Below are 72089 nucleotides of genomic sequence, written 5' to 3'. Positions count from 1 at the left end.
GCTCGAGGCAGCGCCGATGAAGGTGAAGTAGTGGTGGCCGGCTCATGGTGCTGTTGTGGACTGCTCGCCGACAGCGGCAGGTGGCGATTTGACGATGGCGGCTTGACGACGCTGGGCAGATCGTATGTGTGTTGAGGCGGCTCAAACAAGGAGAGGCAGAAAAAACCGGCGACAGCTCGGCCACAGCACAAGAGGTGGAGGTGGATGTTGAATCCATGTCTTCCCATCGTTGACTCCTCCTTTGAACAGCCATGCATGTAGCCTTTCCATACATTGATTCCATTTGGGACTTGAATTGCTCAAGAGAAGTAGTACCCAGGGATGTGTTTTATTCTAGCATCTACTGCTTCCGATTAGTAGTGGCAACGTCAGATCAGAAACAAAAAATTACAGCCAAACAGGGATAAAAAATCCAACGCTTCCGCTGACTCCTGATTGACGATTGATGTGACGTTTTCTGCCGCTGTCGCTGTTTGCTTTGCAGTCTGGGCAGGTACGCCAATATCTCGGGCGATATTGCTTGTAAGCGGGCTCTTCGGCTGTACACGTGGTTCCTTGTCAGATCCGACCTGATTTCGGTGTCCGGCTCAGGGCGAGGCGGCCGTCGCAGAGTCGTCCGTCTCCGCGTCCATCCCTGGGTCGTTCTCCAAATCGTAACTAGCTTGACCGAACCGTCCCGATCGTAGTTGATTTTTGATTTTACATTCGACTGCTTGCGTGTGGGTCCGATCAGCAGCGTGGCTTCGATAGATGGCCCTGGACTTGTAGTGCCGTAGCAAAAAATCCCTTGTCCATCAACCTGCGACCCGATGAATCACCCAAGGCTGACGCCATAAAAAATTTGTCTCGGTCTCGGACTCGGCGGATCACCACAGGGCGTGAGGCGGCTGAAGGCATGTAACCGTCATATCATCTCAATCTCATGCCCGCCATCGTAGAACACTCCATCAATCCTGACCGGTGAACGAATCATTGATGTGAATTTTTTCCACGCCGGCTTTTATTGAGCCGGAAAATTGCGAACTTCTCGAACTATAGATGAGATCCCTCCAAGACCTCAACACCATCGTGCGCAGGCCCCACGGTGGGCGCCAACTATCGTAGAATTGTCACGGCAGATGTTCTAGTGTGAGGACTTGTCGTGAGGCCAACACATCTTTGTAGTAGCTTGAGAGGGGTTGAGCGGAATTGAAAGACGCAGCACAAGACAAGGATTTAGACAGCTTCGGGCCCCGGGAAACATCTTCCGGTAATAGCCCTACATGTTGTTTGTTGCTAGGTCTAATTATGATCATGAGGGAGTCGCCGGTAGGCCGGCTCTTTGTGTCTAACCCTAGATATTGTTTCTTCTTTCTTGTCCCCTCTTGGGGTGCCCTGCCCCTCCTTATGTATGTTGAAGGGGTGGGTTACATGACTAGTTCTAGGATTAGGATTACTCTATTACAAGTGGAGTCCTAGTCTTGCTTCCTTTGTAGAAGAATATTCCTTACGCCTTTCCTCTTAAGCCGGCCCATCATAACATGAGCCGGCCTTTTGAGCCTTGGGCCTTGTCATCCATCTGAAACACCCGCCAGATCACCAATGAGTCTTCAGGCTCATGAGTCGTCACACCAGTGAACCGCTAGAGACGTAAGTTGCCAATCCTCTGGCGGGTTACCAATGAAACGCCAAGTCCGGCCGGGTCATATATCCGGCCGGGTCATACCGCGGGGTATATCCCCGACATGAGGGGTTGTGGGAATGGTGGCATGTGGGTTGATGTCGACTTACCTGCCCCTCACGTGATGTACCTCCGCTGCGGTTGGAAGAATTTCGCCCGTGCCCACGGCTTTTCGAAGGGGCATATTCTCTAGTTCAAATTAATGGAGAGTGGCCTTCTCTCCGTAAAGATCTTCGGGCGCTCAGGAGGTCGCTTAGGGTGCTGCATGGAGAGCTAGATCAACGACGAGAGCTCCTCCTCGATTGAAAGCGACGAGGAGGACAATGACAGCGATGATGAGGGTAGCGGGCGGGAGGGCGACAACTCTGACTCCGGCTGAGTGTCTCCCGCGCCATCTTGATCAGGAGGCAGCACCATCATCTGCATCCACATCTCCTTCCCGGCAATGTGATTTGCCGGGGAGTTGGATGCAGAAGTGGGGATGGTGCTCCCTGGCTCCTCCAGCAGTCCCCCAGCTGGACCCCGGCAGGCTTCCTCTCGGGCTGTGGCTCCGTTAGCCCTGTCGTGTCCTACTGGCCCTGGTGGTGGTGGTCGACGGGACGCCTCCGCCGTGCTCTCCATCAACGCGTTCCACGGTGCTTTCCTCCCGCCGGGCTACCTCTCCTGGAGCCCGAGGGGGGCGGGTTGGGCTTCTGCCCAGGCGCTCCTTTTGCCCTCCTCGCCTTCGACGGCCGTGCCTAGGAGGAGAGGGACAAGAAAGGGCATTACAGGGCACTTATCTTTTTTCAATCTTAAATCTGTAGGCATTTGCCAAAATTTTAATTCAAATAATGTAATCTCTCGAGTCCATGTTTATGTTCTCTAATGCTTGTACTTGCATTATCGACATAACGAAAAGGATGAACCTTGCCGGGAACCCGTGCATGTATATGTCCATCCAGAGGTGGGATGCCTCCTTAGTGTAAATAAACAAGTTTTCCCGGCAGGCTACCCTGCCGGCACCCTTTTGTTTGCCGGTGAATTGTGTCTACAGGGCAAAAAAATAAAGGGACCAGCCCCCCGCCAACTTCCTTTTAGCAAAGGCCACTGCGATCATCCTGACTGAAGCAACGTTCGAGTCAAGGATGGGAGCACCTAAGTCTCAAAAGAGTGGCGAGATTTTCTCATGCACAAGTCATAGCTTACAGAACACTAATGGACAAGAGGTACAACTTATCTGTTTGGCTTGTTAGAGATCGCAACGTTGGTCCATCTTCCCAACTCCTTGTAGAGGCCAAGTTCATGGCAGGAACTTGCAGCTTCATGCAGATGGAAGTGATGCAAGATGCGATCCTATCTATATGCATATGCAAATGGTTATGCAATGCTTTTGGAATGCTCATGCATGCATGCAACTTGGTCGGGGCCCACCCAGCGCTTCATTTATTTCTCTCTTGCTCAGGGTCATCGCCTTGACTTTGTACAAGGGGTTACATGCAGCTGAGGGAAAGCATGTACAAAAGGGTGGCTATTGGGCAGGGCCCGACAGCCGCGCCTTACGGGTAGAACTTACGGAGATGATCAATATTCCATGAGTTTTGCAATTGAATGCCATCTCTGGTCTCTAGACGGACCGCGCAGGGTCTGGTGACTCGTACTATCCGGTAAGGGCCTTCCCACCTTGGCGTCAACTTGTTTGTACCCTTGGCGGACCGAACGCGCCTAAGGACAAGGTCGCCTTCCTCAAAACACCGGGCATGAACCCTGTGGCTATGATAGTGACGCAGCGCTTGCTGATAGCGTGTAGTACGCGTAACAGCCCGGAGACGGTTCTCCTCGAGTAGCACAGCGTCGTCACGCTAGTGCTGATCTTGCGCTACTTCATCGTAGGCAAGCACTCGAGGCGACCCGTAAATGAGTTCCGTGGGGATAACTGCTTCTGCCCCGTAGACCAGGGAGAAGGGAGTCTACCCGGTATCTCGATTTGGTGTCGTTCTGAGGGACAAGATAACTACCGGCAGTTCTTTGATCCACCGCCTGTCGTGCTTCTGCAGCATATCAAAGGTTCTTGTCTTGAGTCCTCGCAACACTTTAGGGTTCGCCCTCTCAGCTTGCCCATTGCTCCTGGGATGTGCAACAGAGGAAGATGAGATCTTACATCCAAGGGCATGAACATATTGCATGAAGGCGCGACTCATGAACTGGGTGCAATTGTCGGTAATGATCCTTGCCGGAACTCCAAAACGGCACACCAATTCTTTCAAGAACTTGATAGCTGACTGAGCAGTCACCTTTCTCATGGCAGTCACTTCCGGCCACTTTGTAAACTTGTCGATGGCCACGAACAAGAATTCAAAGCCCCCGATTTCTCGGGGGAAAGAGCCGAGGATATCGAGCCCCCAGACCAAAAATGGCCATGATAAAGGGATTGTCTGAAGAGCTTGGGCAAGCAGGTCGATATTCTTGGAATGGAACTGGCAGGCTTCACACTTGGTGACTAGCCTGACCGCATCTTGGAGGGCTGTGGGCCAATAGAATCCTTGCCGTAATGCTTTCCCAACCAGTGCCCTTGTGTTGGATTTCGGGTTCCAGCAAAACCCTTGAGGTTCGAACACTGGGATGCGCACGAAGATCTCTCCTCCCCAAGCACTCTCCCTCACCGCGATCTCAAGGCTCAGCGCGTCGTACTCATAGAACAAAGGGACACAGGATTTATACTGGTTTGGGCCACCGATGTGGTGTAATACCCTACTCCAGTGTGGTGTGGTGGATTGCCTCTTGGGCTGAGGATGAACGGTTACAAGGGAAGAACAGCCTCCTGAGGAGAGGTGCTCTTGTGCTTGGTAAGTTTGTGTGGATGAGGATGATCTGAATGGTCCTCGGATCTGTTGCCTCTCTCCCCCTCCTACTGTGGTGGCTAGCCCTATTTATAGAGGCCCTGGTCCTCTTCCCAACTGCTGGCGTGAAGGGATGCCAAAACGGCCAAATTCGAAGGGACACAACTAGTACAAGTTATCCTGACTAAAGGTGGTCTTCGCCTGCCAAAGGCTCTGGTGGTGAGGCCGTCTTGGGCTCCATAGTGACGTCCGTCCTATCGTCCTGCTGGTCTTGGTCTCGTTGCACCGATATGGAAACCTTTGCATGATGCCTCGGGACTCCTCGCCTGCGCTTGCCTCTTTAGCACCAAAGAGGAAACGAGGACACTGCACGCGCTGGCGCCTGCCTGGCCCCGGTCGTCATGGCTTGCGTCACAGGAACCTTGCGAGGTGCCCCTTGCCTTGATCTCTCCGCCCCTCGCGAGCCAGCCTGGTGAGGCCGCCCCCGAGGAGGTCTTGCGTCGTCCGCCTCGCAAGGCTTGGCCCCTCGCAAGGGTCTTGAGTGTTTGCTGGTGAAGATGGGCCATACAGGGCTGCTGGTGGAGCCACACAATGGGCCGTAGGCAGGCATGTCTGGGGACCCCCGTTCCCAAGACGCCGACAGTAGCCCCCGGGCCCAAGGCACGCTAGGACTTGGCTTCAAGGCGAAGCCAAGGGGCAAGTGCGAAGCGCCGCGGGCCCCAACAGCCTGCGGCCTCGGTTGACGCGTGGCGATTGATGGGACGTGGGCGTCTCCGCTTCCCACGCAGCCTTGATATCCGCCTGGCTAGGCGGCCACCGTGACTTACACAGTTATCCCCCCATTGCTGGTGACGCGCCCCTCCAACTCTCCTGCCTTTTCGAAACAATAACCTCCTCTTCCAATCTGTCCTGAGCTCAGCCCTCCTTGTTGCCATGGCGCCCCGGCGAACGGAGAAGGGAAAGAAGAAGTCTCAGTCTTCAGCCGGGCCACCCCCGGCCGTTGAACCCGCCGTGGTCCGGTCGTTGGTGCTCAACTAGGAAGCCATGGACAAGGTGCGCCCTGCGCTCGCCGCTGACTTCAACGAATGGGGGAGGATGGCGGCCGGGCCCGCATCCCGCGCCTCCGCCGACAGGACAGCCATCGAGGTCCAATTCTTCATCGACGCTGTCAGGTCCCCGATTCCAAGTCACACCGATCTAGCCTGTAACACCTCATATAACATTGCGGCCTCACGCACGGTACTCCCTCAGGTGTCGCCTTACCATGGCCCGGGACCGTTTGCGCCTTTTGGCTCACGTATATGATAATGTCGCTAGCATCCATATGACAGAGAACCCGGGCCGACATGGCTAGTCGTGAACCCAAAGCGGCACTAACGTATGGGGACAGGCATACATGAATCAACATCGAACGTGTCGGTCAACAGCTTGTGAATCCGGGCTGTAGCACTGGGCTAACAGGACTCCGGGAACCCGGGCTGTAGCAGGCTAGGCAGGACTCCGGATGTCACCGCGTGACATTTCCCCGAAGGGACAGACACAGGAACGATATGACTCACATGCCGGCCAGTCAAGTGTCCAAAGCAGTAGTGCTGGGCTAGCAGGACTCCGGTGAACCGGGCTGTAGCGGACTACTATGGCTCAAGGAGGCACTAGACTACATTTCCCCATAAGAGAGGCTGCTAAAGATAAACAACTAGATTGTCGGATCCCACACATACCAAGCATTTCAAACATACACACAATATGCTCGATATGTGCAAATACAACATGGCATCACAACAAAACTCTACAACTCAAGTACTTTATTTAAAGGGCTCCGGAGAGCCTTACATAACTTGTTCATACAGATAGGGGTCACATGACCCGACACTCAAGTCATACAATCATACAAGCACATGCGGAAGCAAACTGTCTGGGTACAGACACTAGAAAGAAAGAAGGCTTGACGAAGCCTGTCTATCTACATAGGCCCTTCACAAGCCTAGATCACCACCTGGGTGGCGCGTCACTCGTCGTCGTCGAGTTCTACGTAGAACCCGTCAGAAGGGGCGGTGTTGTCGTCTGAAAACAGTAATTAGGCAACATGAGTACAAAGGTACTCAGCAAGTCTTACAATAGATCCTACTATACATGCTCATTCTCAAGAAGGTAGTGGGGTTATTGCAGCAAGCCAGCTTTGACTCTTGGCTAAGCTATCCTACGATACACCACTTGTGAAATAGTTTTCGCACACGAGTCCACTAATCACCATCTCAATACTCCACCGTGGATCCTCCCTCGTCATCCAACGAGAGGGCCATCCGCGGTACTCACACTTATCTTGAGGCTTTTAGTAGTATCCATTTACTTGTCTATGAACTGCATAAGCGACCAAGTAGTCCTTTACCGCGGACGCGGCTATTCGAATAGTTTCATACCCTGCAGGGGTGTACTTCGTCACACACGCTCTCACCACTTATCGTCGCTACACGACGTGTACTCGGCAACCTTCAAGCGGAAGCCCAACGTGGGTGTCGGCCACAGCCTACCTAAACACTCGAGTCTCTAGTCCAGGTTTATCGCCTATTTAGGTTCCATCCGCAGGGAGTCCGGCCGAGGTTTCCACATACGGCCCCAAACGATGTGTGCAGGGTTCCCGGACACCAAACGGGCGACTCGGTACACCGTGCCACGAGCCTACCGCATCACAGCCCACCCCTTGGTCAGCGCTGTCCACGGCCTCCAGCTTACTACAAACACCAGAAACTACGTGCAACTCCTGGACAGAGGACAAGGGTGATTAAGAAGCCGAGGGGGTCCATTGGTTTCGGGCCCAATGTGTGGTAGTAGCTGAATCTTAAATCACGCATACAGATCTCAGTTCTTAGGGACGGTCTCAATGAAACAACCCACCATGTACTCCTACATGGCCTCCCATCGATACCTTTACCAAATCGTGTTCAACACTTCACTCTCTTTACCGACACACACACTTTCACTCTAGTTCATCACCCTGATGAGCCAAACCTGACACAACTCTAAGCATAGCAAGCATAGCATTGTAGGAACACAACATGGCTCAATCAACTCCTACACATGCTAGTGGGTTTCATCTAGTTACTGTGGCAATGACAGGTCATGCAAAGGAAAGTGGGTTCAACTACCGCAACACACAGCAGTTTGAATCGCGTTGTCTTAATGCAGTAAACGAGAGCAGAAGCGAGAAGATGGGTTTGTATCGAAATGATCAATGGGTTGCTTGCCTGACGGAGTGGTGGTGGGATTCTGCCCTTCAGTTGGATACTCGTGAATATCCTCGGAGGCAGGACCTACCACAATGAACACATCGAAGCACAATCAACACCAAGCAAGTGCAACATTATGATGCATGCATGGGACATGGCAAAATGGATGTATTGGGCTAATGCAACTAAGACCAGATGGGTTTGGACTAATTTGAATCAAAGATTCAAATTCCAAGTTCATAAATGGCCCATATTAGTGCTTTATCTTGTTCTGTATAAAACAGTAGGTTAACTTGCTTAATCATGCATGAAACCAGTACAGATGGATAGAATGGATTTTTCTGATCATTTTTCATATATAAATCTTTTCATTCTGAGCTATAGATTATTTTCTATGATTTTTTTGAAGTTTGTGATAATTTCTGGAATTTCCAATATAAGAATAATTCCAGTAAAAGCTTTACTGCGTCAGCCTGACGTCAGTGTGACGTCAGCAGGTCAACGGGGTCGTCCAGGTCAAACCTGACGTGTGGGTCCCCTGTGTCAGTGACACTGTTAGGTAATTAGTTAATTAGGATTAGTTTTAATTCTAACTCAGATTAGTTAGCAGGCGGGCCCCACTTTGCAGTGACCCTGGGGGGGGTTGACCTGTGGTCAAACCACGTTGACTCGCCGGCGTTTAGCCGCCGGCGACGTCCAGACGCGGCGGTGGAGTACGGGATCCCCCTCCGGCGACCAAAAGGACGGCGGAGAGTACCTATGTGTAGCTGGGGGCGAACCACGTCGACTGGTGGTGGTAGAGGAGCTCGGGGTCGCCGGAATCGACGCCGGCGACGAGCCGGGCGACTGCCGGGTACGGGCGTAGTCGAAACCGTAGCTAGAGAGCATGGCGAGGGGCAAGCGATGGCGCTACGGGTTCCTGGCGTTGCGGTGGAGCTAATGGCTACGGTGGTGCGGCCGTTAGATGGCCGGAGCCTCGTCGGCGACGAGCTCGTGCGGCGGCGCGTTCGGGTGAGCTTCGTGCGGTGGCTACAGCGCTCGAGAGAGAGAGAGAGGAGAGGATGGGAAGGTGGCCATGCTCACGGCGGTTGCGACGGAGCAGACGGCGAGGTCGGAGACGAGCTGTAGCAGTGGCGACGGCGGAGGGGATCTCCGACGGTGAGCGGCGAAGGCGAGGTCGGTGACGGAGCTTCGGGCAAACGAGCGCTCGGGCTCGGCTTGCTCGAAGGAGTGGGCGATGGCGGTGCTGTAGGACACGTTAGTATGGCGCGAGGTCGACGGTGGCCGCGGTTACTCCGGTGAGGTGGCTGCGGCGGCGTCGGCCATGGTGGGGAGAAGGTGAGGGAGAGGCGATGGGGGAGAATGGCAATGTCCAGGGGCTCGGGGCGCGTCGAGAGAGGTCGGCCAGCTCATCCGCGGTGGGGGCGGCAAGCTGCTGGCGCCGTGGCGAGCTCACGCTCGCCGGCGTCACCTCTCTGCCTGCTCTGGCGAGAGCAGGCAGCTGACTGGCGCGGGCCAGCACAGTGCTGGGCCGCCAGGTGGGCTGCCAGGTAAGTCTTCTGCCTTCTATTCTTTTCTCTTTTTTATTTATTTCTGTACTGTGTTTTGAAATAGTAAAAATACTATTTCATTTGGAAAAATCCTGAAAATATTCTGAGGCACCTTTGAGATTATTCCCAACAGCCTAAAAATACCTTCAAGATTATTTGGGCATTTAAAAATATTTATAGCATTTAAAATGCCCAAATGCAAATACTTATTGCTTGTGCAAAAATCCAAGATGGCCTCCAAAAATATGAAACCATTTTTGGCAGAGGTTTTAGCCAAGACCAAAGGTGGTGAACATTTATGGAGGGCATTTCAGGTTCATTGGAAAAATTTTAGTAAACCCTAGTTGTTCCAGGGGGGTGCTGGGGGTTTCTGGCATCCCCATTTCAGGTTTCTGTGAAATGTAGCCATGATGCAACACTCTAATGCATGAACTAACTAGGATGTGACAAACGCCTTCTGGGCTGGCCTGGTTCCTCCCTTCTCCGCCTTCTTCAACGCCGTGCTCTCCCACTATCAGATCCATATGTTGCACCTGGATCCCCAATCAGTCTCCCTTCTTGTCGTTTTTGCTTTCGTCTGCGAGGCCATGGTGGGCATTCCCCCTTCCGTGGCCCTATTGCGCCATTTCTTCTCGCTGCACCTGACTAGCCTCGGCAGTGCTCGGGATGCTTGAGCTTCCAGGCCGTGGCTGCGACGGCTGGCTCGGGGATTGATTTTGAGCTTCCACCATCCACAAGAGAGTTTCGGGAACGGTGGGTGTTTGTGGACGTCGTTGTGCTCAGCCCCTTGCTCTCGCCCCCCTTGGCACCCACCGTTCCCAGCTCCGGCTGGGGCCCCGAGAAGCTCGCGGACCCCCGCCTTGCCTTCGTATGGCTCCGATTGAAGAGGATGAAAGATCTCAGCGTGACTGCACCCATGGTGATGAAGGAGTTCCTCTGATGTCATGTCGCCCCACTCCAGCGCCATTCCCGACCGATGTGGCCCCTGTCCGGCAGCCAGGATCGCATGAGGCTTCAGGAATCGGGGCTTTCACCCGAGGCACGAAGAACGGTGCTCGAGGTCCTGACGGGCGACCCCTTGCCAGCCGATATGCCGCAGGAGGGTTGTCTTTTGTACTGCTGCTCAAACAGGGTGGAGTTCGCGGGGCAGATGCCCACCTTCGGTGAATGGGGGCTGCGTCCAGTCGGCCTTGAAGGGCCCCGCGAGAACCCTGTCTCCATGGTCCCCCTCCTTGCCGCCAGCGCCGAACTTACCCCAAGATTGGATGCAGGGGGCGAGCACTGCTGGAGCCGGAGGCGTGGGTGCTGAGGTGTCGACATCGCTCGAGGCTCTCGAGGTGCCATCCTCGGGAGCCCGTGACTTTTGCCTTGGGGTGACAGCTAAGGGGGCGACGCAATCCACTGCTCCTGAGGCCGAAGCCTCCGAGGTCTCAGCGGGTCATCATGAGGCGGAGCCCGAGGGCTCTCCTCAGCCACACACTCCCGAGGTCATCTCCTCGGGCGCCTCACCAACCGCACCCCACGCTGGTTGCCGCGTCCAACGCTTCGGCCGGCCCCGTCTGGACTTCGATGCGCTCCGCAAGAGGAAAGGGTCTCCAAGCTAAAGCAGTGATGCCTTCCGGCCATTGAAGCAGAGGAAGTATATCACCATAGACGAGTGAGTACCTAATCTTTGTAATTTCTCGAGTGCTGCTTCCCATCCTGACAGTGGCTCCTCAGGGTCCTTTCTGCTAAGGCCGCGAAGTCTCCGGGGAAGCATCCTCCTCCTGCCTCGAATCCTCTGCTGGCCTTGAGCGCCCCAAGCCAGCATGCCACCCCCGGCGCGAGGTCGGACGGAGAGGCAAACTCGCTAGCCTGGCGCCTCGAGCCCGTGCCTTTGCCGTCTCTCCTTCGTGGCCTCGCCTGGAGTTCGGCAAGCATGTCGAGAGCTCCTCCTCTGGTTATGGACGGCGGCTGGATGGCTTCGATCCTGGCTTCTTCTTCGAGCAACGGGCCTCAACCCATCCGGGCCCCTGCCGAAGCCCGGTCAGTGACCCGAGAGGCGCCAGCCCCCAGCCCCTGTTGAAAGGGGGTGAGCCGCTTCGGATCCCATCGGCAACCCCCGCTGTGGAGGACGGACCCGGTCGCACGCTTAAGTTCGCGCATGAGCAGAGTGTCGTCTGCCAGGAGCTCTTTCAGGAGGCAATGGGCGCGATGAGCCGGCTCGGCAGAGAACTCATGGATGTTGACGCGCGCCTTGAAGCCGAGGGTCTCCGGCTGGTGGAGGAGTGGCATCACCTGAAGGTGGCTATCAACCTTGGGCGCCTTCAGCGTGAGCACGCCAATGCGAAGGCCGAGGCATCCCTGGCAACCTCGCGCGAGGCTAGTGCCCGAGCCTTGGAGGAGGCCAGGGAGGCAGACTGTCACCGCACGATTGCTGAGGAGCGCAGGCGGGAGCTCCTAGCCTTGAACGCCTCCTTGGAGCAGCAGGTGGAGGCGCGCAAAGCCGCCTTAGCGTCGATGAAGGGCGCATCGTCCGACGAGGATGAGATCTTGAGGCGCGAAGAAGCACTGCTGCTGGAGGCCACGGAGCGCAGCCTCGAGATCGAGCGGTTGGAGATGAGGGAGCGCCAGGTCAACCAAGCAGAGGATGCCGTCGGTGCGCGTGAGGCCAAGGCTCAGGAGAAGGTCGCCCACTGGGTGGCCGAGGCTCGCGCGGCCCTCGTGGGCAGGTACGACCTGAAGCTGGCGCTCGTGGAAGCCAAAGCTGTGGGCAGGACCACTGCCCTCAAGTCAGCGCTGGCTGAAGCGGAACAGCGCGAGAAGGCTGCCTCGGCGGCCCTGACCTCTGTGCAAGCCGAGCTGGCCTCCGCCCATGCCGAGCTGCTCTCTCTTCAGCAGCGGGTTGCCAGTGCCGAGTCCTTCGCGCAGCAGAGCAGGGAGGAGGCACTTTGCTGGCAGACGTTACTACGCGAGCACACTCCCATGCTCCAGGACCTCAGGACGAAGGCCAACCAGGCGCTTGGTACCATCTGCGATGAGCATGCCCCTCATCCCCACGCCGAGGATTACGCCAGCCATCTCCGCTTCTTCATTGATGTTGTGGCGCGCCTGGAGAGCTGTGCTGAGAGGGCTCGCGAGCTTGTGGACGAAAAGAGTCGAGGCCTTCTCGGGCGCGCATTCTCCCACGTCTTCAGCCATCTCCTGAACACCAATCCTGACTTTGACTTTGACGCCGCTATTGCCCCAGTGCCTGAGGCCATGCGGGGCAACCTAGCGTGCTGGGTGGACAACAAGGTGGATGCTCTGGTTAGGGCCTTTGCTTCTGACGATGACGCGGTGGTGGTCGCGGCAGACGAGGGCGCCGTGGTTGATGATGGCGAAGATAACATCGGCGACGGTGCCAGTAGTCTATCCGGGAGCGGTTCGGGAGATGAGGTGGGCGCCATGTCCGACTGAGCCCACGCTCCTTCGTTTTGAACCTGCACGCGAAAGCTTGGGTCTGGCCCTTCACATTGTAAGAGCATTTTGGAAAGGGGGAGCCCCTTATGTAAAATAGACTACCATTTTACTCCTCAGGCCAGGTTAAAAAACACGCTTTTGTGTGCTTGCGAGCCCCCTTGCGGGTTTGCCGCAGTAACTTACTGCCGTGACTTACTTTGGTCCAGTCGGGCTTCAGGCTGTCTCGGCAGCTGCGAACTTCTCCTGGGGGGAGTCCCCTTGTGAGCTCACGAAGTTTTAGTTTTTAGAGGGGTCCGCCAGCCAACCCGAGAGGGCCTCGCGAGGAACGAGCGCCAGTGAGGGTAGCACGCGTGCATGGTGCGTGTACGTCGCTGTCAGCCCCTGTTCGCGAGGCGCTCGGAGGGGGGAAACAACGGACGAAAAATCTCAAAACAAACCGCGAATCCAGAAACTCACTGAGTTGACACGAGCGAAAAAGGATGCTCCCCACAAAATCGAAACGCAACTTTAAATCCAAGATCGAAAGGCTACAAATTCAAGCTTCAAAAAAGAAAGAGAAGGCAGAAGCAAATAGCCACGTCCGTAACCTAGCTAGTCTTCTTGTCTTCGAGTCTTCTCACCAGCGGAGCATGGTGCTTCCACTAGGACGTGGGCGGGAGCCCCCGAGGCCCGAGGGCGGCACTCCGGAGCCTCCGGGGCATGTACAGCCCCACTCATTACTACGTGAGAGTGTCACGAGCGGAGACCTTCACAGGCGTGAGCCTTGCTTCATATCGCCAGACGAGGGCCCCGCCTTGCGCCACCCTCGACCACCGTTGGGGCGTCCGAAAACCAGGACGATGCCAAGGGGCAAAGGGGACGCTAGCGGCGCCCTCGGCGACCATGGGCCCTCTGCCGGGGGGAAGGCTCGCCAGTGCCTTCCCGGTAGGGGCCTACCTCCGGGCGACGCCTTGCTCCGTGTGATCCGGGGAGGGTCCATGCTCCCAGCTCCTCCCACGCAGCCCCCATTGCGCTTCCCCCGGTGAAAGGGAGGCTGCCGTGCTAGGGCCGTCGTCCACCGTTGTGACCTGATTCACTTGCGACCCATGGTTAGCGTAAGCCTGCTCCTGAGAGATTAGTGGTAGCCTGTAGCCGTTGTCACCGGCGTGGTCGGCGAGGTTCCCGGGTGGCTCCTGGAAGGCCTAAACTTCCAGCGTCTCCTCTTCCCAACCCGGTTCGAGGAACGTGCCAGGGTCATCTTCCAGCGTGTACTCCTGGTCCATCATGCGGGGCGCATAGGCCTCCGAAGCCATCGCCCAGGAAACCTCGCTGAAGTGCCCAGCACTCCACGTCGCCCGGCCCGGCGCGCCGCTCCGAGGATGGTAGGGCGGCATCCTTCCGGGACCGTGGGTGGCAATACTCACGCCTGCGCCCATCGGGGGAGGCACAGGTGCGGTTGGGTGTCCGGCGCTGCTGGTCGTGTCGATGCCGACGAAACCTCCTGGTGCGCCCAGGAGCACGCAGGCGCGACGAGGCCCACCATGTGATCCGGCCGCAGCCTGAGGCATATGCACGGAGCCGAAAGGCAGCGTACCCCTGGCTGCGACGTCCAACAACTCGGCAACACGCTCCAGCAACGCATCTCGGTCGCTCTCCATCAGTCGGCATCACAGCAGCTCCCGCGCCACTGTGAGCGCAGCCTTCATGTTTTCTTGTTCCCGCCGGGTGTGCGGTGCCGTCGCCGTAGTGTAGCTTGAGGCGCTTGCGGCGGCCCGCACGCGCCGCGGAGTAAGGGTGGACGGCGTCGGACCATGCTGCCCGCGCCCCGCAGTGTTTGGCGGTGCGCGTGTGATACGTCTCCGTCGTATCTACTTTTCCAAACACTTTTGCCCTTGTTTTGGACTCTAACTTGCATGATTTGAATGGAACTAACCCGGACTGACGCTGTTTTCACCAGACTTTCCATGGTGTTATTTATGTGCAGAAACAAAAGTTCTCGGAATGACCTGAAACTCCATAGAACTTATTTTTGGGAAATATTAAAAATACTGGAAGAAGAATCCACGTCAGGGGGGGATCCACCTGTCCACGAGGGTGGGGGGCGCACCTGCCCCCCCTGGGCGCTCCCCTTCCTCGTGGGCCCCCTGACGCTCCACCGACCTCAACTCCAACTGCTTATATTCGAGTTCGGGGAGAAAAAATCAGAGATAATGATTCATCACGTTTTACGATACGGAGCCGCCGCCAAGACCTAAACTCTCTCGCGAGGGCTGATCTGGAGTCCACTCGGGGCTCCGGAGAGGGGAACCCGTCGCCGTCGTCATCATCAACCATCCTCCATCACCCAATTCATGATGCTCACCGCCATGCGTGAGTAATTCCATCGTAGGCTTGCTGGACAGTGATGGGTTGGATGAGATTTATCATGTAATCGAGTTAGTTTTGTTAGGGTTTGATCCCTAGTATCCACTATGTTCTGAGATTGATGTTGCTATGACTTTGCTATGCTTAATGCTTGTCACTAGGGCCCGAGTGCCATGATTTCAGATCTGAACCGATTATGTTTTCATGAATATATGTGAGTTCTTGATCCTATCTTGCAAGTCTATAGTCACCTACTATGTGTTATGATCCGGCAACCCCGAAGTGACAATAATCGGGACCACTCCCGGTGATGACCGTAGTTTGAGGAGTTCATGTATTCACTATGTGTTAATGCTTTGGTCTGGTACTCTATTAAAAGGAGGCCTTAATATCCCTTAGTTTCTATTAATACCCCGCTGCCACGGGAGGGTAGGACAAAAGATGTCATGCAAGTTCTTTTCTATAAGCACGTATGACTATATTCGGAATACATGCCTACATTATATTGATGAATTGGAGCTAGTTCCGTGTCACCCTATGTTATGACTGTTACGTGATGAACTGCATCCGGCATAATTCTCCATCACCGATCCAATGCCTACGAGCTTTTCACATATTGTTCTTCGCTTATTTACTTTCCCGTTTCTACTGTTACAATCAATAGAAAACCCAAAAATATTACTCTTGCTACCGTTACCGTTACTTCCATATTACTTTGCTACTAAATACTTTGCTGCAGATACTAAGTTATCCAGGTGTGGTTGAAATGACAACTCAACTGCTAATACTTGAGAATATTCTTTGGCTCCCCTTGTGTCAAATCAATAAATTTGGGTTGAATACTCTACCCTCGAAAACTGTTGCGATCCCCTATACTTGTGGGTTATCAAGACTATTTTCTGGCGCCGTTGCCGGGGAGCATAGCTCTATTCTTTGAGTCACTTGGGATTTATATCTGCTGGTCACTATGAAGAACTTGAAAGATGAAGAAACAAAAATCTATCCCTCAACTACGAGGGGAGGTATGGAACTGCCATCTAGCTCTGCACTTGATTCACCTTCTGTTTTGAGTAAGCTTGCGACACCTAAACCTGCTTCTGCTATTAATTCTGATATGTCGCATGTTATTGATGATGCCACTTCTGCTATGCATGATACTTATGATGAAAATACTTCTATGCTTGATACTACTGTACCACTTGGTGAATTTCTTGATGAACAACTTGCTAGGGCTAGAGAGAATGAAATTATTGAAACTGATAATATTGATGACAGTGATGATGAAGACTCTCCCCCTCATAAATATGAATTACCTGTTGTTCCTGAGGGTTATGTTATGGATGAAGAAGCTGCTAGAGCTATTTTAGCTTGCAATGATAGATATGATCTTAAGAAGTTATTAGCTAAATGGAAGCAGCAATCTCTTAATGCTAGAATGAAACCTGACCCTGCTTTTGCCACTTCACCTATCTATGTTACTGATAAGGATTATGAATTCTTTGTTGATCCTGATATAATTACTTTGGTTGAATCTGATCCTTTCTATGGCTATGAATCTAAAACTGTTGTGGCACATCTTACTAAATTAAATGATATAGCCACCCTGTTCACTAATGATGAGAAATCTCGCTACCTTCATATCCTTAAAATATTTCCGTTCTCATTAAAGGGTGATGCTAAGATATGGTTTAATTCTCTTGATCCTAGTTGTGTGCGTAGTCCCCAGGATATGATTTATTACTTCTCTGCTAAATATTTCCCTGCTCATAAGAAATAAGCTGCTTTAAGGGATATATATAATTTTGTGCTAATTGAAGAAGAGAGTCTCCCACAAGCTTGGGCGAGGCTTCTCCAATTACTTAATGCTTTGCCCGATCATCCTTTTAAGAAAAATGAAATACTTGATATCTTTTATAATGGACTAACCGATGCTTCCAGAGATTACCTGGATAGTTGTGCTGGTTCTGTTTTCAGGGAAAGAACACCGGATGAAGCTGAGATTCTATTGAATAATATGTTGACAAATGAAAATAATTGGACACCTCCTGAGCCAATTCCTGAGCCTATTCCCAAACCAACTCCGAAGAAAAGGGGTGTTCTATTTCAGTCCTGAAGATATGCAAGAGGCAAAGAAATATATGAAAGAAAAAGGTATTAAAGCTGAAGATGTTAAGAATTTACCTCCTATTGAAGAAATACATGGTCTAAATTTACCGCCTGTTGAAGAAACATATGATCCTAATGCTTCACCTCTTGAAGAAACTCATGGTCTTGATAACCCGACACAGGTAGTAAAGGTAAATTCTCTCTATAGATTGGATGAAGGTGATAGTCCTCGTTATAAGTCTGCTAGACAATGCTTAGATGAGTTGGACAATTTTATTGTTAAACAAGAAAACTTCAATGCTTATATTGGTAGACAATTGAAATACAATTCCGATACGCTTGAACACTTGGGTGATTATATGTCTAGAGTTAAAGGTGAACTTAAACTCATTAGTAAACATGCTTCTATGGTCACCACTCAAGTAGAACAAGTACTTAAAGCTCAAAATGATTTGCTCAATGAATTGAATAGTAAGAGAAAATGACTATGCTGTTAGAGTGGCTACTAGAACCGGTAAAATGACTCATGAACGTTTGTATCCTGAAGGCCATCCTGAGAGAATTGAGCAAGATTCTCAGAGAAATAATATAGATGCACCTAGTCCTTCTAAAAAGAAGAAAAAGAAAAATGATAGGACCTTGCATGCTTCTAGTGAACCTATTGCTGAACCACCTGAGAATCCAAATGATATTTCTATTTCTGATGCTGAAACACAATCTGGTAATGAACATGAACCTTGTAATAATGTTAATGATGATGTTCATGATGATGCTCAACCTGGCAATGATAATGATGTAGAAATTGAACCTGCTGTTGATCTTGATAACCCACAATCAAAGAATCAACGTTATGATAAGAGAGACTTTGTTGCTAGGAAACATGGTAAAGAAAGGGAACCATGGGTTCAGATACCCATGCGTTTTCCTCCCAAACCATCCAAGAAAAAGGATGATGTGGGTTTTGAGCGCTTTGCTGAAATGATTAGACCTATCTTCTTGCGTATGCGATTAACTGATATGCTCAAAATGAATCCTTATGCTAAGTATATGAAAGAAATTGTTACTAATAATAGAAAGATACCGGAAGCTGAAATTTCCACCATGCTTGCTAATTATACTTTTAAAGGTGGAATACCCAAGAAACTTGGAGATCCAGGAGTACCTACTATACCATGCTCCATTAAAAGAAACTATGTTAAAACTTCTTTATGTGATCTTGGAGTCGGTGTTAGTGTTATGCCCCTTTCTTTATATCGTAGACTTGATTTGAATAAGTTGACACCTACTGAAATATCTTTGCAAATGGCTGATAAATCAACTGCTATACCTGTCGGTATTTGTGAGGATGTGCCTGTTGTGGTTGCAAACGTTACCATTTTAACGGACTTTGTTATTCTTGATATTCCCGAGGACGATAGTATGTCTATTATTCTTGGAAGACCTTTTTTGAATATTGCAGGGGCTGTTATTGATTGCAACAAAGGCAATGTCACTTTTCATGTTAATGGTAATGAGCATACGGTACACTTTCCGAGGAAACAACCTCAAGTTCATAGTATCAACTCTATTGGAAAAATTCCATCGATTATTTTTGGAGGCTTTGAATTTCCTCTTCCTACTGTCAAGAAGAAATATGATATTCTTATTATTGGGGATGTGCATATCCCGTTGAGGTAACATAGTGTTATTCAAAATTTCTCCAGTTCCATGTTATTCGGAATGAGTTTGTTAACAAGACCTGATCAACCTTGTTAGTGGATTCCTTTTGATGAGCATGAGATGGATGAAACTAGAAAGCACAACCTTCTGTACCCTCTCTCTACTTTCTGTTATTTAGTTGAAATAAAGTAAAAATAGTATTTTTTTTTCAGTTTTCTGAATTATCCGTGCAATATAAAAATACCCCAAAAATAAAAGTTCTCCAAATGCCCTGCCAATTTGATATGATTTTTTCTGGAATATTTGAGAATATCTGGCACTGAGAACACAGCAGGGGGAGCAAACACCTGGCCACGAGGGTCTAGGGCACGCCCACCCCTACAGGGCGCGCACCCCTGCCTCGCGGGCCCACGGTGGCTCCTCTCCACTTATTCCTGCACCCACACACTCCTTCCTCCCAAAAAAATCACCAACCAGCTCCAGCACGAGTTCTAGCTCATTATGCTGCGATTTTCAATCTCCTTGCTCAAAGCACCTCTCACAAAACTGCTTTGGGAGATTGTTCCTTGGTATGTGACTCCTCCATTGGTCTAGTTAGTTTTTGTTCTAGTGCTTTATTCATTGCAAATTTGTGCTGCCTAGGTGACCATGTTCTTGAGTTTGCATGTCAAATTTATATGGTTCCAAGTAGTTCTAATGCATGGTATAGGCTCTAGGCACTTGTAGGAGTAGTTGCTATCAATTTTGTTGAGTTTGGTTTACTCTTATTTGAAGTTACTAAAAATTTCTTGAGGAAGAAATATGATTAGGAAAATGTACCAAGGTGGTTCTTCAAGGAAGCAAGGACCCAGGCTTGCAATGCGTGATGCTGACGATGAGCCACCAAGGAACGCTCCAGTGCGGCCTTGTGAATGGCCTTCAGAGGACTTTATGGATCGAGCGGGAATCAAGGAAGAATTTAACGCATATTTGTGTAACGCTGATCTTGTGAGCTTCGAGGAGGAAAAGTGCCGCCAGTACCACTATCTCACTAGTTCCTTTGTGAGGAGGTTTGAATTTTCATCTTCACGCAATTCTCAAACTGTCCTGTTTGAGCTTTATGAAAAATATTATACGATGGACTTAGAGGATTTTACCACTGCTTGCAAACTTCTACAATGGGGTAGTGCTAGTGAACCTTGCAAATCTGAATTTAGAGATTTTCTTGCTAGTATAACTGTGGGGGAATCTAGATATATAGCACAAGCCACCATAGGGAGCATTCATTTTCCTGCTATACATTATTTTGCTCTCTTTATAGGTAGGTGCATAAATGGTAAAGATGAAGCATGTCATATGTGTGTCCCTGACCTCAGTATTCTTAGGAGTGCTGTATTAGGAGACAAATCTTATAATTTGGGAGCCAATGTTGCGCGTAGGTTGCATCACAATAGATTTAATGGAGATTTCTTTGGTGGAATTTATGCAACCCGCTTAGCTGATTTTCTTGGTGTAACCATACGTGATGATGATATTGAATTGCCTCCTACTTATCTAGACTTTAATGCTATGGTTCACCATCAGTTTGTCGAGAGGAATGAACCACCTCTCCAGTACCGACTAATCTTTGACAGGCGTCACGCTGTCAATATTGTTCTCCCTGCTCCTGCTCTCATTGACTTTCAGGCCAAGGGGAGATATTACATAACAAGAGAGGAGGCGGAGGAGTATAAGAGGAGGGCCGAGATAGCTCGCCTCCAAGCTGCAGCACACGATGCAATAGCCGCTGCATCTCAGTACGACCCTGGCTATAACTTTGGATATCCGCCAGGCCATCCGTGGCAATAGACCAACTTAGGCCAAAAGCCTAAGCTTGGGGGAGTACGTATTTCCCACCGACATTACATTCATGTTCACACATTCATTGCTAGATGTCGGTGCTCATACTCTTTCATTGTAATATCCATGCTAGTTTATTTTCTTTTTACGTTTTCTTCTTGTGTGTTTAATAAACCTTAAGAAAAACCAAAAAAAATTAGTAGTAGCTTTTAGTTAGTTTACTTTTCTCGCTGTAGTAATAATTAAAAAGAAAACCCAAAAAGATTTCCTGTTCTTCTTTTGCTTGTTGGGAGCTTTCCCGTGTAAATAGTTTTATTTCTTTTCTTTTCTTTGGGGGTCGATAGGAGAAGACCATAATGAAACTGTTGAAGTGGATCTTATATGCATTATTGTTGATTTAACCAAGACCCCATATTGCCTTGTCTTCTCCTGTTTATTGAATGCTCGCAGATTCCAGCTTAGTCCAATGCACGTGCACTCTTATTATTTTCACATCGTTCGGTCGTGCAAGTGAAAGGCAATTATGACGATATATGATGGACTGATTGAGATGAGAGAAGCTGGTATGAACTCGACCTCTCTTGTTTTTGTAAATATGATTAGTTCATCGTTCCTGATTCAGCCTATTATGAATAAACATGTTTGCAATGACAATTAGAGATTATAGTTGCTTATGCCATGCTTAATTAGCTGGGAGCTTATAATGGTTTACCTTGCGTGCCAACATGCTATTAAAATGGTTGTGATGTGGTATAGTGGGGTGGTATCCTCCTTTGAATGATTTAAGTGACTTGACTTAGCACATGTTCACACATGTAGTTGAAACAAATCAACACAACCTTCACGATATTTATGTTCATGGTGGATTATATCCTACTCATGCTTGCACTCAATGTTTATTAATTTTAATGCATGTTCATGACTGTTGTCGCTCTGTAGTTGGTCGCTTACCAGTCTTTTGCTAGCCTTCACTTTTACTAAGCGGGAATACTGCTTGTGCATCCAATCCCTTAAACCCCAAAGTTATTCCACATGAGTCCACTATACCTTCCTATATGCGGTATCTACCTGCCGTTCCAAGTAAATTTGTATGTGCCAACCTCCAAACCTTCAAATGAAATTCTGTTTTGTATGCTCGAATAGCTCATGTTTCAACCAGGGATGTCGTTATCTTCAATGTTAGGCGGGTTATTCTCAAGAGAAGTGGACTCCGCTCCCCACTCACGAGAAAATGGCTGGTCACCGGGATGCCCAGTCCCATGCTTTATGCAAACTAAATCAAAATAATTGCAAACAAAACTCCCCCTGGGACTGTTGTTAGTTGGAGGCACTCGTTGTTTCGAGCAAGCCATGGATTGATGCTTGTTGGTGGAGGGGGAGTATAAACTTTACCATTCTGTTTGGGAACCGCCTATAATGTGTGTAGCATGGAAGATATCGCCATCTCTTGGTTGTTATGTTGACAATGAAAGTATGCCGCTCAAAATATTATTTATCTCTGCTGTAAAATCGAGCTCTGGCACCTCTACAAATCCCTGCTTCCCTCTGCGAAGGGCCTATATATTTACTTTTATGTTGAGTCATCACCCTCTTATTAAAAAGCACCAGCTGGAGAGCACCGCTGTCATTTGCATTCATTACTGTTAATTTATATTGGGTATGACTACGATTGGATCTCTTTTACCATGAATTACAATGTTTAGTCAGTCCTTGATCTTTAAAGGTGCTCTGCATTTATGTTTTGCGGTCTCAGAAAGGGCTAGCGAGATACCATTCTATTATATCATATCATGATTGTTTTGAGAAAGTGTTGTCATCCGAGATTTATTATTATTGCTCGCTAGTTGATTATGCCATCGACATGAGTAAACATGAGACCTAAGAGTTATTGTGAATATGGTTAGTTATAATATTTGCTGAAAACTTGAATGCTGGCTTTACATATTTACAACAAGAGCAAACAGAGTTTGTAAAAGTTTTTCTTTATCACATTCAGTTTATCAACTGAATTGCTTGAGGACAAGCAAAGGTTTAAGCTTGGGGGAGTTGATACGTCTCCGTCGTATCTACTTTTCCAAACACTTTTGCCCTTGTTTTGGACTCTAACTTGCATGATTTGAATGGAACTAACCCGGACTGACGGTGATGGGTTGGATGAGATTTATCATGTAATCGAGTTAGTTTTGTTAGGGTTTGATCCCTAGTATCCACTATGTTCTGAGATTGATGTTGCTATGACTTTGCTATGCTTAATGCTTGTCACTAGGGCCCGAGTGCCATGATTTGAGATCTGAACCGATTATGTTTTCATGAATATATGTGAGTTCTTGATCCTATCTTGCAAGTCTATAGTCACCTACTATGTGTTATGATCCGGCAACCCCGAAGTGACAATAATCGGGACCACTCCCGGTGATGACCGTAGTTTGAGGAGTTCATGTATTCACTATGTGTTAATGCTTTGGTCCGGTACTTTATTAAAAGGAGGCCTTAATATCCCTTAGTTTCCATTAGGACCCCGCTGCCACGGGAGGGTAGGACAAAAGATGTCATGCAAGTTCTTTTCTATAAGCACGTATGACTATATTCGGAATACACGCCTACATTACATTGATGAATTGGAGCTAGTTCTGTGTCACCCTATGTTATGACTGTTATGTGATGAACCGCATCTGGCATAATTCTCCATCACCGATCCATTGCCTATGAGCTTTTCACATATTTTTCTTCGCTTATTTACTTTCCCGTTGCTACTGTTACAATCAATACAAAACCCAAAAATATTACTTTTGCTACCGTTACCGTTACTTCCATATTACTTTGCTACTAAATACTTTGCTGCAGATACTAAGTTATCCAGGGGTGGTTGAATTGACAACTCAATTGCTAATACTTGAGAATATTCTTTGGCTCCCCTTGTGTCGAATCAATAAATTTGGGTTGAATACTCTACCCTCGAAAACTGTTGCGATCCCCTATACTTGTGGGTTATCAGCGTGCCGCCTGGAGCGCGGGGTTGAGTTCTTCTTGGGCGGACGACGCCGCCCGGGCTGGCCAAGCTGCCCAGTGGTCGGCGTCGGCCCTCAGGTCATCGGACATCAGCGCTGCAGAGTGCTGGCGGGTCTGCTGATGGAAGAGAGGCTTCGGCGCACCCCTACCAGGCGCGCCAAATGTCGGATTTCGGGTTCCGACAAAACCCTTGAGGTTCGAACACTGGGGTGCACACGAAGATCTCTCCTCCCCCAAGCACTCTCCCTCACCGCGATCTCAAGATTCAGCGCATCGAACTCATAGAACAAAGGGACACAAGATTTATACTGGTTCGGGCCACCGATGTGGTGTAATACCCTACTCCAGTGTGGTGTGGTGGATTGACTCTTGGGCTGAGGATGAATAGTTACAAGGGAAGAACAACCCCCTGAGGAGAGGTGCTCTTGTGCTTGGTGAGTTTGTGTGGATGAGGATGATCTGAATGGTCCTCGGATCCATTGCCTCTCTCCCCTCCTACTGTGGTGGCTAGCCCTATTTATAGAGGCCCTAGTCCTCTTCCCAAATGCTGGCGGGATGGGATGCCACAACGGCCAAATTCGAAGGGAGACAACTAGTACAAGTTATCCTGACTAAAGGTGGTCTTCGCCTGCCAAAGGCTCTCGTGGTGACGCCGTCTTGGGCTCCACGGTGACCTCCGTCCTGTCGTCCTGCTGGTTTTGGTCTCGTTGCACTGATATGGAAACCTTTTCCTGATGCCTCGGGACTCGTCGCGTGCGCTTGCCACTATAGCACCAAAGAGGAAACGAGGACACTGCACGTGCCGGCGCCTGCCTGGCCCCGGTCGTCATGGCTTGCGTCACATGAATCTCGCGAGGAGCCCCTTGCCTTGATCTCTCCACCCCTCGCGAGCCACCCTGGTGAGGCCGCCCCCGAGGAGGTCTTGCGCCGTCCGCCTCGCGAGGGTCTTGAGTGTTTGCTGGTGAAGATGGGCCGTACAGGGCTGCTGGTGGAGCCACGCCGTGGGCCGCTGGCAGGCAAGTCTGGGGACCCCCGTGGGTCTTGAGTGTTTGCTGGTGAAGATGGGCCGCACATGCCTTTGTGTATCTCAGCCAGCAGTTCCTTTCCTTCTTCGCGGCAGACACACTTCAATTTCACACCGTTGGGCCTCCTTCTGTATAGAGTGTCATCGACAAACTGATACATACTGGCCCTCGGTGCTACTCTTTCAGCTTCATCTTGGTCGCCTGTCACAACCCTAGTCAGTGCATGCATTAGAGAGTTTGCTTCATGTTTAAATTTTATTTAAAGTTGAAATGGGGAGTGATCAAACCCTAGCACCAAAAGAACTCAACTAGGTTCAACCTAAAAATATTTTCATTGAACCCAAAGTGCCTCAAGAAAAGATCATGATTTTTGGTCAAGGTAGAAACCTCTGCCAAAAATGATGAATATATTTCTGGGACATTTTTTGGATTTTTGAATTAACTTATATTGTATTTGAGTTGGAGCAAATAAATCCTATAATTATTTTTATTGCTCCAATTATTCTGAAACATTTTGTGGAGTTTTGGAATAATCCATATTGCGTCGACAAATAATTTTAGAAGCAACAAAAATGATTTGGTTTATGAACTAAATCAAAACAGAAAGAAATAAATAGAAAACAAAAACAGAAAGGGAAAAACAGAGAGAGAGAGAGTTTACCTGGCAGCGCACTTACCCGGCCCAACTCCTCTAGCCGGTCCAGCCTACCTGGCTCTGCCAGTCGTCCTCAACCTCATGCCAGAGGGCACGAGGGCATGTGGCCGCCGCCCGCGCGTTCGCGCCGCGCCACCTCCTGGTTGCCTGCTTCCCCTTTCCTCTTGTAACGACGCCACGCAACCCTCCGACCTCTCTCGCACTCTCCCTCGCCCTCATCCTCTGTCTCTCTCTCACGCGCACGGCCGAACGCCACCGTCGCCGCCTCTTGCAGTTGCCGCGGCCACAACCGACCCCTCGCCCCCTGATCGTGTTCCCGAGCTCCGCATCCTCGCGCCGCTTCTCCAATACGAAGGAACCAAGCCCGGACGGCCTGCATCGCCGTCGCCATCGTTTTCTTCAACCTCGGGTCACCGAGATCGCCGCCGACAGTGCGCCCGCTCCGACGCTTCCCCGAGCCTGCTGAACACACCCTCGAACCCCCTGTGAGCTCCTTTGTGTTTCCCCCTTACTCATGCGTTCATTCCCATCCCATTATTACTGCACCGCGAGCTGCCGCGCCGCCAACCGCCATGGCTGGCGAGCTCCTTGCTCCCGAGCTCGCCCGCCTGCGCAAGTAGCTCCAGCATCTTCCTAGTGCTCCCAAGCAGCACTAGAGAGCCTCGGCTCGCAAATAGCACACCGCCGCCTCGCGCCCGAGCTAGCGCGTGCTCCGGCCGCCGCTGACTTCGTTGCCGCCGCCGCTAGAGCCCACCCCCGCGCAAACCGCCACCACCGTTGGATGCGCCGCTCCGCGGGCGTTCAAGCGAGCCCTTCCGCGCTTCGTTTGGCCGCCCGTAGCTCAAACCCAAGCATCTCCGGTGAGCCACGGGCGTGCTTTTGGTCGCCAGTGTCAACCGCTAACGTGGCGCCATCATTAGGCGCTAATCACCACTAATTCCCCCCTAACAGACGCTGACAAGCGGGCCCCGTGGTGGGTCAAATCCCAGTCAACACGGGACTAACCCCTAGTTAATTGTGGACCAATGACATGTGGGACCCGGTCATCAGGTTTGACCCTAGTCAACCCTGTTGACTTGCTGACGTCACGCCGATGTCACGCTGACGCAATTAACGGTTTTCTGGATTAAAAATAATCCAGGAAATTCCAGAAAATAGTTAAAACTTCTAAAAATCATAGAAAATAATATATAACTCAGATTGAAATAATTTATATATGAAAAATGATCAGAAAAATCCAAACCATCCATCTGTACCATTTTCATGCATGTTGGAACAACTTATAGTTGCTGTATTGGACAAAACAAATAATTGGTATTTATATAATCACATATGGAGTTTGAATTTGAACCCATGGTTCAAACCAACTTCATTTAATCTGGTTTCTAGTTGCATTAGCTCAATCAACATCATATTGCCATGTCACATTCATGCATCATATTGTTGCATTGCATTGATTGTGTTTCCTCTCTGTCGCCGGTAATTGTCCCCCCTGAGTAGATGTTGTTCCGGCGATGAGTTCGATGACACCGATGAAGAGCTACACTATCTTCAGAAGTGCCAGGCAAGCAAAACCCCCTTGTTCATTCCGATACAATCCCACTCTCTCGCTCCTGCTCCTTTTTACTGCATTAGGACAACAACGATTCAACTGTTACATGCTGCGGTAGTTGAACCCCTTTCCTCTCCATGACCTGTCATTGCCACAGTAAATAGATGAAACCCACTAGCATGAGTAGGAGTTGTTTGAGCCCTGATGTGCCTACTCATTCATGCTTGTTTGTCATGCCTGCTACTGCTTAGAGTTGAGTCAGGTCTAATTCATCGGGGCTGAATTAGAGGTGTGTGAACATGTCCTACTGTGGTGAGCTAAGTGTGTGAACACGATATGGTAAAGGTATCGGTGAGAGGCCATGTAGGAGTACATGGTGGGTTGTCTCATTGAAGCCGTCCTCAGGAACTGAGTTCTATGTTTGTGATCCATGAACAGCTACTACCACGGATTGGAATGCTTAAGTGCCCCTCTCGACTTATTAATCAACCTGATCTCTGTCCAGGAGTTGCAACTAGTTTCTGGTGTTTGTAGGTTGTGTTAGTAGTCTACCAAGTGGTACCCGGTACTGGTGGGCTTGGGACAGACTAGGCACCGTGGCACGGTGTACCATGCGTAGATCCATCTGTCGAGGTGGGCTTGGGAACCCTGCACACATCGTTTGGGGCCGTGAGCGACACCCCGGCCAGATCTCCTTGCGGATGGAACCCGAATAGGCGATAAACCTGGACTAGAGACGTGTGTGGTTAGTCAGGTCGTGGCCGACTCCCTCACCAGGCTTCCGCTTGAAGGTTGCCGAGATACACGATGTGTACATGGTGGTAAGTGGCGAGAGCGTGTGTGAAGAAGTACACCCCTGCAGGGTTATAAATGATCTATTCGAAGAGCCGTGTCCGCGGTAAAGGACTTCTGGGTTGCCTGTATAGTTCATAGACAAGTGAAAGTGGATACTCTAAAAGTCGCAAGATAAGCGTGAGTGCTATGGATGGCCTTCTCGTAGGGAGACGGGAGTGGATCCATAGTGGTGTATTAATTGGTGAATATGTGGACTCATGTGCGCCACCTCAAAAGAGTTGCTTGCAGTCGTAGTTCAGGTTAGCCACTGAGTCAAATCTGGCTTGCTGCAGTTAAACTCCACTACCCCCTTTGTTGATACCGATGCATATGTAGTTTGTTCTGATGTACGTCTTGCTGGGTACATTTGTACTCATGTTTGCCTATTTTATGTTTTTGTAGAGAGATGTCAGTCTCGCTAGTAGTTCCGCGTGGACTTCGACGTTTAGCTTGTTACCTCAGCTACGATCTTGTGCCCTCGGCAGGGTCTTGTAGATAGTCACGCTTCTCAGCCTTCTTCATTTGTAGTTGTCTGTACTCAGACAAGTTAAGCTTCCGCATGTGCTTGTTGTTTGTATGCTCTGTATGTTGGGGTCATGAGACCCATGTTTGTAATACTTGGCTCCTCGGAGCCTAATGAATAAATACTTTGAGTCGTAGAGTTTTGTTGTGATGCCATGTTGTATTTACACATATCGGGCATATTGTGTGTATGATTGCAATGCTTGGTATGTGTGGGATCCGACAACCTAGTTGTTTATCCTTGGCAGCCTCTCTTATGGGGAAATGTATTCTTGTGCTTCCATGAGCCATAGTAGTCTGCTACAGCCCGGTTCACCGGAGTCCTACTAGCCTAGCACTACTGCTCCGGAACACTTGACTGGCCGGCATGTGATTCACTTCGTTCCTGTGTCTGTCCCTTCGGGGAAATGTCACGCGGTGAGATCCGGAGTCCTGCCTAGCCTGCTACAGCCCGGGTTCCCGGAGTCCTGTTAGCCCAGTGCTACAGCCCGGATTCGCACGCTGCTGACCGACATGCTCGATGTTGATTCATGTATGCCTGTCCCCATAAGTTAGCGCCACTTTGGGTTCACGACTAGTCATGTCGGCCCGAGTTCTCTGTCATATGGATGCTAGCGACACTATCATATACGTGAGCCAAAAGGCGCAAACGGTCCCGGGCCATGGTAAGGCGACACCCGTGGGAATACCGTGCGAGAGGCCGCAAAGTGATATGAGGTGTTACAGGCTAGATCGGTGTGACTTAGAATCGGGGTCCTGACAGCTTTGGTATCAGAGCCTGACTGCCTGTAGGATTACCAAGCCAAACTGGTTGAAGTTGAGTCTAGAAATGCTTTAGTTATATAAGGGAATTGATTGTGGAAGGGAACGTAAGGCTCTTTTTACTCCTTATACCTTATGCCTTTCTGATCCGAGTCATACTATCTTTCCTACGGGGTTAAGAAACTAGGCTTTCTCTTCTTTCTATCAGGATCACGTGTTACTAATCCGTAGACTTTTAGGAATGATGGATTCAAGTCTCTATTCAGTCCCTACTACTTCTATGTGTTGATAGTTGATCTCGGAACCTTGATCTTGTGATGTTAAGTGGTTATGCCACCATTTTGCAGGATGCCTCAAATATTTTGAGCATTTACAGCCGTTATGCTGCCGGAGTCATCCCAGGTTTCTAAATAGTCTGATGCATTTGTAGTCCTTCCTCCCAGTTCCGGATGTTCTTTCGGGCCAGATTAAGCGCACTAAACGGTCTGTTGAGGTACTCCATTGCCTTGACGTATATGTTAAAGCCATTATTATGACCCTAGGTGTCTTAGAGGATCACCTAGTAATCTAGCCATGCTTTGTGTTCCCAGTGTGATGATTCTGGCCATCATTCTCGAAAGCATCCATGATGCCATTTAGTTAGTAGGTATTCCATCTTTGGCTCCTTGAACCCAAGATCCACTCTACTTACTTCCTGTTGATAGTGTTGCTCGTTCCTATAGGATATTAGCAACCTTTGCGATAGTCCTTGAGGTCCATGGTATTTCCTTCTTCCAAATACCATGGACTACTTGGCAGAAGTTCCTCGTTGAACCGAAAGATCACAACCAGAGTGCTCTTGATGAGTTCTCGATTCTATGTTGTGACTCTACCCGTTCTACCTTTCTGCATGGGTTATCCGGAAGAAATATGTTGAACTCGTTTGACATGCTAATCTATGCACCCACAACTCAGAAAATCATATGTTCCTTAGAGTTGTCCCTCTTTAGTTGTTTTCTAACCTTCGTCTATCAATTGATAGTCAAGAGTATGCGTGCACTCGTTCATCGATACCTGTTATTCTTGTGGTCCGTCAAGTCGTTCTATTTTAGAATGACTAGGAGAAACAAACTCCAGTACCTCATCCATATCCAGGATTGGGTCAAAGTAGTTGTGTTCCGCAGATTAAGAATGCCAATCCAGCTTCTAGTTTGTTCCACCCTGGAGTATTACCCCCTTATGTCAGGAATATCATAGGAATTGCACAACCTCTTATGGATTCTTGCCGTAGTGATACTCCTCGCCATCACCATTCATTCCTCAATCTCGTGTGCTGCAATCAGAATGCCAAAAAGTGAATTGTGATGTGTGAAATCACTACCCCTAGCAACTCTGTTGCTTGGTAGTTAATGGACAATACTCTCATTCTTAGCATGTTGGTTATTGAATAATCATCCTAGGATTGATCGTGCTACCTTGTCCTTATTTCTGGTGCACTCCTTGATCTTTGAGTTAGGATTGAATCCCTTGCTCTTCTGATCATGTTGTCTTGCCTTGAAAATCAAGATTGTTCGAGAGCTTAGTAACATATCGGTGGTTTGTGATGTTTCGAATATCTTCTCGGAATTATTACCAGGTTGTCACCTGACCGCTATGTTGAGCTCGTGATTAAGTTGGTTTCTTGTAAACCACCCCTTCTCCAAGAATCCGTGTTGGATGCCCCTGAGCTAGTTGGTTAAGCCAAACAACAACTTGGAGAGTTGGAATATAAATCTTGGCCGACTTAGTTCATCTTAAGGGATATCTTGTATGTGTGTTGAAGAAAGATGGTATTTTCATCGATTGACCCTCGTGATCAGTTAATGGACCTATCACCTTATCCAATCTTTGATTTGAGTATGGGCTATCCTCAAATCAAATCAGAACCAACGATGTTCGTAATGTTGTCTTACTCGTGGTTGATCCCTCGAGCATACACCATTATATCTTTTGGGTCTGACCAATGCTATCACCGTGTTCACATGATGGTGGAAGTCCAGTGATATGGAAATTCTGATGAGTTGCTCTTGAGCCCATCAGCAGCATTTTGTCTCCCCCATGATTCATGTTGAACATCAACCTAGTGTTGAAAACTTTGTAAGCAATGCCTTCGTGTTCCGTTCATGAAGCTTATGCTTGGATGGAAGAAGTGACTTCCTCGAATTCATGTGCATTTGGTGCAAGTTGCCGCCGTGAGTTAGAGAAAGATTGTTTTTGTTTCCTCTGGTACCATCCCAAGTCAGTTATGCATGTGCAAATGTATTCTATGGTTTGGTAGATTAATTACCTCCACTCCATATGTATTCCCTAGCACACCAAGCCACTGATTGATTTGCTCAAGGAAAAGGAGTCTGTTGTGTTAATTCTAGATCATGCACAAGACTTCGATATCCTCGACGATGGTTCCCAACTAGAACTCGGTAGTGTTTGTTGTAAGACTACTATGTGGTCATGCTTGTCCTGGACAGCGTGTTCACATGTATGTAGCAGAACTAGCTCATGTTTTGGAGCTTACTACCGTAGTTCATTTCCTGAGAATCTCGCAACGTCATGTTGTCGACTTGTGTTGCAACCTTCCTTTTCCAGACATGCTGTCTGAAATATTCCGTTACCAACCAGATCTGAATCTCTGGCAGATATGATGGTTGGATCATTCCCAGCATTTGCATTTTGTTCCTAGCTTGCACCGCCATTGTGCCATTTCACTATGGGCTGCCTTCTTAGTAATTCTTGTTCGGGATCATCTTTAAAAGTGGTCCTACCATGGGTCCCACCCATTTCCGATGAGAAGCAAAAATCATCCATTGCGTTGTCTTCAACAAGGTAATCCACATCGTCCATTCTAGTCTGAGTATGACATTTCTTCAGACTCCTTGAAACGATCATTTATGAATTGCCTCAGGCCGGTGTGAAGAGTTTCAATGGTCTCTATATCAAAAGTAATTCTTTTTGCCACTTAAGGGAATAATTCTACGAGTCACCTTCCCTAAGGTGCCCCGTTATGGAATCAAGGCAATTTAGCTCCCTTCTACTTGAAACGCATCCACCATCCTTTTAAGTGTGGGATTGTTGCCTACCAAATTGAACCCTTGTCATCTGCCTGTTTCCATTGCTACAGATGTGTGTTTTGCGTCTCAACTCGAGAGATATTGTTATGTCTCTTTCCATGAGTTGATCGTTAGTTGTTCGATCTTCGAGAAGATCGATTCCTATAGAGTCTCTTTCTGTCATCATCATGCTGGATGAAGATCTTGAAAGCAAGGACGTCAAGATCAATATGAATCAGCTGGATCGAGAAGATTTTGATAGCTTTGTGTCCCCTCGGTCTTCTTACCTCACGTCTTGAATCTCGGGACGAGATTCTTGTTTAGTGGGGGTGAGTTGTCACAACCCTAGTCAGTGCATGCATTAGAGAGGTTGCTTCATGTTTAAATTTTATTTAAAGTTGAAATGGGGAGTGATCAAACCCTAGCACCAAAAGAACTCAACTAGGTTCAACCTAAAAATAATTTCATTGAACCAAAAGTGCCTCAAGAAAAGTTCATGATTTTTGGTCAAGGTAGAAACCTCTGCCAAAAATGATGAATATATTTCTAGGACATTTTTGGATTTTTGAATTAACTCATATTGTATTTGAGTTGGAGCAAATAAATCCTATAATTATTTTTATTGCTCCAATTATTCTGAAACATTTTGTGGAGTTTTGGAATAATCCATATTGCATCCACAAATAATTTCAGAAGCAACAAAAATGATTTGGTTTATGAACTAAATCAAAACAGAAAGAAATAAATAGAAAACAAAAACAGAAAGGGAAAAACAGAGACAGAGAGAGAGAGAGAGTTTACCTGGCAGCCCACTTACCCGGCCCAACTCCTCTAGCCGACCCAGCCTACCTGGCTCTGCCAGTCGTCCTCAACCTCGTGCCAGAGGGCACGAGGGCATGTGGCCGCCGCCCGTGCGTTCGCGCCGTGCCAACTCCTGGTTGCCTGCTTCCCCTGGCCTCCTGTAGCGATGCCACGCAGCCCTCCGACCTCTCTCGCACTCTCCCTCGCCCTCATCCTCTCCTCTGTCTCTCTCTCACGCGCACCGCCGAACGCCACCGTCGCCGCCTCTTGCAGTTGCCGCGGCCACAGCCGACCCCTCGCCCCCTGATCGTGTTCCCGAGCTTCGCATCCTCAAGCCGCTTCTCCAATACGAAGGAACCAAGCCCGGACGGCCTGCATCGCCATCGCCATCGTCTTCTTCAACCTCAGGTCACCAAGATCGCCGGCGACAGTGCGCCCGCTCCGACGCTTCCCCGAGCATGCTGAACACACCCTCGAACCCCCTGTGAGTTCCTTTGTGTTTCCCCCTTACTCATGCGTTCATTCCCATACCGTTGTTACTGCCTCGCGAGCTCCCGCGCCGCCAAACGCCATGGCCGGTGAGCTCCTTGCTCCCGAGCTCGCCCGCCTGCGCCAGTCGCTCCAGCTTCTTCCTAGTGCTCCCAAGCAGCAGCAGAGAGCCTCGGCTCACAAATTGCACACCGCCGCCTCGCGCCCGAGCTAGCGCGTGCTTCGTCCACCGCTGACTTCGTTGCCGCCGCCGCTAGAGCCCACCCCCGCGCAAACCACCACCACCGTTGGATGCGCCGCTCGGCGGGCGTCAAGCGAGCCCTTCCGCACTTTGTTTGGCCCCCCGTAGCTCAAATCCAAGCATCTCCGGTGAGCCACGGGCGTGATTTTGGTCGCCGGCGTCAACCGCTGACGTGGCGCCATGTAATGCCCCGGATTCGATGCGCCAGGTGTCTCCCAGTTATTCATGTCATTTGCTTGCGTGTCGCACTTTGCCATGTCATCATCTGCATTGCATCATCATGTTTTGCAAAACTTGCATCCGGCCTCTTTCCCCGTTGTCCGTTTCGCGATCCGACACTCTCACACACACCCGTTGCACCTCTCAGACCTCGTTTCGTGAGTGGCATAAAAATGTTCTCGGAATGGGATGAAAGATGGCATGCGGTCTTATTATAGAGTGGGTAGACCGCCTATCAAATTTCGTCGCATTCGGAGTCCGTTTGATAGCCCAACCGTTATTTATACGACCGCAATATAGCCGGTGTATTCGTCGGGTGTTTTCGGTCTCCGAAAACCCGTGCCGGGCTGCTTTCTCTTCTCTCCTTAAAGCCTAGCCCATCTACACAGCCCACTAGCCACTCACCTAGTCCCTCTCTGCTCTGGAGCCGTGCGATGACAATCGAACGGTCCGAAAACGGAGCAAAACCCCAACCCTAGCCCCCTTTTGCTATATATAGACCCCTTCCTTCCATTTTTGGGCAGCCTAGTCCCTCCCCTACCTCCAGCCGCCTCCCTCCTCGCATTCCGTGCCAGCCGAACGCACCTCCGCCACTTGTCGCACCCTCATTGGCCAGCGCCGCCGCAACCGTCGCCCTCCTCCAATCGCAGGCCGCCACTTGTCCCCGGCGCCGCCAGCCACCGCGCGGGCCCTCCAGGCCCAGATCCGGCCCGCCCGGCCCGTCCGCGCCGCCGCCGCGCTCCCGTGCCGCGCCCGCCTCCCGCTCCCTGCCCGAGCGCCCGAGCCCCGTCCCCACCTTCTCCTCGTCGCCGCCTTCCGCGACTTCGTGGAGCGCTGCCGCTCGCCGGCGACCGACCCGCCGGACCCAGGTCGCCGCCTCCCTGTGCCTCCCTCTTCCTCCCGTCTCTCCCTCTTGCTTCTCTCTCTCTCTCTCTCTCAGATCTCTCACTCTCTCTCCAGGAACCCCCGCCGCCCTTGGAGCTCCTCGCCGGAGTCGCCCTGCCGCCGCCGGGAACGGATCCGGCGACCTCCGCCCAGATCCCGCCGGTCCCTGCCTTGCTTGCCTCGTTTTCCGCGCCGGGTCAACCCTAGATCCGGAGGTGATATTTTTGTTTAAGTCCTGATATTTTCATATCATATGCCCCTACTCATCATGCCATAACTTCTTGCATACAGCTCTGTTTTGCATGCATAATATGTCAAAATGTTCATAATGAGGTGCTCTTCATTTTGTTCCATTGTGCCATGCTTGTTTGAGTCCATCTGGATACCCTAATAATCGTTGCAAGAGTGCTATATGATGTTAACCTGCTGAGACTGTTATAACTTGGTGATTTGTCTTTTTCATTGCATTTTGTGTGTGCATCCTTTGAGCATGAGCTCTACATGTGTTTTGAACTACATCATGCCATCTTTACAGGGGTGCTTGTATTGTATTTTTTGTGATATATGTGGTGACTATCACAAGCTTGCAAAGTAGCCTCCGTGATGTTGCTGATTTCTGTGACTTGGTCATTCCTGCTATGTCTGTAGCTGTTATATTGTGATGCCATGTAAACCTGCTGCTACCAATTAATCTATGCATAATCTGGAGCTGTTTACTAAGGATGTTTTGTTATACGTGAGATGCTGTATCAATCAATGCCTTTGGTTGCAGTTATAGCCTGCTGTAGCGTGTTGTTATGATGCTCCAAACTTGCTAAATAATGTTCCTGTCAGCCTGTTAACATTAAGTTCAGTTTTGACATGTGTTTTGCTAGTGATCCATGCACCCTATGAACTTGCTCTTCCCATGCTTAGCTTCATAATTATGCCATCTTACTGTTGGATGCCTTCACATGCCATGAAATGCTTAATGATTTGAGCTCGCAAAGATGCCTTCATAATTCTGTTTATGCCCTGCTCAGTTTTTCTGCTGTCTGAATCTGTTTATGAAACTTGCTATGTTTACATGGGCGCTATCATATCTTCTGTACCTTTTTGACTCGTGATCAGTAAGGGACTTTTGTTCTATGTAATTAGTAGATTCATGCCATGCCTTTGTTTGCTATGATCTGTTCCTATAGCATGTTGTTTGGTATCTCTAAACTTTGCAACCTGATGTTACTTCTGCCATGCCCAGAGATTTTCTGCTAAGTCTGTGAAACTGTTATTATTTGCAATCTTGCCATATCCTTTTGAGCATGTTCAAGTGATTTCTGGGAATAGCTCAGTGTTCATGTTTTGTAACTCTTTACCTGTACATCGCGTGCATGCCTTTTGTGTTCATATTGAGGTGCTGTAGCATGTTGTTTTCATGCTTGCTAAATGCCTAGTTGCTGTTTTGGACAGCTTGACCTTTAAACTTGAATAGAGTGTATGTGTTGAACCGTTGCTCCGTTTTGAGTGTGCTCTATATGAAACTTGCTTAGTTTTGCATGTAGTTTCATATTACCTTGTTGAATCCTTGTTTTGAGGTGTTTGCTTGATGTTTGAATGCATTTTGCATCAATGGCATGTTTAACTTGTTTTGTTCATATCTTCTAGGCCGTAGCTCCGAATTAAATGAACTTTATATGTAACTTGACTAGAATTTCGTGTAGATCATCTTGGTGCATATTTAACTTGCTGTTTAACAACTTGAACATAAGGTTTATTCAGATCTGGACCAATTTCGAAATTTGCATATCAGGACTTACCGGAATTGATCTATGTTGTTTCCGGCCTCATTTAAACTTGCTTTGATGTGTTGCTCTTGTATGCGTCATCTCTTGCCATGAGTAGCTTCATGTAGCCTTGTCATGCATCATACTTGGTTGAGCATCATGCCTTGTTCATGTGTGGCGTGTTTACCATGTTGTGTGCTTCTTCTCGATAGTTCCCGTTTTGTTGCGATCGTGAGGATTCATTCGTCTACGCTTGGTTCGTCTTCGTGGCTTCATCTTCTTCATGGACTCGTTCTTCTTACTAGCGGGATTTCAGGCAAGATGACCGTTACCCTGGATCTCACTACTATCATTGCTATGCTAGTTGCTTCGTTCTATCGCTATTCTGCGCTACCTATCACTTGCTCTTTAAGCCTCCCAAATTGCCATGAACTTCTAACCTTTGTCCCCCTTCCTAGCAAACCGTTGTTTGGCTATGTTACCGCTTTTGCTCAGCCCCTATTATAGCGTTGCTAGTTGCCGGTGAAGTTGAAGATTGCTCCTTGTTGGATTATCTTTATGTTGGGATATCACAATAACTCTTATATTATTAATGCATCTATATACTTGGTAAAGGGGGGAAGGCTCGGCCTTATGCCTTGTGTTTTGTTCCACTCTGGCCGCCCTAGTTTCCGTCATATCGGTACTATGTTCCCGGATTTTGCGTCCCTAACGCGGTTGGGTGTTATGGGAACCCCTTGATAGTTCGCCTTGAATAAAACTCTTCCAGCAAGGCCCAACATTGGTTTCCCCATTTGCCTCACCTAAGCCTTCTTGCCTTGGGTTTCCGGAGCCCGAGGGTCATCTTTATTTTAACCCCCCCGGGCCAGTGCTCCTCTGAGTGTTGGTTCGAACCGAGCAGCCTGCGGGGCCACCTTGGGGAAACTCGAGGTCTGGTTTTACTCGTAGCTTGACTCATCTGGTGTGCCCTGAGAACGAGATATGTGCAGCTCCTATCGGGATTTGTCGGCACATTTGGGCGGCTTTGCTTTTCTTGTTTTACCATTGTCGAAATTTCTTGTAACCGGGATTCCGAGACTGATCAGGTCTTCCCGGGAGAAGGAATATGCTTCGTTGATCGTGAGAGCTTATCATGGGCTAAGTTGGGACACCCCTGCAGGGTTTTAAACTTTCGAGAGTCGTGCCCGTGGTTATGTGGCAGATGGGAATTTGTTAATGTCCGGTTGTAGTAAACTTGAAGTAAACTCTTCTAAAGTACACCAACCGCGTGCGTACCCGTGATTGTCTCTTTTCGAGGAAGTTCGGGAGGAGAACATGGTTTGTGTTATGTTTGACGTAAGTAGGAGTTCAGGATCACTTCTTGATCATGACTAGTTGGCGACCGTTCCATTGCTTCTCTTCTCGCTCTTATTTGCGTATGTTAGCCACCATACTTGCTTAGTCGCTGCTGCAACCTCACCACTTTACCCCTTCCTTACCCATTAAGCTTTGTTAGTCTTGATACCCATGGTAATGGGATCGCTGAGTCCTCGTGGCTCACAAATTACTGCACCAACAGTTGCAGGTACAGGTTTTGTGATGATCATGACGCGAGAGCGATGTTTCTTGTTTTGGAGTTCTTCTTCTGCTTCTTCTTCGATCAGGGGATAGGTTCCAGGTCGGCAGCCTGGGCTAGCAGGGTGGATGTCGTTTGAGTTTTATTTGTTTTTCATCCGTAGACGGATGTTGATCTTATGTATGATGTATTGGTGTATTCTTGGGGCGTTTGTGCCTTCTGTATGTATCCCCATCTTTTATGTAATGTTGATGTAACGATATCCACCTTGCAAAAGCGTTTCAATATGCGGGTCTATCCTTGGTGGGACCTTCGAGTTCCTCTCGGATAGGGTCGCATATTGGGCGTGACAAGTTGGTATCAGAGCCTCGACCGACCCTAGGAGCCCCCTTGTTTGATCGTGTAGTTTGGCCGTTGTTGAGTCTAGAAAAGCTTTTTCGGAGTCTAGTTATATCGGAGAGTAGGAATTCTTTTTACTCCTCTGCCCCTTCGTCGCTCTGGTGAGAAATCTTGACGTAGGTGTTTTGAACTATTCCTCTTCCCCTTCAAATTTTTTTAGGATCTCGCGGTTAGTTTTCGTTCGTTGTCCATCCTCTTTTCAATCTGGCGCACCTCTCTTTGAGTGGTTTCGATCCTCGTCACCTTTTGCAAGATCAATCCTCAGCTCTTTTCAATCGATGTTGTTTCCTTGTCCGAAGTTGTCCTTGTTTTTTCCCACCCGCCCACCCTTCTTCTTCTCGGAACCGGAGTCCGAAATCGAGTATCCATCCTACTTGTGCGAAGCCTTTGCATTATTTCAACCGGTGTTTTCTCTTCACGCTATTCGTTGGTTCTCCGTTCCAAGTTGCCTTTGTTTTCCCGCCCTCCCACCCTCTTCTTCCCGGAGCTTGAGTCTCTCTTGAGCATCAATTTTCATTCGTACGGAGCTTCTTCAGTCTTTCCTCAATCATTTCAACCGGTGAATTCTTTTCAAGTTCATCATTGATTCGTCTTGTTTTCTTCTCCGGTGGACTCAATTCAAGTTTTTCGGGTTGTTCATATTCTTTTCCTTGGATAAGGTGTTTTCCTTGCTCGTTCGCCTCTCGCCAGTTTATCCTTTCGGAGTGGTCAAGACATCACAGGAGATTCGACTGTGTTCGAGTTAATTCGAGGTTGTCACCTCATTCAAATATTTCAATTGTTCCGGTGCATCATCTATCTCTGCAACAATCTTTTTCAACGGTGTTTCTTCTTAGTGGCCCCTAACCCATAGGTCTTTTCCCAGGATCTTACCTGACTCTTCTAAGTTTCCTGGAGTTATTCTCAAATCCTTTTTGAAGTTTGACGTAAGTATGAATTTCATCAGTCAGATGCTTCTCCAAGATCGCTTTCAAATTCTTTCATGATCGGGTCAACCTTTTCCTCTTTTCATTCCCCCGGAGTATCTCATCAATTTTGGTGTTGTTTCTCGTCGTCATTCTCAACATTTGAGGACCGAAGAAGAATTTCTCTTAAATCTTGTCCGTTCTCCCGGAGATTCGCGGTGCTAGCTTGATGTTATCCTCGAAAATTGTTTCCAGTCATGCTATTCTTTTCAATCATCCGGAGTATTTCAGGGGTTGCTTTCCATCTCCATCATCCGGAGGTCATCTTTTCGGAATATTTCTTCGTTCTATGTTTTCAAATTAGTTCTCCGATTATTCTAAAATTCTTGCCCCTTCGTTCGTCTCAATATTCTTCCGGTGCTTCGTTCAAGTATTCTTCAATCAGTTCGCGATCTCTTCGTTCTCTTGTCTCTAAATTCCCTCAAGTATATTCGTGCTTTTCTAATTCTTCCCGGTGATTCATTCTCTTTTCATCATTCGTTTCAATTCTTATGGTGGTTCGTTTGAGAATTTCACTTATGTTCTTATCATATCAATTCATTCGTTCTTTCCAGCCCTACCGGTGGTTCTTGAAGATTTTCCCAAATTTCGTGCTATATCCCCCCCCTTAATCTTTTCCAATGGGAATAAGTTGTATGCAATTCATTGCTTCTCATCAATATAATTGATGGAGGACAAGCATAATATAATTCTTATTCTTCTTTCTTCAAGTGGATTAATCTCTTCTTTTCGGAGTTTGTTCATCTTATCACATTCTCGGTTCAAAGTATTTACATCTTTTATTTTTCCGGAGTTCCAAGCTTCTCGCTTGTCTCGACGCGAAGCCCCATCTAAATCATCGCAACACTCTAATCTTATCCCTTTCATCCCTCAGTTCTATCTCATCATCCATTTGTTACCGGAATTCTTATGGTGGTTCGTAAGGATTTAATTCATTCTTCAAGTGTTCATCAAGATTCTTTTGGAGGAGCTCAAGTATCTTTTCTTCTTGCATCTCGAAGTGCAATTAATTCTCCGTATTCTTCGAAATGGAGTTTTGCATTTCTTCGTTCTTCTCAGCTATTCAATTTTTTTCCGCTTGTGGTCAGTTATCACCTCATAATTTTGAGATGTTTCCCATAAGTCCACAACAAGCTTATTCTTTTTCGTTGTTGATTTTCTCAACAACTTCGTTCAATCCTTCCTTCTAAGGATGCTTTCAAACTCAATTGGGGTAGAAGATGCCATTTTCTTCTTCGATCTTTTCATTCAACTTTTTCAATTCTTCCGGAGGCGTTGTGTTGTTCCTCTCGTCAAGTAGCATTCCATATTTTCAAGTTCATGTTCTATTCCATTCCATGTTCAACCGGGATGCTAGCATAATTCTGTCGTTCTTATTCCTTTTCTATCTTGTTCTAACCAGAGTGGTTTCAGAGTCTATCCTATTCATTGAGCTTTTGATTCTCGTGATATTCGTCGTTCCTCTTTTCTACTCGAGTGTTCTCGACTTTGTTCATCTTCTCTCTTGCGTTCTTGTTTCACCTCTTCCTCTTTTCTCCCGTCTCGTTCCTAAGATCTCGGGACGAGATCTCTTGTTAGTGGAGGAGAGTTGTAACGCCTCGGATTCGATGCGCCAGGTGTCTCCAAGTTATTCGCCGTCGTTACCATGTCATTTGCTTGCGTGTTGCACATTGCCATGTCATCATCTGCATTGCATCATCATGTTTTGCAAAACTTGCATCCGGCCTCTTTCCCCGTTGTCCGTTTCGCGATCCGACACTCTCACACGCACCCGTTGCACCTCTTAGACCTCGTTTCGTGAGTGGCATAAAAATGTTCTCGGAATGGGATGAAAGTTTGCGTGTAGTCTTATTATAGAGTAGGTAGATCGCCTATCAAATTTCGTCGCATTCGGAGTCCGTTTGATAGCCCAACCGTTATTTATACAACCGCAATATAGCCGGTGTATTCGTCGGGTGTTTTCGGTCTCCGAAAACCCGTGCCGGGCTGTTTTCTCTTCTCTCCTTAAAGCCCAGCCCATCTACACAGCCCACTAGCCACTCACCTAGTCCCTCTCCGCTCCGGAGCCGTGCGATGGCAATCGAACGGTCCGAAAACGGAGCAAAACCCCAACCCTAGCCCCTTTTGCTATATATAGACCCCTTCCTTCCATTTTTGGGCAGCCTAGTCCCTCCCCTACCTCCAGCCGCCTCCCTCCTCGCATTTCGTGCCAGCCGAACCCACCTCCGCCACTTGTCGCACCCTCATCGGCCAGCGCCGCCGCAACCGTCGCCCTCCTCCAATCGCAGGCCGCCACTTGTCCCCGGCGCCGCCAGCCACCGCGCGGGCCCTCCAGGCCCAGATACGGCCAGCCCGGCCCATCCGCGCCGCCGCCGCGCTCCCGTGCCGTGCCCGCCTCCCGCTCCCTGACCGAGCACCCCGCGCCCGAGCCCCGTCCCCGCCTTCTCCTCGTCGCCGCCTTCCGCGACTTCGCGGAGCGTTGCCGCTCGGCGGCGACCGACCCGCCGGACCCAGTCGCCGCCTCCCTGTGCCTCCCTCTCCCTCGCGTCTCTCCCTCTTGCTTCTCTCTCTCTCTCTCAGATCTCTCACTCTCTCTCCAGGAACCCCCGCCGCCCTTGGAGCTCCTCGCCGGAGTCGTCCCTGCCGCCGCCGGGAACGGATCCGGCGACCTCTGCCCAGATCCCGCCGGTCCCTGCCTTGCTTGCCTCGTTTTCCGCGCCGGGTCAACCCTAGATCCGGAGGTGATATTTTTGTCTAAGTCCTGATATTTTCATATCATATGCCCCCCCTCATCATGCCATAACTTCTTGCATACAGCTCCGTTTTGCATGCAAAATATGTCGAAATGTTCATCATGAGATGCTCTTCATTTTGTTCCATTGTGCCATGCTTGTTTGAGTCCATCTGGATGACCTAATCATCATTGCAAGAGTGCTATATGATGTTAACCTGCTGAGACTGTTATAACTTGGTGATTTGTCTTTTTCATTGCATTTTGTGTGTGCATCCTTTGAGCATGAGCCCTACATGCGTTTTGAACTACATCATGCCATCTTTACAGGGGTGCTTGTATTGTATATTTTTGTGATATATGTGGTGACTATCACAAGCTTGCAAAGTAGCCTCCGTGATGTTGCTGATTTCTGTGACTTGGTCATTCCTGCTAAGTCTGTAGCTGTTATATTGTGATGCCATGTAAACCTGCTACTACCAATTAATCTATGCATAATCTGGAGCTGTTTACTAAGGATGTTTTGTTATACATGAGATGCTGTATCAATCAATGCCTTTGGTTGCATTTATAGCCTGCTGTAGCGTGTTGTTATCATGCTCCAAACTTGCTAAATAATGTTGCTGTCAGCCTGTTAACATTAAGTTCAGTTTTGACATGTGTTTTGCTAGTGATCCATGCACCCTATGAACTTGCTCTTCCCATGCTTAGCTTCATAATTATGCCATCTTACTGTTGGATGCCTTCACATGCCATGAAATGCTTAATGATTTGAGCTCGCAAAGATGCCTTCATAATTCTGTTTATGCCATGCTCAGTTTTTCTGCTGTCTGAATTTGTTTATGAAACTTGCTATGTTTACATGGGCGCTATCATATCTTTTGTACCTTTTTGACTCGTGATCAGTAAGGGACTTTTGTTCTATGCAATTAGTAGATTCATGCCATGCCATTGTTTGCTATGATCTGTTCCTGTAGCATGTTGTTTGGTATCTCTAAACTTTGCAACCTGATGTTACTTCTGCCATGCCCAGAGATTTTCTGCTAAGTCTGTGAAACTGTTATTATTTGCAATCTTGCCATGTCCTTTTGAGCATGTTCTAGTGATTGCTGGGAATAGCTCAGTGTTCATGTTTTATAATTCTTTACCTGTACATCACGTCCATGCCTTTTGTTTACATATTGGGGTACTGTAGCATGTTGTTTTGATGCTTGCTAAATGCCTAGTTGCTGTTTTGGACAGCTTGTCCTTTAAACTTGTATAGTGTTGAACCGTTGCTCCGTTTTGAGTGTGCTCTATATGAAACTTGCTTAGTTTTACATGTAGTTTCATATTACCTTGTTGAATCCTTGTTTTGAGGTGTTTGCTTGATGTTTGAATGCATTTTGCATCAATGGCATGTTTAACTTGTTTTGCTCATATCTTCTAGGCCGTAGCTCCGAATTAAATGAACTTTATATGTAACTTGACTAGAATTTCGTGTAGATCATCTTGGTGCATATTTAACTTGCTGTTTAACAACTTGAACATAAGGTTTATTCAGATCTGGACCAATTTCGAAATTTGCATATCAGGACTTACCGGAATTGATCTATGTTGTTTCCGGCCTCATTTAAACTTGCTTTGATGTGTTGCTCTTGTATGCGTCATCTCTTGCCATGAGTAGCTTCATGTAGCCTAGTCATGCATCATACTTGGTTGAGCATCATGCCTTGTACATGTGTGGCGTTTTTACCATGTTGTGTGCTTCTTCTCGATAGTTCCCGTTTTGTTGCGATCGTGAGGATTCATTCGTCTACGCTTGGTCGTCTTCGTGGCTTCATCTTCTTCATGGACTCGTTCTTCTTACTAGCGGGATTTCAGGCAAGATGACCGTTACCCTGGATCTCACTACTATCATTGCTATGCTAGTTGCTTCGTTCTATCGCTATTCTGCGCTACCTATCGCTTGCTCTTCAAGCCTCCCAAATTGCCATGAACCTCTAACCTTTGTCCCCCTTCCTAGCAAACCGTTGTTTGGCTCTGTTACCGCTTTTGCTCATCCCTATTATAGCGTTGCTAGTTGCCCGTGAAGTTGAAGATTGCTCCTTGTTGGATTATCTTTATGTTGGGATATCACAATAACTCTTATATTATTAATGCATCTATATACTTGGTAAAGGGTGGAAGGCTCGGCCTTATGCCTGGTGTTTTGTTCCACTCTGGCCGCCCTAGTTTCCGTCATATCGGTATTATGTTCCCGGATTTTGCGTCCCTAACGCGGTTGGGTGTTATGGGAACCCCTTGATAGTTCGCCTTGAATAAAACTCTTCCAGCAAGGCCCAACATTGGTTTTCCCATTTGCCTCACCTAAGCCTTCTTCCCTTGGGTTTCCGGAGCCCGAGGGTCATCTTTATTTTAACCCCCCCGGGCCAGTGCTCCTCTGAGTGTTGGTTCGAACCGAGCAGCTTGCGGGGCCACCTCGGGGAAACTCGAGGTCTGGTTTTACTCATAGCTTGACTCATCCGGTGTGCCCTGAGAACGAGATATGTGCAGCTCTTATCGGGATTTGTTGGCACATTTGGGCGGCTTTGCTTTTCTTGTTTTACCATTGTCGAAATTTCTTGTAACCGGGATTCCGAGACTGATCAGGTCTTCCCGGGAGAAGGAATATCCTTTGTTGATCGTGAGAGCTTATCATGGGCTAAGTTGGGACACCCCTGCAGGGTTTTAAACTTTCGAGAGTCGTGCCCGTGGTTATGTGGCAGATGGGAATTTGTTAATGTCCGGTTGTAGTAAACTTGAAGTAAACTCTTCTAAAGTACACCAACCGCGTGCGTACCCGTGATTGTCTCTTTTCGAGGAAGTTCGGGAGGAGAACACAGTTTGTGTTATATTTGACGTAAGTAGGAGTTCAGGATCACTTCTTGATCATGACTAGTTGGCGACCGTTCCATTGCTTCTCTTCTCGCTCTTATTTGCGTATGTTAGCCACCATACTTGCTTAGTCGCTGCTGCAACCTCACCACTTTACCCCTTCCTTACCCATTAAGCTTTGTTAGTCTTGATACCCATGGTAATGGGATCGCTGAGTCCTCGTGGCTCACAGATTACTACACCAACAGTTGCAGGTACAGGTTTTGTGATGATCATGACGCGAGAGCGATGTTTCTTGTTTTGGAGTTCTTCTTCTACTTCTTCTTCGATCAGGGGATAGGTTCCAGGTCGGCAGCCTGGGCTAGCAGGGTGGATGTCGTTTGACTTTTTGTTTGTTTTTCATCCGTAGACGGATGTTGATCTTATGTATGATGTATTGGTGTATTCTTGGGGCATTTGTGCCTTTTGTATGTATCCCCATCTTTTATGTAATGTTGATGTAATGATATCCACCTTGCAAAAGCGTTTCAATATGCGGGTCTATCCTTGGTGGGACCTTCGAGTTCCTCTCGGATAGGGTCGCATATTGGGCGTGACAAGTTGGTATCAGAGCCTCGACCGACCCTAGGAGCCCCCTTGTTTGATCGTGTAGTTTGGCCGTTGTTGAGTCTAGAAAAGCTTTTTCGGAGTCTAGTTATATTGGAGAGTAGGAATTCTTTTTACTCCTCTGCCCCTTCGTCGCTCTGGTGAGAAATCTTGACGTAGGTGTTTTGAACTATTCCTCTTCCCCTTCAAATTTTTTTAGGATCTCGCGGTTAGTTTTCGTTCGTTGTCCATCCTCTTTTCAATCTGGCGCACCTCTCTTTGAGTGGTTTCGATCCTCGTCACCTTTTGCAAGATCAATCCTCAGCTCTTTTCAATCGATGTTGTTTCCTTGTCCGAAGTTGTCCTTGTTTTTTCCCACCCGCCCACCCTTCTTCTTCTCGGAACCGGAGTCCGAAATCGAGTATCCATCCTACTTGTGCGAAGCCTTTGCATTATTTCAACCGGTGTTTTCTCTTCACGCTATTCGTTGGTTCTCCCTTCCAAGTTGCCTTTGTTTTCCCGCCCTCCCACCCTCTTCTTCCCGGAGCTTGAGTCTCTCTTGAGCATCAATTTTCATTCGTACAGAGCTTCTTCAGTCTTTCCTCAATCATTTCAACCGGTGAATTCTTGTCAAGTTCATCATTGATTTGTCTTGTTTTCTTCTCTGGTGGACTCAATTCAAGTTTTTTGGGTTGGTCATATTCTTTTCCTTGGATAAGGTGTTTTCCTTGCTCCTTCGCCTCTCGCGAGTTTATCCTTTCGAAGTGCTCAAGACATCTCAGGAGATTCGGCTGTGTTCGAATTAATTCGAGGTTGTCACCTCATTCAAATATTTCAATTGTTCCGGTGCATCATCTATCTCTGCAACAATCTTTTTCAACGGTGTTTCTTCTTAGTGGGCCCGAACCCATAGGTCTTTTCCCAGGATCTTCCCTGACTCTTCTAAGTTTCCTAGAGTTATTCTCAAATCCTTTTCGAAGTTTGACGTAAGTATGAATTTCATCAGTCAGATGCTTCTCCAAGATCGCTTTCAAATTCTTTCACGATCGGGTCAACCTTTTCCTCTTTTCATTCTCCCGAAGTATCTCATCAATTTTGGTGTTGTTTCTCATCGTCATTCTCAACATTTGAGGACCGAAGAAGAATTTCTCTTAAAACTTGTCCGTTCTCCCGGAGATTCGCGGTGCTAGCTTGATGTTATCCTCGCAAATTGTTTCCAGTCGTGCTATTCTTTTCAATCATCCGGAGTATTTCAGGGGTTGCTTTCCATCTCGATCATCCGGAGGTCATCTTTTCGGAATATTTCTTTGTTCTAAGTTTTCAAATTAGTTCTCCGATTATTCTAAAATTCTTGCCCCTTCATTCGTCTCAATATTCTTCCGGTGCTTCGTTCAAGTATTTTTCAATCAGTTCGCGATCTCTTCGTTCTCTTGTCTCTAAATTCCCTCAAGTATATTCGTGCTTTTCTAATTCTTCCCGGTGATTCATTCTCTTTTCATCATTCGTTTCAATTCTTACGGTGGTTCGTTTGAGAATTTCACTTCTGTTCTTATCATATCAATTCATTCGTTCTTTCCAGCCCTACCGGTGGTTCTTGAAGATTTTCCCAAATTTCGTGCTATATCCCCCCCTTAATCTTTTCCAATGGGAATAAGTTGTATGCAATTCATTGCTTCTCATCAATATAATTGATGGAGGACAAGCATAATATAATTCTTATTCTTCTTTCTTCAAGTGGATTAATCTCTTCTTTTCGGAGTTTGTTCATCTTATCACATTCTCGGTTCAAAGTATTTACATCTTTTATTTTTCCGGAGTTCCAAGCTTCTCGCTTGTCTCGACGCGAAGCCCCATCTAAATCATCGCAACGCTCTAATCTTATCCCTTTCATCCCTCAGTTCTATCTCATCATCCATTTGTTACCGGAGTTCTTATGGTGGTTCGTAAGGATTTAATTCATTCTTCAAGTGTTCATCAAGATTCTTTTGGAGGAGCTCAAGTATCTTTTCTTCTTGAATCTCGAAGTGCAATTAATTCTCCGTATTCTTTGAAATGGAGTTTTGCATTTCTTCGTTCTTCTCAGCTATTCAATTTTTTTCCGCTTGTGGTCAGTTATCACCTCATAATTTTGAGATGTTTCCCATAAGTCCACAACAAGCTTATTCTTTTTCGTTGTTGATTTTCTCAACAACTTCATTCAATCCTTCCTTCTAAGGATGCTTTCAAACTCAATTGGGGTAGAAGATGCCATTTTCTTCTTCGTTCTTTTCATTCAACTATTTCAATTCTTCCGGAGGCGTTGTGTTGTTCCTCTCGTCAAGTAGCATTCCATATTTTCAAGTTCATGTTCTATTCCATTCCATGTTCAACCGGGATGCTAGCATAATTCTGTCGTTCTTATTCCTTTTCTATCTTGTTCTAACCAGAGTGGTTTCAGAGTCTATCCTATTCATTGAGCTTTTGATTCTCGTCATATTCGTCGTTCCTCTTTTCTACTCGAGTGTTCTCGACTTTGTTCATCTTCTCTCTTGCGTTCTTGTTTCACCTCTTCCTCTTTTCTCCCGTCTCGTTCCTAAGATCTCGGGACGAGATCTCTTGTTAGTGGAGGAGAGTTGTAACGCCTCGGATTCGATGCGCCAGGTGTCTCCAAGTTATTCGCCGTCGTTACCATGCCATTTGCTTGCGTGTTGCACATTGCCATGTCATCATCTGCATTGCATCATCATGTTTTGCAAAACTTGCATCCGGCCTCTTTCCCCGTTGTCCGTTTCGCGATCCGACACTCTCACACGCACCCGTTGCACCTCTTAGACCTCGTTTCGTGAGTGGCATAAAAATGTTCTCGGAATGGGATGAAAGTTTGCGTGTAGTCTTATTATAGAGTAGGTAGATCGCCTGTCAAATTTCGTCGCATTCGGAGTCCGTTTGATAGCCCAACCGTTATTTATACAACCGCAATATAGCCGGTGTATTCGTCGGGTGTTTTCGGTCTCCGAAAACCCGTGCCGGGCTGCTTTCTCTTCTCTCCTTAAAGCCTAGACCATCTACACAGCCCACTAGCCACTCACCTAGTCCCTCTCCGCTCCGGAGCCGTGCGATGGCAATCGAACGGTCCGAAAACGGAGCGAAACCCCAACCCTAGCCCCTTTTGCTATATATAGACCCCTTCCTTCCATTTTTGGGTAGCCTAGTCCCTCCTCTACCTCCAGCCGCCTCCCTCCTCGCATTCCGTGCCAGCCAAACCCACCTCCGCCACTTGTCGCACCCTCATCGGCCAGCGCCGCCGCAACCGTCGCCCTCCTCGAATGGCAGGCCGCCACTTGTCCCCGGCGCCGACAGCCACCGCGCGGGCCCTCCAGGCCCAGATCCGGCCCGCCCGGCCCATCCGCGCCGCCACCGCGCTCCCGTGCCGCGCCCGCCTCCCGCTCCCTGCCCGAGCGCCCCGCGCCCGAGCCCCGTCCCCGCCTTCTCCTCGTCGCCGCCTTCCGCGACTTCGTGGAGCGCCGCCGCTCGCCGGCGACCGCCCCGCCGGACCCAGGTCGCCGCCTCCCTGTGCCTCCCTCTCCCTCCCGTCTCTCCCTCTTGCTTCTCTCTCTCTCTCTCAGATCTCTCACTCTCTCTCTAGGAACCCCCGCCGTCCTTGGAGCTCCTCGCCGGAGACGTCCCTGCCGCCGCCGGGAACGGATGCGGCGATCTCCGCCCGGATCCTGCCGGTCCCTGCCTTGCCTGCCTCGTTTTCCGCGCGGGGTCAACGCTAGATCCGGAGGTGATATTTTTTCTAAGTCCTGATATTTTCATATCATGTGCGCCTGCTCATCATGCCATAACTTCTTGCATACAGCTCCGTTTTGCATGCATAATATGTCCAAATGTTCATCATGAGGTGCTCTTCATTTTGTTCCATTGTGCCATGCTTGTTTGAGTCCATCTTGATGACCTAATCATCGTTGCAAGAGTGCTATATGATGTTAACCTACTGAGACTGTTATAACTTTTTGATTTGTCTTTTTCATTGCATTTTGTGTGTGCCTCCTTTGAGCATGAGCTCTACATGTGTTTTGAACTACATCATGTCATCTTTACAGGGGTGCTTGTCTTGTATTTTTCTGTGATATATGTGGTGACTAGCACAAGATTGCAAAGTAGCCTACGTGATGTTGCTGATTTCCGTGAATTGGTCATTCCTGCCAAGTCTGTAGCTGTTATATTGTGATGCCCTGTAAACCTGCTGCTACCAATTAATCTATGCATAATCTGGAGATGTTTACGAAGAATGTTTTGTTATACATGTGATGGTGTATCAAGACATGCCTTTTGTTGCATTTATAGCCTGCGGTAGCTTGTTGTTATCATGCTGCAAACTTGCTAAATAATGTTGCTGTCAGCCTGTTAACATTAAGTTCAGTTTTGACATGTGTTTTGCTAGTGATTCATGCACCCTATGAACTTGCTCTTGCCATGATTAGCTTCATAATTATGCCATCTTACTGTTGGATGTCTTCACATGCCATGAAATGCTTAGTGATTTGAGCTCGCAAAGATGCCTTCATAATTATGTTTATGCCATGCTTAGTTTTTCTGCCAAGTCTGAATCTGTTTATGAAACTTGCTATGTTTACATGGGTGCCATCATATCTTCTGTAACTTTTTGACTCGTGATTAGTAAGGGACTTTTGTTCTATGCAATTAGTAGATTCATGCCATGCCTTTGTTTTCTATGATCTGTTCCTGCAGCATGTTTTTTGATAGCTGTAAACTTTGCAACCTGATGTTACTTCTGCCATGCCCAGAGATTTTCTGCTAAGTTTGTGAAATTGTTATTATTTGCAATCTTGCCATATCCTTTTGAGCATGTTCTAGTGATTTTTGTGAATAGCTCAGTGTTCATGTTTTGTAATACTTGACCTGTACATCACGTCCGTGCCTTTTGTTTTCATATTGAGGTGCTGTAGCATGTTGTTTTGATGCTTTCTAGATGCCTAGTTGCTGTTTTGGACAGCTTGTCCTTTAAACTTGTATAGTGTATGTGTTGAACCGTTGCTCCGTTTTGAGTGTGCTCTATATGAAACTTGCTTAGTTTTGCATGTAGTTTCATATTACCTTGTTGCATCCTTGTTTTGAGCTGTTTGCTTGATGTTTGAATGCATTTTGCATCAATGGCATGTTTAAATTGTTTTGCTCATATCTTCTAGGTCGTAGCTCCGAATTAAATGAACTTTATATGTAACTTGACTAGAATTTCGTGTAGATTATCTTGGTGCATAATTAACTTGCTGTTTAACAACTTGAACATAAGGTTTATTCAGATCTGGACCAATTTCGAAATTTGCATATCAGGACTTACCGGAATTGATCTATGTTTTTCCGGCCTCATTTAAACTTGCTTTGATGTGTTGCTCTTGTATGCATCATCTCTTGCCATGAGTAGCTTCATGTAGCCTTGTCATGCATCATACTTGGTTGAGCATCATGCCTTGTTCATGTGTGGCATGTTTACCAAGTTGTGTGCTTCTTCTCGATAGTTCCCGTTTCGTTGCGATTGTGAGGATTCGTTCGTCTACGCTTGGTTCGTCTTCGTGGCTTCATCTTCTTCATGGACTCATTCTTCTTCCTAGCGGGATTTCAGGAAAGATGACCATTACCCTGGATCTCACTACTATCATTGCTATGCTAGTTGCTTCGTTCTATCGATATTCTGCGCTACCTATCACTTGCTCTTCAAGCCTCCCAAACTGTCATGAACCTCTAACCTTTGTCCCCCTTCCTAGCAAACCGTTGTTTGGCTATGTTACCGCTTTTGCTCAGCCCCTATTATAGCGTTGCTAGTTGCAGGTGAAGTTGAAGATTGCTCCTTGTTGGATTATGTTTTTGTTGGGATATCACAATAACTCTTATATTATTAATGCATCTATATACTTGGTAAAGGGTGGAAGGCTCGGCCTTATGCCTGGTGTTTTGTTCCACTCTTGCCGCCCTCCGTCATATCGGTATTATGTTCCCGGATTTTGCGTCCCTAACGCGGTTAGGTGTTATGGGAACCCCTTGACAGTTCGCCTTGAATAAAACACTTCAAGTAAGGCCCAACATTGGTTTTACCATTTGCCTCACCTAAGCCTTTTTCCCTTGGGTTTACGGAGCACGAGGGTCATCTTTATTTTAACCCCCCCGGGCCAGTGCTCCTCTGAGTGTTGGTTCGAACCGAGCAGCCTGCGGGGCCACCTCGGGGAAACTCGAGGTATGGTTTTACTCGTAACTTGACTCATCCGGTGTGCCCTGAGAACGAGATATGTGCAGCTCCTATCGGGATTTGTCAGCACATTCGGGCGGCTTTGCTGGTCTTGTTTTACCATTGTCGAAATGTCTTGTAACAGGGATTCCGAGACTAATCGGGTCTTCCCGGGAGAAGGAATACACTTTGTTGATCGTGAGAGCTTATCATGGGCTAAGTTGGGACACCCCTGCAGGGTTTTTAACTTTCGAGAGTCGTGCCCGTGGTTATGTGGCAGATGGGAATTTGTTAATGTCCGGTTGTAGTAAACTTGAAGTAAATTCTTCTAAAGTACACCAACCGCGTGCGTACCCGTGATTGTCTCTTTTCGAGGAAGTTCGGGAGGAGAACACGGTTTGTGTTATGTTTGACGTAAGTAGGAGTTCATGATCACTTCTTGATCATGACTAGTTGGCGACCGTTCCATTGCTTCTCTTCTCGCTCTTATTTGCGTATGTTAGCCACCATACTTGCTTAGTCGCTGCTGCAACCTCACCACTTTACCCCTTCCTTACCCATTAAGCTTTGTTAGTCTTGATACCCATGGTAATGGGATCGCTGAGTCCTCGTGGCTCACAGATTACTACACCAACAGTTGCAGGTACAGGTTTTGTGATGATCATGACGCGAGAGCGATGTTTCTTGTTTTGGAGTTCTTCTTCTGCTTCTTCTTCGATCAGGGGATAGGTTCCAGGTCGGCAGCCTGGGCTAGCAGGGTGGATGTCATTTGAGTTTTTGTTTGTGTTTCATCCGTAGACGGATGTTGATCTTATGTATGATGTATTGGTGTATTCTTGGGGCGTTTGTGCCTTTTGTATGTATCCCCATCTTTTATGTAATGTTGATGTAACGATATCCACCTTGCAAAAGCGTTTCAATATGCGGGTCTATCCTTGGTGGGACCTTCGAGTTCCTCTCGGATAGGGTCGCATATTGGGCGTGACAAGTTGGTATCAGAGCCTCGACTGACCCTAGGAGCCCCCTTGTTTGATCGTGTAGTTTGGCCGTTGTTGAGTCTAGAAAAACTTTTTCGGAGTCTAGTTATATCGGAGAGTAGGAATTCTTTTTACTCCTCTGCCCCTTCGTCGCTCTGGTGAGAAATCTTGACGTAGGTGTTTTGAACTATTCCTCTTCCCCTTCAAATTTTTTTAGGATCTCGCGGTTAGTTTTCGTTCGTTGTCCATCCTCTTTTCAATCTGGCGCACCTCTCTTTGAGTGGTTTCGATCCTCGTCACCTTTTGCAAGGTCAATCCTCAGCTCTTTTCAATCGATGTTGTTTCCTTGTCCGAAGTTGTCCTTGTTCCCACCCGCCCACCCTTCTTCTTCTCGGAACCGGAGTCCGAAATCGAGTATCCATCCTACTTGTGCGAAGCCTTTGCATTATTTCAACCGGTGTTTTCTCTTCACGCTATTCGTTGGTTCTCCCTTCCAAGTTGCCTTTGTTTTCCCGCCCTCCCACCCTCTTCTTCCCGGAGCTTGAGTCTCTCTTGAGCATCAATTTTCATTCGTACAGAGCTTCTTCAGTCTTTCCTCAATCATTTCAACCGGTGAATTCTTGTCAAGTTCATCATTGATTTGTCTTGTTTTCTTCTCTGGTGGACTCAATTCAAGTTTTTTGGGTTGGTCATATTCTTTTCCTTGGATAAGGTGTTTTCCTTGCTCCTTCGCCTCTCGCGAGTTTATCCTTTCGAAGTGCTCAAGACATCTCAGGAGATTCGGCTGTGTTCGAATTAATTCGAGGTTGTCACCTCATTCAAATATTTCAATTGTTCCGGTGCATCATCTATCTCTGCAACAATCTTTTTCAACGGTGTTTCTTCTTAGTGGGACCTAACCCATAGGTCTTTTCCCAGGATCTTACCTGACTCTTCTAAGTTTCCTGGAGTTATTCTCAAATCCTTTTCGAAGTTTGACGTAAGTATGAATTTCATCAGTCAGATGCTTCTCCAAGATCGCTTTCAAATTCTTTCATGATCGGGTCAACCTTTTCCTCTTTTCATTCTCCCGGAGTATCTCATCAATTTTGGTGTTGTTTCTCGTCGTCATTCTCAACATTTGAGGACCGAAGAAGAATTTCTCTTAAATCTTGTCCGTTCTCCCGGAGATTCGCGGTGCTAGCTTGATGTTATCCTCGCAAATTGTTTCCAGTCGTGCTATTCTTTTCAATCATCCGGAGTATTTCAGGGGTTGCTTTCCATCTCGATCATCCGGAGGTCATCTTTTCGGAATATTTCTTCGTTCTAAGTTTTCAAATTAGTTCTCCGATTATTCTAAAATTCTTGCCCCTTCGTTTGTCTCAATATTCTTCCGGTGCTTCGTTCAAGTATTCTTCAATCAGTTCGCGATCTCTTTGTTCTCTTGTCTCTAAGTTCCCTCAAGTATATTCGTGCTTTTCTAATTCTCCCCGGTGATTCATTCTCTTTTCATCATTCGTTTCAATTCTTACGGTGGTTCATTTGAGAATTTCACTTCTGTTCTTATCATATCAATTCATTCGTTCTTTCCAGCCCTAGCGGTGGTTCTTGAAGATTTTCCCAAATTTCATGCTATATCCCCCCCCTTAATCTTTTCCAATGGGAATAAGTTGTATGCAATTCATTGCTTCTCATCAATATAATTGATGGAGGATAAGCATAATATAATTCTTATTCTTCTTTCTTCAAGTGGATTAATCTCTTCTTTTCGGAGTTTGTTCATCTTATCACATTCTCGGTTCAAAGTATTTACATCTTTTATTTTCCCGGAGTTCCAAGCTTCTCGCTTGTCTCGACGTGAAGCCCCATCTAAATCATCGCAACACTCTAATCTTATCCCTTTCATCCTTCAATTCTCTCTCATCATCCATTTGTTACCGGAGTTCTTATGGTGGTTCGTAAGGATTTAATTCATTCTTCAAGTGTTCATCAAGATTCTTTTGGAGGAGCTCAAGTATCTTTTCTTCTTGCATCTCGAAGTGCAATTAATTCTCCGTATTCTTTGAAATGGAGTTTTGCATTTCTTCGTTCTTCTCAGCTATTCAATTTTTTTCCGCTTGTGGTCAGTTATCACCTCATAATTTTGAGATGTTTCCCATAAGTCCACAACAAGCTTATTCTTTTTCGTTGTTGATTTTCTCAACAACTTCGTTCAATCCTTCCTTCTAAGGATGCTTTCAAACTCAATTGGGGTAGAAGATGCCATTTTCTTCTTCGTTCTTTTCATTCAACTATTTCAATTCTTCCGGAGGCGTTGTGTTGTTCCTCTCGTCAAGTAGCATTCCATATTTTCAAGTTCATGTTCTATTCCATTCCATGTTCAACCGGGATGCTAGCATAATTCTGTCGTTCTTATTCCTTTTCTATCTTGTTCTAACCAGAGTGGTTTCAGAGTCTATCCTATTCATTGAGCTTTTGATTCTCGTCATATTTATCGTTCCTCTTTTCTACTCGAGTGTTCTCGACTTTGTTCATCTTCTCTCTTGCGTTCTTGTTTCACCTCTTCCTCTTTTCTCCCGTCTCGTTCCTAAGATCTCGGGACGAGATCTCTTGTTAGTGGAGGAGAGTTGTAACGCCTCGGATTCGATGCGCCAGGTGTCTCCAAGTTATTCACCGTCGTTACCATGTCATTTGCTTGTGTGTCGCACTTTTCCATGTCATCATCTGCATTGCATCATCATGTTTTGCAAAACATGCATCCGGCCTCTTTCCCCGTTGTCCGTTTCGCGATCCGACACTCTCACACGCACCCGTTGCACCTCTCAGACCTCGTTTCGTGAGTGGCATAAAAATGTTCCCGGAATGGGATGAAAGTTGGCGTGCGGTCTTATTATAGAGTAGGTAGATCGCCTGTCAAATTTTGTCGCATTCGGAGTCCGTTTGATAGCCCAACCGTTATTTATACAACCGCAATATAGCCGGTGTATTCGTCGGGTGTTTTCGGTCTCCGAAAACCCGTGCCGGGCTGCTTTCTCTTCTCTCCTTAAAGCCTAGCCCATCTACAGAGCCCACTAGCCACTCACCTAGTCCCTCTCCGCTCCGGAGCCGTGCGAGGGCAATCGAACGGTCCGAAAACGGAGCGAAACCCCAACCCTAGCCCCCTTTTGCTATATATAGACCCCTTCCTTCCATTTTTGGGCAGCCTAGTCCCTCCCCTACCTCCAGCCGCCTCCCTCCTCGCATTCCGTGCCAGCCAAACCCACCTCCGCCACTTGTCGCACCCTCATCGGCCAGCGCCGCCGCAACCGTCGCCATCCTCCAATCGCAGGCCGCCACTTGTCCCCGGCGCCGCCAGCCACCGCGCAGGCCCTCCAGGCCCAGATCCGGCCCGCCCGGCCCGTCCGCGCCGCCACCGCGCTCCCGTTCCGCGCCCGCCTCCCGCTCCCTGCCCGAGCACCCCGCGCCCGAGCCCCGTCCCCGCCTTCTCCTCGTCGCCGCCTTCCGCGACTTCGTGGAGTGCCGCCGCTCGCCGGCGACCGCCCCGCCGGACCCAGGTCGCCGCCTCCCTGTGCCTCCCTCTCCCTCCCGTCTCTCCCTCTTGCTTCTCTCTCTCTCTCTCAGATCTCTCACTCTCTCTCCAGGAACCCCCGCCGCCCTTGGAGCTCCTCGCCGGAGTCGTCCCTGCCGCCGCCGGGAACGGATCCGGCGACCTCCGCCCGGATCCTGCCGGTCCCTGCCTTGCCTGCCTCGTTTTCCGCGCCGGGTCAACCCTAGATCCGGAGGTGATATTTTTTCTAAGTCCTGATATTTTCATATCATGTGCGCCTGCTCATCATGCCATAACTTCTGGCATACAGCTCCGTTTTGCATGCATAATATGTCCAAATGTTCATCATGAGGTGCTCTTCATTTTCTTCCATTGTGCCATGCTTGTTTGAGTCCATCTTGATGACCTAATCATCTTTGCAAGAGTGCTATATGATGTTAACCTGCTGAGACTGTTATAACTTGGTGATTTATCTTTTTCATTGCATTTTGTGTGTGCCTCCTTTGAGCATGAGCTCTACATGTGTTTTGAACTACATCATGTCATCTTTACAGGGGTGCTTGTCTTGTATTTTTCTGTGATATATGTGGTGACTAGCACAAGATTGCAAAGTAGCCTCCGTGATGTTGCTGATTTCTGCGACTTGGTCATTCCTGCTAAGTCTGTAGCTGTTATATTGTGATGCCCTGTAAACCTGCTGCTACCAATTAATCTATGCATAATCTGGAGATGTTTACGAAGAATGTTTTGTTATACATGTGATGTTGTATCAAGACATGCCTTGTGTTGCATTTATAGCACGCGGTAGCTTGTTGTTATCATGCTGCAAACTTGGTAAATAATGTTGCTGTCAGCCTGTTAACATTAAGTTCAGTTTTGACATGTGTTTTGCTAGTGATTCATGCACCCTATGAACTTGCTCTTGCCATGATTAGCTTCATAATTATGCCATCTTACTATTGGATGTCTTCACATGCCATGAAATGCTTAGTGATTTGAGCTTGCAAAGATGCCTTCATAATTATGTTTATGCCATGCTCAGTTTTTCTGCCAAGTCTGAATCTGTTTATGAAACTTGCTATGTTTACATGGGTGCCATCATATCTTCTGTAAGTTTTTTACTCGTGATTAGTAAGGGACTTTTGTTCTATGCAATTAGTAGATTCATGCCATGCCTTTGTTTGCTATGATATGTTCCTGCAGCATGTTGTTTGATAGCTATAAACTTTGCAACCTGATGTTACTTCTGCCATGCCCAGAGATTTTCTGCTAAGTTTGTGAAACTGTTATTATTTGCAATCTTGCCATATCCTTTTGAGCATGTTCTAGTGATTTCTGGGAATAGCTCAGTGTTCATGTTCTGTAATGCTTTACCTGTATATCACGTCCGTGCCTTTTTTTTCATATTGAGGTGCTGTAGCATGTTGTTTTGAGGCTTTCTAGATGCCTAGTTGCTGTTTTGGACAGCTTGTCCTTTAAACTTGTATAGAGTTTATGTGTTGAACCGTTGCTCCGTTTTGAGTGTGCTGTATATGAAACTTGCTTAGTTTTGCATGTAGTTTCATATTACCTTGTTGAATTCTTGTTTTGAGGTGTTTGCTTGATGTTTGAATGCATTTTGCATCAATGGCATGTTTAACTTGTTTTGCTCATATCTTCTAGGTCGTAGCTCCGAATTAAATGAACTTTATATGTAACTTGACTAGAATTTTGTGTAGATCATCTTGGTGCATAATTAACTTGCTGTTTAAGAACTTGAACATAAGGTTTATTCAGATCTGGACCAATTTCGAAATTTGCATATCAGGACTTACCGGAATTGATCTATGTTGTTTCCGGCCTCATTTAAACTTGCTTTGATGTGTTGCTCTTGTATGCATCATCTCTTGCCATGAGTAGCTTCATGTAGCCTTGTCATGCATCATACTTGGTTGAGCATCATGCCTTGTTCATGTGTGGCGTGTTTACCAAGTTGTGTGCTTCTTCTCGATAGTTCCCGTTTCGTTGCGATCGTGAGGATTCGTTCGTCTACGCTTGGTTCGTCTTCATGGCTTCATCTTCTTCATGGACTCGTTCTTCTTCCTAGCGGGATTTTAGGCAAGATGACCGTTACCTTGGATCTCACTACTATCATTGCTATGCTAGTTGCTTCGTTCTATCGATATTCTGCGCTACCGATCACTTGCTCTTCAAGCCTCCCAAATTGCCATGAACCTCTAACCGTTGTCCCCCTTCCTAGCAAACCGTTGTTTGGCTATGTTACCACTTTTGCTCAGCCCCTATTATAGTGTTGCTAGTTGCAGGTGAAGTTGAAGATTGCTCCTTGTTGGATTATGTTTATGTTGGATATCACAATAACTCTTATATTATTAATGCATCTATATACTTGGTAAAGGGTGGAAGGCTCGGCCTTATGCCTGGTGTTTTGTTCCACTCTTGCCGCCCTAGTTTCCGTCATATCGGTATTATGTTCCCAGATTTTGCGTCCCTAACGCGGTTGGGTGTTATGGGAACCCCTTGACAGTTTGCCTTGAATAAAACTCTCCCAGTAAGGCCCAACATTGGTTTTACCATTTGCCTCACCTAAGCCTTTTTCCCTGGGCTTTACGGAGCACGAGGGTCATCTTTATTTTAACCCCCCCGGGCCAGTGCTCCTCTGATTGTTGGTTCGAACCGAGCATCCTGCGGGGCCACCTCGGGGAAAATCGAGGTATGGTTTTACTCGTAGCTTGACTCTTCCGGTGTGCCCTGAGAACGAGATATGTGCAGCTCCTATCGGGATTTGTCAGCACATTCGGGCGGCTTTGCTGGTCTTGTTTTACCATTGTCGAAATGTCTTGTAACCGGGATTCCGAGACTGATCGGGTCTTCCCGGGAGAAGGAATATCCTTTGTTGATCGTGAGAGCTTATCATGGGCTAAGTTGGGACACCCTGCAGGGTTTTAAACTTTCGAGAGCCGTGCCCGCGGTTATGTGGCAGATGGGAATTTGTTAATGTCCGGTTGTAGTAAACTTGAAGTAAACTTTTCTAAAATACACCAACCGCGTGCGTACCCGTGATTGTCTCTTTTCGAGGAAGTTCGGGAGGAGAACACGGTTTGTGTTATGTTTGACGTAAGTAGGAGTTCAGGATCCCTTCTTGATCATGACTAGTTGGCGACCATTCCGTTGCTTCTCTTCTCGCTCTTATTTGCGTATGTTAGCCACCATACTTGCTTAGTCGCTGCTGCAACCTCACCACTTTACCCCTTCCTTACCCATTAAGCTTTGTTAGTCTTGATACCCATGGTAATGGGATTGCTGAGTCCTCGTGGCTCACAGATTACTACACCAACAGTTGCAGGTACAGGTTTTGCGATGATCATGACGCGAGAGCGATGTTTCTTGTTTTGGAGTTCTTCTTCTGCTTCTTCTTCGATCAGGGGATAGGTTCCAGGTCGGCAGCCTGGGCTAGCAGGGTGGATGTCGTTTGAGTTTCTGTTTGTGTTTCATCCGTAGACGGATGTTGATCTTATGTATGATGTATTGGTGTATTCTTGGGGCGTTTGTGTCTTTTGTGTGTATCCCCATCTTTTATGTAATGTTGATGTAATGATATCCACCTTGCAAAAGGGTTTCAATATGCGGGTCTATCCTTGGTGGGACCTTCGAGTTACTCTCGGATAGGGTCGCATATTGGGCGTGACACGCCATCATTAGGCGCTAATCACCACTAATACCCTCCTAACAGACGCTGACGAGCGGGCCCCGTGGTGGGTCAAATCCCAGTCAACACAGGACTAACCCCTAGTTAATTGTGGACCAATGACATGTGGGACCCGGTCGTCAGGTTTGACCCTGGTCAACCCTGTTGACTTGCTGACATCACGCCGATGTCACGCTGACGCAGTTAACAGTTTTCTGGATTAAAAATAATCCAGGAAATTCCAGAAAATAGTTAAAACTTCTAAAAAATTATAGAAAATAATCTATAACTCAGATTGAAATAATTTATATATGAAAAATGATCAGAAAAATCCAATCTATCCATCTGTACCATTTTCATGCATGTTGGAACAACTTATAGTTGCTGTATTGGACAAAACAAATAATTGGCATTTATATAATCACATATGGAGTTTGAATTTGAACCCATGGTTCAAACCAACTTCATTTAATCTGGTTTCTAGTTGCATTAGCTCAATCAACAGCATATTGCCATGTCACATTCATGCATCATATTGTTGCATTGCATTGATTGTGTTTCCTCTCTGTTGCCGGTAATTGTCCCCCTGAGTAGATGTTGTTCCGGCGATGAGTTCGATGACACCGATGAAGAACTATACTATCTTCAGAAGTGCCAGGCAAGCAAAACCCCCTTGTTCATTCTGATACAATCCCTCTCTCTCGCTCCTACTCCTTTTTACTGCATTAGGACAACAACAATTCAACTGTTACATGCTGTGGTAGTTGAACCCCTTTCCTCTGCATGACCTGTCATTGCCACAGTAAATAGATGAAACCCACTAGCATGAGTAGGAGTTGTTTGAGCCCTGATGTGCCTACTCATTCATGCTTGTTTGTCATGCCTTCTACTACTTAGAGTCGAGTCAGGTCTGATTCATCGGGGATGAATTAGAGGTGTGTGAACATGTCCTACTGTGGTGAGCTAAGTGTGTGAACACGATTTGGTAAAGGTATCGGTGAGAGGCCATGTAGGAGTACATGGTGGGTTGTCTCATTGAAGCCGTCCTCAGGAACTGAGTTCTGTGTTTGTGATCCATGAACAGCTACTACCACGCATTGGAATGCTTAAGTGCCCCTCGCGACTTATTAATCAACCTGATCTCTGTCCAGGAGTTGCAACTAGTTTCTGGTGTTTGTAGGTTGTGTTAGTAGTCTACCAAGTGGTACCCGGTACAGGTGGGCTTGGGACAAACTAGGCACCGTGGCACGGTGTACCAAGCGTAGATCCATCCGTCGAGGTGGGCTTGGGAACCCTGCACACATCGTTTGGGGCCGTCAGCGACACCCCGGCCGGATCTCCTTGCGGATGGAACCCGAATAGGCGATAAACCTGGACTAGAGACTTGTGTGGTTAGTCAGGTCGTGGCCGACTCCCTCACCAGGCTTCCACTTGAAGGTTGCCGAGATACACGACGTGTACATGGTGGTAAGTGGCGAGAGCCTGTGTGAAGAAGTACACCCCTGCAGGGTTATAAATGATCTATTCGAATAGCCGTGTCTGCGGTAAAGGACTTCTGGGTTGCCTGTACCGTTCATAGACAAGTGAAAGTCGATACTCTAAAACTCGCAAGATAAGCGTGAGTGCTATGGATGGCCTTCTCGTAGGGAGACGGAGCGGATCCATAGTGGTGTATTGATTGGTGAATAAGTGGACTCGTGTGCGCCACCTCAAAAGAGTTGCTTGCAGTCGTAGTTCAGGTTAGCCACTGAGTCAAAGCTGGCTTGCTGCAGTTAAACTCCACTACCCCCTTTGTTGATACCGATGCATATGTAGTTAGTTCTGATGTAAGTCTTGCTTGGTACATTTGTACTCACATTTGCCTATTTTATGTTTTTGTAGAGAGACGTCAGTCTCGCTAGTAGTTCCGCGTGGACTTCGGCGTTTAGCTTGTTACCTCAGCTACGATCTTGTGCCCTCGGCAGGGTCTTGTAGATAGTCAGGCTTCTCAGCCTTCTTCATTTGTAGTTGTCTATACTCAGAGAAGTTAAGCTTCCGCGTGTGCTTGTTATTTGTATGCTCTGTATGTTGGGGTCATGAGACCCATGTTTGTAATACTTGGCTCCTCGGAGCCTAATGAATAAATACTTTGAGTCGTAGAGTTTTGTTGTGATGCCATGTTGTATTTACACATATCGGGCATATTGTGTGTATGATTGCAATGCTTGGTATGTGTGGGATCCGACAACCTAGTTGTTTATCCTTGCAGCCTCTCTTATGGGGAAATGTAGTCTTGTGCTTCCATGAGCCATAGTAGTCCGCTACAGCCCGGTTCACCGGAGTCCTGGTAGCCCAGCACTACTGCTGTGGAACACTTGACTGGCCGGCATGTGATTCACTTTGTTCCTGTGTCTGTCCCTTCGGGGAAATGTCACGCGATGACATCCGGAGTCCTGCCTAGCCTGCTACAGCCTGGGTTCCCGGAGTCCTGTTAGCCCAGTGCTACAGCCCGGATTCGCACGCTGCTGACCGACATGCTCGATGTTGATTCATGTATGCCTGTCCCCGTAAGTTAGCGCCACTTTGGGTTCACGACTAGTCATGTTGGCCCGGGTTCTCTGTCATATGGATGCTAGCGACACTATCATATACGTGAGCCAAAAGGCGCAAACAGTCCCGGGCCACGGTAAGGCGACACCCGTGGGAATACCGTGCGTGAGGCCGCAAAGTGATATGAGGTGTTACAGGCTAGATCGGTGTGACTTAGAATCGGGGTCCTGACATCACCGGGAAGCTCTCCGATTTGGAGGAAGTGGACTATGTGCCTTGCCCAAGTTGGAGCCTGGGCTCGACAACGAGGACTAGCGGCACCTCCTCTAATGCGGGGGCACATTCCTCATTCGCGAGGACCAAGGGCCCGGCTGGAGGGTGCGGTCCGGCAGGTGGCGAGGAGTTGTTTCCGGCAGGGTCTCTGCCAGGAGCGGACGACTCTACTGGGAGAGGCTTACCGGAGTCCAATTTCCTCCTTTTCTGGGCCATTGTTGTTGGGGATACGGAGGGCTGAGTAAGATGGAGAATAAAAGTCCCTGGTTCCACAAGAAGCTTCTGCACAACACACTTTGACAGATGATCAGCTATGCTGTTTTCCGCATGAGGTACGTGCTCTATTAGCAATCCGTCATAGTGTTCCTCCAATCTGCTCACTTCCTCAACATATGCCTCCATCAATGGTCTTTGGTAATTCTTGTTGACTTGTCTCACCACAAGCTGTGAATCTCCTCGAATGATCAACTTCTTCATTCCCAATTCTGCGGCAATCCAGAGCCCGGCAAGGATCCCTTCATACTTAGTTGTATTGTTGGTTGCCTCTTCCCGGGAAAAATGCATCTGGATGACGTACTTCAATTGCTCCCCCCCGGGGGGGGGGGGGGGGGACAAGAAGCACGCCGGCTCTTGCACCTTGCAGGAAAAAGGCACCATTGAAATACATAATCCATTCTTAGGGCGATTCCTTGCCGGGGATAACTGTCTCTGGCACTTCCTCATCAGGGGTTGGCGTCCATTCTGCAATAAACTCTGCCAATGCTCTGCTCTAGATTGTTGATGTGCTCTCAAACTTCAAACCAAAACTGGATAACTCCAATGCCCACTCCACTAATCTGCCGGTAGCCTCAGGGTTTCAGAGATCTTTTGCAACGAGAAGCGAGTGACAACCGTGATCTCATGGGCTTGGAAGTAGTGGCGCAGTTTCCTTGAGGCCATGATGAGACCAAAGATCAACTTTTGCACGCAAGAGTACCTCGATCTAGCCCCCTGTAATAAGGAGCTGACGAAGTACATTGGGTGTTGCACCACTTTCTTCCTTGCCGTGTCCTTGGGGTTGCTCTCGCTGCCGTGCTCATTACGGTCTTGATCCTTCTCTGGCTTTGCCGGTCCTTGCTCACTCTCTGCTTCGTCCACTTCCCGCTACGCCACCAAGGCTGCACTAACCACTTGGTTGGTTGCCACTAAGTACAGCAGCAACGGCTCTTGTGGTTTGGGAGCAACCAAGGTAGGTACAGAGGACAAGTAGGTCTTCAACTCTTGCAAAGCTGCATATGCTTCCGGGGTCCACTTCACGGGCCTTACCTTCTTCAAAATCTTCAAGGACGGCAGGGCGCGCTCGGCAGACTTGGAGATGAATCTGCTTATTGCGGCAACGCACCCTGTCAGACGCCTCACATCTTCAACTGTCCTTGGCGCTTGGATCTGCTCGATAGCTTTAATCTTGTCGGGATTTGTCGGGGACAACACCTATGGGATCACGGGGAATCCCTACTACGGTTGGCGGGGCGCGGGGCTGTGGAAAGAGCGGGTTTAGAAGATCAACGCGAGGGGATTTTTACCCAGGTTCGGGTCGCAAGTGATGCGTAATACCCTAGTCCTGCTTTGGTGTATATTTGGTGTTCTTGAGCTCTAGTCCAAAAAGTCCGACATCCTCCCTCAGTACGCCTCTGGCCTCCTTTTATTGTCAAAGGGGTTGCCACAGCGGCACACAGGAGGTGGAAAGTATGTACAGTGTACAAGTCTATCGCTTGACACCGTAGGACAAACGCATTTAATGCGTTACCGATGTGGCCTCTTGCTTTATCGGGGATGTCAAAGAAGCTCGTCCCGCCCGTTGCCGCTTCGCCTCGCTCCGAAGCACATCCAAGCTGACGAGGCATGCAGCGCCACGCTGGCTGGCTAGCTCCTGAGCTGGTGCGGTGGCAGGGTCTTCACAAAGATCTGCATGCCAGCACGCAGGTGCTTGGATAGTTGGCCTAGAAGTTGCACACTGCCACGCAGGTGCTCGCCATGTTGGAACGGACGCAGGGCGGTGGAGCCTTGGTAGGTGTGGGCCTGGCTGCGGTCCTGCAGATGTCCCCGGCAAGGGCCTTGCCGGGGTCTCGTAGGCATCCCCTGCAAGGGTGTCGCCGGGGGTCTTTTTCTTCTGGTTCTTATCCAGATTTGCAGGCCTTCGGTCTTCACAAAGATCTGCATGCCATCATGCAGGCGCCTCCCGAGCCTTGGTTCCAATGTTGTCGATGGTATCGGAACTCTTAGGCTCAAGGGTGGCAGCCTTGCTGGTGTTGGGCATGTTGCCCGGCGAGGCTCTTGCCGGGGTTACGCATACCGCCCTGGCAAGGCTCTTGCCGGGGAAAGCTCACCTTGTCCCTTTGCTCCTTGCGCCTCTGGCTTGGGCGCTGCCCTGGTTGTCTTGTATCTATGCTTCCTCTGCCCCGCCAAGCATGGCCGCAGGTGTGGGTACAACTTCCCGTGCACAAGTAAAGGGGTACAGAAGGCCCCTACTTTTGTACGCCGACGGGAGCCCCCGGGCCTGGGCCACATATGAGCGCGGAGCGTTGTTGGGCCAGGCCCAGAATGGTACGTGGGCACGCGTGGCAGAGTGTCAATCGTGCATTCTTGCGCTTCCCCACGACCCGCATCGAGTGCGTGACATGGGGGTCGTGCGTGGAATGACCGTAGCATGCTTGCGTCATACCATGGTGAATAGTAAAGAGGCGGCTCGCGTCATCCCTATAGAAAAGGGAAAACTGCTGGGCCGCTGCTCATTTACTCTCCCCGCCTCGGAATTGTCGTTCCACGTTTCCCACCACGCCCGCCCTTTTCTCCACGTACGCCGCATGCACGGCGTGGGGTAGGTGACAGACGCGCGGTATATGGGAAGGCGCGCTATGGCCGATACTCATGCGCCTTTGATTGGGCGGGGAGGGCGGCCGACGACCTCACCCGTCGCCAACTTAATGAGCCGTTCCTGAAAGGGCTCTTCGGAGGCATAGCGCCAGTCCTTAGCCTTCCCTGCTTGGCTATAAAAAGGGAACTCAGGAGGAGGAGGAGAGGCATCTTCTCGTGTCTTCCCTTCTTCTCCATTCTCCATCCACTGCCATGCCGAGAGGGCGTGGCCATGGCCGTTCTTCTGCGAAGGCGACTATGTCCTCCTCCTGCCATAGAGCCGCGGCGGTTAAGGAAGAGCCAGCCGCCCAAGGCAAAGGCCACGCTCAAGGCGGAAGCGCTGGACGGGGCCACGGTCGGCGAGGCGGTCGAGGCAGAGGTGTGCGCCGAAGGAGGACACCCGCGACGTCACCATCTCCGCCACCATCTCCTCCTGCTTCGTCGAGCGGCCATGTCGGGGACACGGCGCTGGAGTTCATCCTGTAGCTGTGCGAGCCGCCGCGTAGCCGCCTTCTCCTTCCCGAGGTGTTCGCGAGGGTGCTGGAGATCGACCAGCCGCCGAGGATGATGCTTCACATGAAGGGGTGTTGCAACGGCGACATGTGGGTGAACACAAGGTTCCTCGTCCCTCATGTAATGCTCCTTCGTCGGGGCTGGAAAACCTTTGCACGCGCCCATTGCTTGAAGAAGTGGCACGTTCTCCTCTTCAAATTAGTGGAGAGCGACCTGCTCTCCGTCAAGGTCTTCGGGCGCTCGGGACACAGGTTAGGGTGCTACGTGGAGAGCTCGACCGACGACAAGAGCTCCTCCTCGAGCGACGGCGACGAGGAGGGGACTAGTGGGGAGGACGACGGGGATGGGTCTGACTAGACGTCGGATGCCCCGTCCCTAGGCGCCGTCGGTAGCAGCACCATCTGCACCTGGCCTTCTCCCCTGCAGGATGACTTGCCAAGGGGGGGGCAGTTCTTGGCGGTGGCTCCTCGAGCCAGCTCCTTGAACTTCTCGGGGCCGTCGCTTCTGGCGGCTGGCGCTGGAAGGCCGGAGAAGACGAAGAAGGCGGTGGTGGGCCGTCAAGTCAGTGTACGATGGCATCGACGCATTCGTCGTGTATTGCCGGCCCGCTGCCTCATCTTTCGACTTCTTCCCCAACACCGTCATCACCAGCCCTGTCCTGGGCGGCCGCCGGGACGTTCTCTTGGCGCCATCTGCTACTCGTACCTCGCCTAGGCACTCCTTTCTCCCTCCTGCTCATCCTGATCCGCTTCCTGGGGAGAGGGACAAGAAAGGGATTATGGGCATCTTATCTTTTTTTTAGATCTTGACCCTGCGGGCACTTGTTGAATTTAGACTTTGTAACCCCTTGCTTGTGTTTCCGTTCCGTATGAAATGTACTTGTTTGACGAACGTATTAATGAAAAAGGGTGTTTGCCAGGTTCTTTTGTGCATGAGCGAGGCCCACACCAAGGAGCGAGCCCTTGTTATTTCAAGCAAACAACGTTGCCCGCCAACAAACCTCACCGTCCCCCCGCTTTATAGCCCGACCACACTCACGCCCTTGGCGGAGGCAGGGCAAAGTAGGATTAGGCCCTTCGCTCGTGCCCCTTCCACCGCAACTACAACCAAATTCCAGCCTGAAAGGAATTTCGGGCATAGGAAGAAGGGAGCACGGTGGCATAGGAATGAACGAAGTTTCGTACGTTTAAGTTTCATACGTAACTACACAGCGTGGGAGAAAAGACTTATCTGAATCTTCAGCTCCCGGTAACCTTGGCTTGCCGGGGTCGGGGTGTCGATCCACCAACTTTTCTTCAAATGGTTCTGCAGAAACGCCTGTGCAGCCTGCAAACCAAAAGAGGACTGGAAGAGACAGAAAGGCACGCACTCGACCTCTATGCTAGGGGTTAGTTGCCGCCAAGCACTATCAACCCTAACAGAGAGAGAGACTCAACCTAGCATGCATGCTAATTTCTAGGGCGCCAGCGCTTCATATATTTATCTGTTGCTCAGGGTCTACGCCTGACTTTGTACAAAGGGTTACATGCCTTGCTGACAAGGCTTGCACAAAAAGTGATCTGCTGGGAGGCCCGGCAACCGCACCTTATGGGTAAAACTTACGAAGATGTTCGATGTTCCAGGAGTTGCTCACTGGAATTACATCTTCGGTCTCCAGGCGGACTGCGCCGGGCCTGGTGACTCGTATTACCCGACAAGGGCCTTCCCACATCGGCGTCAACTTGTTGGAATTCTTGGCGGATTGAACTTGCCGAAGAACAAGGTCGCCTTCCTCAAGGCTTCGGGCATGAACCCTGCGGCTATGGTAGCAGCGCAAGGCTTGCTGGAAGCGAGCAGCTCGCACAGCAGCCCGAAGACGATCTTCCTCAAGGAGCGTCGCATCATCTTGGTGCAACTGCTGTTGCTTAAGGTCATCATAAGCGAGCACTCGAGGTGACCCGTATATGAGTTCCATGGCAAAACTGCTTCTGCCCCGTATACAAGGGCAAAGGGTGTCTGGACTCGATTTGGCATTGTTCTGATCGACCAAATAACCGTTGGCAACTCATCAATCCAGCGCCTTCCACACTTGTGTAGCCTCTCAAAAGTCCTGGTATTGAGGCCTCGCAACACCTCTGCGTTTGCCATCTCAGCCTGGTTGTTACTTCTGGGATGAGCAACAGAAGCAAAACAAACCTTGCCGCCGAGGTCTTGGATATACTGCATGAAGGTGCGGCTCGTGAATTGCGTGACGTTGTCGGTGATGACTCTGTTCGGCACACCAAAACAGAAGACTAACCCCTTGAAGAACTTGACGGCTAATTGTGTTGTCACCTTTCTCACTGGTTCTACTTCCGGCCACTTTGTGAACTTGTCGATCACGACGTACAAGTACTCAAAGCCCCCGACAGCACGGGGGCCCAGTATGTCGAGCCCCCAGACCAAAAATGGACAGGAAAGAGGGATTGTCTGAAGAGCTTGGGCTAGTTGATGAAGCTTCTTTGAATGGAACTGGCATGCTTCACACTTGGTTACTAGGGCAGTTGCATCCTGGAGAACGGTGGGCCAGAAAAAACCTCCGGAATGCTTTGCCGGAAAGGGCTCTTGGCCATATGTGGGAGACACACATGCCTCCATGTATCTCTGCCAACAGCCTCAGTCCGTCCTCCCGAGGAATGCACTTCAATCTCACGCCGTTCAGTCTCCTTCTATATAGGGCATCATCCAGAAACTGGTACATGCGGGACCGACGGGCTATTTTCTCTGCCTCTTCCTGCTCCTCAGGGAGCTCCCCTATTTGGAGGAAACGGATGGTGTGCTGTGCCCATGCCGGAGCCTGGGGCTTGACGGCAAGGACTGAAGGCTCATCTTTGGTCGTAAGGGCAGCTACCTCTACGGTCAGGGCTTGAGGCCCTGTCGGAGGTTGCCGCTCTTCGGCAAGCTTGGGGCACCCGGCAACATCCTTGCCGACGGCTCCTGGGAGCTCAGCGGGAAAGTACTTGCCAAGGCCTGCCTTCCTCCGCTTGTTCTGTCCTGCTGATGGATCAACGGATGGCTGAGTTAGTTGAAGCACAAAAGTACCTGGTTCCACAGGCAACTTGAGGGCAGCGTGTTTTGACAAGTCATCGGCAATGTTGTTCTCTGCTCGGGGAACATGCTCCACTTGTAGACCGTCAAAACGCTCCTCCAACTTCCTCACGTTATCCACATAAGCCTCCATAAACGGGCTCTGGTAATCCTTGTTAACTTGCTTAACGACGAGCTGCGAATCACCTCTGATGATGAGTTTCCTAATTCCGAGGTCTGCCGCGATCGTGAGACTGGCAAGCAATCCCTCGTACTCCCATGTTGTTTGTTGATTTTTCCCGAGGAAAGTGCATCTGTACTACGTACTTGAGGCGCTCTTCGGTGGGCACGACGAGTAGCATGCCGGCACTAGCACCTTGAAGTGAGAAAGCCCCATCAATGTACATAATCCAACCGCGGCTTGTCTCCTTGTGTCACACCCTGATTTTCATGCCACAACACTTAATCTAATAAACATGATAAAATGTTGTTTGGCAAAAACTTTTGAGTGCTTTGGAATTTGCTTGATTTGATTTTTGTGTGTTGTTTGCAAGTGCTCTAAAAAATCAAATAAATTCTCCAACTCTTATACTCCTCCTTGATCCAAAAACCTTTCCCAGTGATCATGCCATGTGTATAGGACATAAAAATATTTTCTTACAAAAATAATTTGGCCAAATAGTATTTTCAAAAATTAGTTTTCCAAAAACCCCTGGATTGAGATTTGCACTGCAAGTACTTAATTAAGGGCAGTAAAAATCTTTCCAAAAATATATTTGACTCCTATTAGATATAGGACACCCACAAACCACCAAAATATAATTTTAACAGTTATTTTCCTATTTTATTTAAAGGCTTTTTCTTAAGTCCAGAAATGGTCTTTAATAGGTTAAAATTATGTTAATGCTTTAAAAATATTTGGGAAAACCCTAGGGAAACTCAGTGGACATATATTGTCCATATATAAGAGTTTCAACACATGGTCATGTTCAAAATATTGGTCAAATCCCTCAAAAACCCTTTCTGGATATTTCAAGCTTTTGAAGTATTTACAAGGGAAATATTCCCCAAAAATTCCAAGAAAATTCTAGCATGTCACATATGAAATGTTTGATGATCTTGCCAAGTCTTATGTCTTGGAGAACAATATAACAGCATCAAATCCCCTCAAAACTATTTCTGTCCATTTTGAAGTTTGAGCAACTTTACATTGCCAAACATGTCCAAATGTTCTCAAACCTTGTGAACATGCTAAAATGGTCTGTTTATTCATCTAGACCAAGTCGCACAAGTTAGAGAACAAGTTAACTTGATCAAAGTGCCCCAAAACCCTTCCTGTCCAGAACCAAATTTGAACAACTCTACATTGGCAACTTTCTCCTTTTTATCTAAACTTTCGTGGACATGTTCACAACCTCAAATGATGACACTATACCAAGTGGTGCATCAAGGAGAACAGATTTGCATGACTAAATCTTGGGAAGTCCATTTCAGTTGATTTCTAGGGTTTACAAAAGTTGCATTGGCAACTTTGCCCAAATGGACTCAATCTTGGTGGAACCACTTGTTTTCTCATGCCATTTGGCCCTGTCAAGCCTCATGACAAGGGAAGTCCATTTTCTTGCCCAAACCTACATCAAACACCTTCTGGCAGAAATTTAAAATGCATGTTTTGTCCATTTCCACTAATCTCCATGAGCTCAACTTTTTCCCACAACCTCATCTGGTCCTCCTCTACCTTTGGTGTGCTTCCCTGCCCGAGAGGCAATGATGAAGGGGGGCAGGGATCCACTTTTCTTCTCTGGGCAGCAGCATTTCCAGTCTCTCTCAACTCCCTCTCCCCTCCAGTGGATCCCCAGGGCATCCAATGCCATTTCCACATTGTTTACTCCCCTGCAGCTGCCAGACACAACAGGGCACGTGAGGACGCGAGAAAAAGCCGCGGGTGCCGGCCATTTGCGCGCTCCGGACCACGTCAGCGTGCTCCCGACCATTGACGCCGCGTCTCCCGACCACCTCGAGCCTCCCCCTTGTGCCAGCCGAGGGGCCTCGACGTCCGCAACACGCCACCATTCTAGCCCCCTCTTTCCCCTGTCTGTCCTGCCCGTGCCGCGCGTGCCTAGAGCCACCCGAGCCCGCCAATGCGCGTGCGAGCTCATGGCTCCAACCGGAGCTCGCCCCGCTCCCTCTCTCTCTCTCTCTTTCTGGCGCCCTACACCACCCCCACGAACACCCCAGACATGGCCTGGTGAGCCAATTCGGCCCCTGGCGTTGCCTAGGCCGCGGCCGTGGTCGCTGTCCACGGTGCTCCGTGGCCTCGCCATATAAGTCCGCCCTTGACCTCCCTCTGGGCCCCCTTTGCTCTCTCTCTCTCTCCCGTGCATCCCCTGGGCCAAGCCAACTCTCTCCCCGTGCCCTCCATCGACCTCCATGGCCGGAACAGTGCCGCCGGCCGCCACCAAAATTCGCGTCGCCCGAGCCCCTTCCTCTCCACCCAACCGTTCCACTGCATCACAGCAACCACCACGGAGCTCCCCCGCACTCCATTTACACTCCCCGGAGGCCGTGGCATCAAGTTCACCCTCGACGGCACACCGGTCCGCCACACCCGAAGCCCCTCCTCTTCCCGGGCTACCCGTGGGCGTGAAGCACATGGACGGGTGCGTCGCGGCACGCTGAGTCCGTCGGTGTGCCTAGCGCCGCCGGAGGTGGCCCGTGCCGCCCAGGAGAGCGTCCGCGCCTGCTCGGCCTCGCCTCCCCTGCCTCTGCTCTGTTCGAGCGGGAGGTAGGAGACGGCCTGAGCGCCGGGCCCCGCTCGTCAGTGACCCGGTGGGCTGGCCCCGCCCGTTTAAGTGGAAACGGCTTCGCCGGATCCGCCTTCGACGTCACCGCT

This window comes from Aegilops tauschii, chromosome 3 (assembly GCF_002575655.3).
Source record: "Aegilops tauschii subsp. strangulata cultivar AL8/78 chromosome 3, Aet v6.0, whole genome shotgun sequence".
Lineage (NCBI taxonomy): Eukaryota > Viridiplantae > Streptophyta > Magnoliopsida > Poales > Poaceae > Aegilops > Aegilops tauschii.
Note: the sequence above shows the minus strand (reverse complement) of the source record.